This window comes from Syngnathus scovelli, unplaced genomic scaffold (genome assembly GCF_024217435.2).
Source record: "Syngnathus scovelli strain Florida unplaced genomic scaffold, RoL_Ssco_1.2 HiC_scaffold_23, whole genome shotgun sequence".
NCBI classification, from domain to species: Eukaryota; Metazoa; Chordata; class Actinopteri; order Syngnathiformes; family Syngnathidae; genus Syngnathus; species Syngnathus scovelli.
In genome coordinates, this window is record NW_026061323.1 from 3,405,047 (window position 1) to 3,477,135 (window position 72,089).

The 72,089-nt window shown below is 45.6% G+C and overlaps 5 non-coding genes and 2 pseudogenes across 5 annotated transcripts; 4 read left to right on the forward strand and 3 right to left on the reverse strand.

Annotated features, from left to right (window-relative positions):
* Positions 1 to 24,238: 24,238 nt before the first annotated feature.
* On the forward strand, positions 24,239 to 24,311 carry trnal-gag (transfer RNA leucine (anticodon GAG)). The gene has a single exon. It is a non-coding gene; the product is annotated as a tRNA-Leu (tRNA).
* Positions 24,312 to 26,265: 1,954 nt separating this feature from the next.
* LOC125992693 (U5 spliceosomal RNA) lies at positions 26,266 to 26,377 on the reverse strand. The gene has a single exon (XR_007489743.1). It is a non-coding gene; the product is annotated as a U5 spliceosomal RNA (small nuclear RNA).
* Positions 26,378 to 27,775: 1,398 nt separating this feature from the next.
* Positions 27,776 to 27,857, forward strand: trnas-gcu (transfer RNA serine (anticodon GCU)). The gene has a single exon. It is a non-coding gene; the product is annotated as a tRNA-Ser (tRNA).
* Positions 27,858 to 33,924: 6,067 nt separating this feature from the next.
* Positions 33,925 to 34,034, reverse strand: LOC125992689 (U5 spliceosomal RNA). The gene has a single exon (XR_007489740.1). It is a non-coding gene; the product is annotated as a U5 spliceosomal RNA (small nuclear RNA).
* A 12,315-nt stretch (positions 34,035 to 46,349) lies between these two features.
* Positions 46,350 to 46,515, forward strand: LOC125992672 (U1 spliceosomal RNA). The gene has a single exon (XR_007489733.1). It is a non-coding gene; the product is annotated as a U1 spliceosomal RNA (small nuclear RNA).
* A 1,301-nt stretch (positions 46,516 to 47,816) lies between these two features.
* LOC125992683 (U5 spliceosomal RNA) lies at positions 47,817 to 47,901 on the forward strand (annotated as a pseudogene).
* Positions 47,902 to 52,512: 4,611 nt separating this feature from the next.
* Positions 52,513 to 52,720, reverse strand: LOC125992678 (U2 spliceosomal RNA; annotated as a pseudogene).
* Positions 52,721 to 72,089: the final 19,369 nt, after the last annotated feature.

Sequence of the window (72,089 nt, forward strand, 5' to 3'; positions counted from 1 at the left end):
AAGATCTTATATTTTGGCTCATCAAGCTTAAGACGTAGAGGTCGAGTTATATAAATTTTAGAACAGGACATTTGGCAGTCAGGAGGAAGCTAGGTTGCTCAATGTACCTACTCAATACAATAGTAAGGTTTTTTGTACCACAGTGGAGGTTGGATGGTCAGAAAGTTAGGTACGTTCAATTTTTGACATTCACACAATCATGCATAGGAGTCACAAGGCGACAGTTAACAAGACAATGACTGCAATAGGGGCCAGCTACGACTGCACCGACATGAAAAAGTAGAAGCGAGGGAGCAGTATGGGATTATATGCTAAAACGTCTGCTATACAGTTACCGATAGGAGATTCTATCAAAAGAAGCTACATGAGAGATGGATTAGAATCCCTTTGTCTGAGTGTTCTGTGTTTGTGCGTAATCTCTGTAAAATTGTGAGTCTGTTGTCGTTCGTCTGAACTTTGTATGCTGTTTCGTGTATGTGTGCGTGCAGATGTGTGTGTGTGTGTGTGTGCGCACACCCTGTGTGGGTGCGAGCGTGTGAGGAGAAAGAAGGCATGGGTAAGACAATATCTTTTAAACCAGGAGGCAATAAATGGGAAAGCCCCTATCATAAGTAGTCTTTGGTTAGAGGGAATCATTAGGAAGTGTTCTAACTCTTCCCGCAAACACTCCTATTTGCACTACAATGGGCACTACAATTGACTACGAGAGTTGCAAACAACAGATGAAGAGCAGTCCTTGGCAGATTATATGATCAGGACGCTCAAACTGTGTCAAAGACAAATTTACTGCCGCCTGATTTTTCCTCCTCACAGGTTGACAACCCCATCAATCTAGGAGACTGGGTCTACATAAAGGTCATCAAACGAAGGACCTGGGCGAGCCACGACGGGAGGGACCATTCCAAGTTTGCTGAGTGGCCAGCTGGATTCACCTCAGCCACTGCAAGTTGCAGAGAGTGCTGGACCCCTAATTCGGAGTGGTGGGGCGTCTCAATGATGCGGACAACGATCCCCACTCCGCTAGGCGAGGGGATGTCCCGGTGTCTCTGCTATCCTAGTAGCAATGGGGATCCATATGCCAGATGGATCCTCTGCTGCGTTGTGGTTGGAGCGTGCTATGGTCTATGGACTCATCTGAACAGACCAAATGACAATGTTGACCATGGAAAACGATGGTCACACGATGAGAACTTTGAAGCCATACGAAACCAACACTTGGTACCGGTATGTAAAGGTCACTGTGAGAGCTCACACACGGGAGGGGTGTTATGTGTGTTCGAAACTCCCCTCTTCCTCCACACAAGGTCACTTGGAGGCCAGAGCAATGAATGTCACGGAAGCGAAACGTATGGCATCCATGGGAGGAGTTGGATATCAACACCGAGCTGTCACAATCACTGATGCCGACCCATCCCACTCTGGACTTGCAGACGGTGCCTATGATGAACACTTCTGGGCAAATCTCAATGTGACTGTTAGAGGATGAACAATACCACAAGTGGCCTACACAGAGAGACCAGCTGGATGAATTACACATGTTACATCCAAGGCAACAGGACCCACAAATGCATTAACGACGACTGCTCTCCAGGAGGAAACTGGATGGGAGCTTTGGACCTCATCGCTGTGTGCCAGGATGAGAGAGCCGTTTTCAAGGTGTAAGGGCTCTACTACCAACATGGCTGCACCATCGGACGGGACCTACTTCATCCAGAAGTTCAGAGGCACTGCCTCACCTGCATCCTATGAGTGCACGTGCCTTTTCAGAACGGATCGTGGTTTTGTGGTCACAGGAGTTGTCCGATGCTGCCTGCCAACTGGACACGAGCCTGTGCGCCAGTGTGTGTGACAGAACACACCTACAGACTAGAACATCATCAGCTGACGGAAACACTAGCACATATAAAACTTCTTAGACGTGACAGATGTGATAATGATAATGAGACGTGGATTGCGTAGATGCTGTTCTGTTGAGCATGTGTTACGGAAACTTGATGATTTGACCATCAAATATGCTTCGCAAGTGATGGATACAATGATGTACTGTTTCTGTGTTTTTCTTTTTATCTTTTTTTTTATTGATAGCATTCTGGTCGCCTAAGGCAGAGGGACCGTGTGAGAATTTTCCTGCTAATAACATCTGGCCAGCAGGTTTTTCGCTTACACAATAAATTTGATCTGGGGTATTAAGGTAATACCTAATCTTCACTGGAAAGTGTTGCTATCGTTGTTTGTTGTTTTTCTTATTTCTGCTATTCTTCTTTCTTCATTATGCATATATGTATGTTTTTTTTTACTTGTCTTTGTTGTTTAGGGTGTCATAATCATATGATAAAACAGGAGAGAGATGTTAGGGTTTTACAGAGTATCCTTATCATGGGATTATGTTGGAATGCAACAGGTAATAAATACCTTACCTTGTCCTCCTTATCACAAGATCGTAAAACATCCCCTGAGATGTTTAGACTAGAGGACAAGAGCTTTCTATTCAGCCCACTCATACCCCCACTCTGTTTCTCTTAATAAATATCCTCTTGCAGTAAGGAGAGTTCAGAGCTCTATTCGAACATCGCTGTACGCACAGCGACGAATGGACTCTCCACCTGCAGGTGTCTAAAAGGACTTACTTGTCTCCCGTGTGGTTCTTGCAAAATAAGTTGGAGTGAGCAAATCTCTAACAGTCCCTGAAACCCAATCAGAGACTTCGCCTGCAGCCGTGAACAACTACAAAATGGTGCCTGACTCTGAAGCACCTTTGACCTTTGGTGAAGGACAAGAAAAGACTGCTGTTGTGCTTGGAGGAGGACAAGTACACTCCGGAGGAAATACAACATCCTCGGGGACGGAAAAGACAGTGAAAAGTGGAGGAACTCACAATGATGAAAATTGACTCATTTGAACAATGGACTCATTCAAGAGTGATGGATGGGGTCGCTCTGAAGCAACAACAAAAGAACACCAACTTGAGAGGGTGAAGTGCGGCAAAAAGATATGGACTTGGAGTGTCCGACGACCAAATCGCACTCCTTGCTACGGCGTTACCAAATTTGGTGAAGCTTGGTTCAAAGTGGAAGGGAGGTTCATTGTGCACTGAGTTTGACAGAACTGAGGAGATTTGATAAATAAATAAAAAAAATGAAAAATACGTAGGGCTACAGAGAAAAACATTATTATCAGAGATTGAACGGATTTGGATAAAACACATAGGCTAAAACGGTGGGAAACAAGAGCAAGATCTGATATTTTGGCTCATCAAGCTTATGACGTAGAGGTCGAGTTATATCAATTTTAGAACAGGACATTTGGCAGTCAGGAGGAAGCTAGGTTGCTCAATGTACCTACCCAATACAATAGTGAGGTTTTTTGTACCACAGTGGAGGTTGAATGGTCAGAAAGTTAGGTATGTTCAATTTTGACATTCACACAATCATGCATAGGAGTCACAAGGTGACAGTTAACAAGACAATGACTGCAATAGGGGCCACCTACGACTGCACCGACATGAAAAAGTAGAAGCGAGAGAGCAGAGTATGGGATTACATGCTAAAATGTCTGCTATACAGTTACCGATAGGAGATTCTATCAAAAGAAGCTACATGAGAGATGGATTAGAATCCCTTTGTCTGTGTGCTCTGTGTTTGTGCGTAATCTCTGTAAAATTGTGAGTCTTTTGTCGTTCGTCTGAACTTTGTATGCCGTTTTTTGTATGTGTGCGTGCAGATGTGTGTGTGTGTGTGTGTGTGTGTGTGTGTGTGTGTGTGTGTGTGTGTGTGTGTGTGTGTGTGTGTGTGTGTGTGTGTGTGTGTGTGTGTGCGCGCACACCCTGTGTGGGTGCGGGCGTGTGAGGAGAAAGAAGACATGGGTAAGACAATCTCTTTTAAACCAGGAGGCAATAAATGGGAACGCCCCTGTCATAAGTAGTCTTTGGTTAAAGGGAATCATTAGGAGGTGTTCAAACTCTTCCCGCAAACACTCCTATTTGCCAGTTAAATGGGCACTGCAATTGACTACGAGAGTTGCAAACAACAGATGAAGAGCAGTTCTTGGCAGATTATATGATCAGGATGCTCAAACTGTGTCAAAGACAAATTTACTGCCGCTTGATCTTTACTCCTCACAGGTCGACAACCCCATCAATCCAGGAGACTGGGTCTACATCAAGGTCATCAAAAGAAAGAACTGGGCCAGCCACGGCGGGGGGGGGGGGGGACCATTCCAAGTCTTGCTGACTACAGCAGTGACGATCGCAGTTGGATTCACCTCAGCCACTGCAAGTTGCAGAGAGTGCTGGACCCCTAATTCGGAGTAGTGGGGCGTCTCAATGATGGTGAAGCGAACAACGATCCCCACTCCGCTAGGCGAGGGGATGTCCCGGTGTCTCTGCTAACCAGTAGCAATGGGGAGCCATATGCCAGATCGATCCTCTGCTGCGTTGTGGTTGGAGCGTGCTATGGTCTATGGACTCATCTGAACAGACCAAGTGACAATATTGACCATGGAAAACGATGGTCACACGATGAGAATTTTGAAGCCATACAAAACCAACACTTGGTACCAGTATGTAAAGGTCACTGTGAGAGCTCACACATGGGACGGGTGTTATGTGTATTCGAAACTCCCCTCTTCCTCCACACAAGGTCACTTGGAGGCCAGACCAATGAATGTCACTGAAGCGAAACGTATGGCATCCATGGGAGGAGATGGATATCAACACCGAGCTGTCACAATCACTGATGCCGACCCATCCCACAATGGACTTGCAGACTATGATGAACACTTCTGGGCAAATCTCAATGTGACTGTTAGAGGATGAACAATACCACAAGTGGCCTACATAGAGAGACCAGCTGGAGTGAATTACACATGTTACATCCAAGGTAACAGGACCCACAAATGCATTAACGACGACTGCTCTCCAGGAGGAAACTGGATGGGAGTTTTGGACACCACCGCTGTGTGCCAGGATGAGAGAGCCGTTTTCAAGGTGTAAGGGCTCTACTACCAACATGGCTGCACCATCGGACGGGACCTACTTCATCCAGAAGTTCAGAAGCACTGCCTCACCTGCATCCTGTGAGTGCACGTGCCTGTTCAGAACGGATCGTGGTTTTGTGGTCACCAGAGTTGTCCGATGCTGCCTGCCAACTGGACGTGAGTGTGTGCGCCAGTGTGAGTGACAGACCACACCTACAGACTAGAACATCATCAGCTGACGACAACGCGAGCACATATACAACTTCTTTGACGTGACAGATGTGATAATAATAACGAGACGTGGATTGCGTAGATGCTGTTCTGTTGAGCATGTTTTACGGAAACTTGTTGATTTGACCATCAAAATTGCTTTGCAAGTAATGGATACAATGATATACTGTTTCTGTGTTTTTCTTTTTATTTAATTTTTTTATTGATAGCATTCTGGTCGCCTAAGGCAGAGGGACCGTGTGAGAATTTTTCCTGCTAATAACATCTGGCCAGCAGGTTTTTCGCTTACACAATAAGTTTGATCTGGGGTATTAAGGTAATACCTAATCTTCACTGGAAAGTGTTGCTATCATTGTTTGTTTTTTTTTTAATTTTTACTATTCTTCTTTCTTCATTATACATGTATATATGTTTTTTTACTTGTCTTTGTTGTTTGGGGTGGCATAATCATATGATAAAACAGGAGGGAGATGTTAGGGTTTTTCAGATTATCCTTATCGTATGATTATGTTGGAATGCAACCGGTAATAAATAGCCTATCTCGTCCCATCCTCCACAAGGTCGTAAAACATCCCCTGATACGTTTTGACTAGAGGACAAGGGCTTTCTATTCAGCCTACTCATACCCCCACTCTGTTTCTCTTAATAAATATGCCCTTGCAGGGTGGAGAGTTAAGACCTCCATTCGAACATCGCTGCACGCACAGCGACGAATGGACTCTCCACCTGCAGGTGTCTAAAAGGACTTACTTGTCTCCCGTGTGGTTCTTGCAAAATAAGAAGTTGGAGTGAGCGAATCTCTAACAGTATTCACGGGCTCGGCTCGGCAAACTGAGGTTCAATTCCCTGACGCGGAGTCTATTTCTTTGTGTTTGAAAATTTCTTTTGTTGCACAGTTTTGAAGAGCAAATCAAAAGGATCATCAGACTTGTTTCCATCCAGTTTCAATCCAGGGACCTTCAGGGTGTGAGGCGAATGTGACAACCACTGTCAGGCTGGGAACAAGGCGGAGGACTCGGATGCAGAGTCGTTTCTTTCTCTGATTTATTCCAGCACACACACTGATCAAAATTACAACTCAAAACGCCTCTTGCGAGGGAAAACACGTGGCAAAAAGTACAAACAAAAGCGTCGCACTGGGGCGAGACAAAAAGGCTATGGGGATCACGGCACTAACAAAAAGCGTCGCTCGGTGGCGAGACAAAAAGGCTATGGGCATCAAGGCACTAACAAAAAGTGTCGCTCTGTGGCGAGACAACAAGGAGGAGTCTTACTGAGAGCTCGGACGTCAAAGAATCGCTGGTGGTCGGGACGAGGCAAGATACACTGGCACAAGACAAGGGGAAGACACGGACTAAATACACACAAAAGGGCGGGGACACAGGTGCTGACAATTAGTGTCAACTACACAGGTGCACACAATCGGGATCAGGGAAGACAAGACAACCAAACACCGAGGAAGGAAACACGAACTGAAACGGAAGGGATGACAAAATAAAACAGGAAGTAAAGTTACGACACCGACGAGAAAGAAAACCGGGAAAATAAACGTGACCGCATGACATAACCCCCGCCCCCCCTAGGGCCGGATCCCAGACGGCCCAGGAGCCTCAGGGTGAGCTGCATAAAAGTCCTCAAACAGTCCCGGGTCCAAAATATAACTAGGCGGCACCCATTGCCGCTCCTCCGGCCCATAACCCTCCCAGTCTACCAGGTACTGCCAGCCCCGGCCTCTTCTGCGCACGTCCAATAGTTCTTTCACGGTGTAGGCCGTCCCACCTCCCACAGTCCGCGGAGGCGGAGGCGGCGCAGGATCTGGCACCAATGGACTGTCCACAACCGGCTTGACCTTCCCAACGTGAAAGGTGGGGTGGACTGCAAGGGACCTGGGCAAGCGGAGACGCACTGCGGCCGGGTGCACGACCTTGGCGATGGGGAACGGACCCACGAAGCGAGGCGCCAGTTTCCTGGAGTCCCCCCGGTGGGGAAGATCCTTGGCGGACAGCCAGACACGTTGACCTCGCTGGTACACGGGCGCCGGACGTCTCCTCCGGTCAGCCATCCGCTTGACCCGGTCCCCCTGTCGGACCAGCGTGGCCCGTGCCGCCGACCAGACGCGACGACAGCGGCGCACCAAGGCGTGGGCCGAGGTCACCGTCATCTCCGGCTCACTGTCAGGGAAGACTGGGGGCTGGTAGCCATACACACACTTGAATGGGGACATACCTGTAGCCGTGGTGGGCAGGGAGTTGTGGGCATACTCCACCCAGGTGAGGTTCTTGCTCCACGAGGAGGGGTTCTGGGAGACCAGGCAGCGGAGACTTGTCTCCAACTGCTGGTTGATGCGTTCCGTCTGCCCGTTTGCCTCCGGATGATAGCCTGACGTGAGACTCACGGTTGCCCCTATGAGCCTGCAAAACTCCCTCCAAAACCTGGATATGAATTGGGGCCCCCTATCGGAAACAATGTCTTTCGGGAACCCATGAACCCGGAATATGTGGTCCATCATCACTGTGGCCGTTCGTTTAGCGGACGGGAGCTTGGGCAAGGCGATAAAGTGAGCCATCTTTGAGAATCTGTCTACCACCGTGAGTATGGTGGTTCGCCCATGCGAGGCCGGAAGCCCGGTGACGAAGTCCATGGATATCTCTGCCCACGGACGCGAAGGAATGGGTAGGGGATGCAGCAACCCCATACGGGCGCCGTGGGAGTTCTTATTCCGGGCGCAGACGGGACAGGCTACAACGTATTCTTTGACGTCTGCCCTCATGGAGGGCCACCAGAATCGCTGCTGGATGACAAACAGGGTTCTGCGCATGCCCGGATGACAGGAGAGTCTGGAGGTGTGAGCCCAATGGACGACTTGGGATCGTAATTGATCGGGGACAAAAAGTCTGTTCTCCGGGCAACCACTAGTGGGTGGCTTGTTACCATTGGCCCGCTGTACCCGGCCTTCGATTGGCCAGGTCACTGCTCTCACCAGGCAATGAGGAGGCAGAATGGATTCGGGCTTCTTAATTTCTGGATCTGAGTTGTAGACACGGGAGAGGGCGTCAGGCTTGGTGTTTTTGGTTCCCGGTCTGTAAGACAGAGAAAAGTTAAAACGATTGAAAAATAGTGACCAACGGGCTTGGCGGGAATTCAATCTCTTAGCTGACTTTATGTATTCTAAATTCTTATGGTCTGTCCAGACCAAAAAAGGCTGCTGTGCTCCCTCCAACCAATGTCTCCATTCTTCCAATGCCAGTTTTACTGCCAACAGTTCGCGATCTCCCACATCGTAATTCTGTTCGGCGGGCGTCAGCCGTCGAGACAGGAACGCGCACGGATGGAGCTTGTTGTCGCTCTTACTCCTACTCCTCGATTGGAGGCGTCCACCTCCACCACAAACTGTCGTGACGGGTCGGGAAGCGTGAGGATGGGAGCGGTGCTGAAGCGGTTCTTCAGCTCCTGGAAGGCCGCCTCCGCCGACCAGCGGAAGGGAACCTTAGGAGACGTGAGCGCGTGCAAGGGAGCCGCCGTGGCACTGAAGCCCTTGATGAACCGCCATAAAAATTGGCAAAGCCCAGGAATTGCTGCACCTTTCTGCGTGAGTCAGGGGTAGGCCATTCCGTTACCGCGCTAACTTTCGCCGGGTCCATCTCAACTTTGCCCGGGGCTACGATGAAACCGAGAAAAGATACGGTGTTCTTGTGGAATTCACTTTTCTCGGCCTTTACGTACAGTTGGTGTGCAAGGAGTCGTCGCAGCACCGTCTCGACGTGAAACCTATGGGTCTTCAGATCCGGGGAATAAATCAAAATATCATCCAAATATACGTACACAAAACGGTCCAAACAGTCTCTCAAAACATCATTTATCATGGCCTGAAACACAGCGGGAGCATTGGTGAGGCCAAATGGCATGACTAGGTATTCAAAGTGTCCTCGATGGGTGTTGAACCCTGTCTTCCATTCGTCCCCTTCCCGGATGCGCACTAGATGGTATGCGTTGCGCAGATCTAACTTTGTGAACACCCGGGCTTGCTGTAATTGGTCGAACACGGTCGACATCAGTGGGAGCGGATACCGGTTCTTGATTGTGATCTGATTGAGGGGACTATAGTCAATACAGGGACGTAGGGTGCCGTCCTTCTTGCCCACGAAAAAGAACCCCGCCCCCGCAGGCGACGATGATGGTCGAATCAGTCCTGCTTGCAGGGAGGAGTCTATATATTCGTTCAAGGCTTGCTTTTCAGGTCCCGAAAGAGAATAAAGCCTCCCCTTGGGTATAGTTGAACCCGGCAGGAGTTCAATGGCGCAATCATACGGACGGTGGGGAGGTAGGGAGGTAGCCTTGGCCTTGCTGAATACCTCGGCCCATTGGTGGTAACACGCAGGGACCCCGGTTAAGTCTGGGGTTTGCGCGTCTAGAGCAGGAGGCACAGCGCGCGGGTTAGACTTGATACAGGAATCATGACAGTCGGGCCCCCATCCCGTTATTTCCTCTGATCCCCAGTCTATAGCGGGGTTGTGGCGTTGAAGCCATGGATACCCGAGAATGAGAGGGTTCATTGGAGAGGTCACGACATGTAGCCGTATATTCTCCTGGTGGGGCCCAATTGACAGCGAAACAGGTTCTGTTATGTGAGTTACCTCAAAAAGTGCCTGTCCATTGAGTGCCTTAGCTTTCACGGGAGTGTTCAGCAGGTCAGTCTTTACCCCCCCATCGGCGAGCAAATGCCCAGTCTATCAAGCTTTCATCCGCTCCTGAGTCTATTAGCACTTCAAGTTCTATTTCTTTTCCCAGCTGTGTAATCCTGCCCTTGGGGAGCACTCGCCCCGGGGACAGAGCCGCAGAGAAGGCGCTTACCTTCAGGGTCCTCCTCACCGGACAAGAGAGAAGGAGGTGTCCGAGCTCACCGCAGTAGTAGCATCTTCCTTCCCGGCGTCGCCGTAACTTCTCCTCCTCTGTTAACTTAGCTCTGCCCAACTGCATCGGTTCTGGCTCCTGGCGCTGCCGATCCCCGTCCGGCCTGGAGTGGTTAGCGTCTAGGACAGAAGGACCGGCTACTGGGACGAAGGCGGGGGCGTTCCTGCTTCGGTGCTTCCTCCACTCTTGCAGCCGGTTGTCGGTGCAGATAGCCAGAGTGATGAGGGCGTCGAGGTCGGTGGGAAGATCTAGGGGGATTAGCTGATCCTGTATGGATCCAGAGAGGCCCCGGAGGAAGATGTCATACAGTGCCGTCGCGTTCCAACCGCACTCCGCGGCCAGCGTGCGGAAACGGATGGCGTAGTCTCCGACGGTCTCTTGTCCCTGGACTATCTGACAGAGTTGGCGAGCCTTTTCTCGGTCAGCGGAGATTGGGTCGAACACCGTTCGCAGAGCCTCGATAAAAGCGGGACGAGAGCGACAGGAGATGGAATCCCTGGCCCATTCCGCGGTGGCCCACGTGCGGGCCCTTCCCGTCAGGTATGATACCATGTAGGCCACCTTGGAGCGCTCGGTGGGGAAATCTGCTGGGGACCTCTCAAAGTGCATCTCGCATTCAGTAATAAAGGCCCGGCTAAGGCCGGGTTCACCGGAGTAGCGCTCTGGAGGAGCCAGTCTGGCACCGCCGGTCATGGGAGCTATTGCAAGGGGAGTAACTGGGGAAGCAGCGGGTGTACTGGAGGTCGCTGCTGGTCCCGCGTTTAAGAGCGAGAGCACGTCCTGCATTTGCTGACCCAGCTTTGCTACTTGGGTGGCGACCGCTCCTCTGAAGTCTTCTTGACTCTTAGCGAGTCCTCGGATTTCTTCACCCAAGTCGCCCACTTGCCTCTGGTGCTGGGCGAGCTGTGAGGCATGGGAGCGCACTGCGGCGCACAGGTGCTCCGACTCTGCCGAGTCCATGTCTGGCCAGTGTGTACTGTCAGGCTGGGAACAAGGCGGAGGACTCGGATGCAGAGTCGTTTCTTTCTCTGATTTATTCCAGCACACACACTGATCAAAAGTACAACTCAAAACGCCTCTTGCGAGGGAAAACACGTGGCAAAAAGTACAAACAAAAGCGTCGCACTGGGGCGAGACAAAAAGGCTATGGGGATCACGGCACTAACAAAAAGCGTCGCTCGGTGGCGAGACAAAAAGGCTATGGGGATCAAGGCACTAACAAAAAGCGTCGCTCTGTGGCGAGCCAAAAAGGAGGAGTCTTACTGAGAGCTCGGACGTCAAAGAATCGCTGGTGGTCGGGACGAGGCAAGACACACTGGCACAAGACAAGGGGAAGACACGGACTAAATACACACAAAAGGGCGGGGACACAGGTGCTGACAATTAGTGTCAACTACTCAGGTGCACACAATCGGGATCAGGGAAGACAAGACAACCAAACACCGAGGAAGGAAACACGAACTGAAACGGAAGGGATAACAAAATAAAACAGGAAGTAAAGTTACGACACCGACGAGACAGAAAACCGGAAAAATAAACGCGACCGCATGACAACCACTACACCATGGAAACTACACTACATGTATAGCCTTTTGAAGAGCTTGGCAAAATTTCAACAAAAGTGCGAATGGTTTTCACCCAGTCTCAAATCAGGTACCCTTTAGCGAAACTACCGTAATTTCCGGTGTATAAGCTGCGACTTTTTTCCAAAATGTTGAACCCTGCGGCTTATAGTCAGGTGCGGCCTATATAAAAAAAAATTCTTGATTTTTGTGACGACTTGATCACTTTTACTCTTAACACTATTATATATAGTAAAAGCTACAAAACAAACTGACAGATGACTCGTTTTCAAATCAGATTAGTAAAAACTGGTCAAATTTTTAAAAAAAAAGATATTATTAAAAGTGAAGACAATTTGCAATTCTAGTAATGACACACGAATTTGATGCACAATTTGTCTTCGTGGGCCACATAGAATGATGTGGCGGGCCGTACCTGCCCCCCGGGCCTTGAGTTTGACACCTGTGCTCTAAACCCTTTCTCTTACTCTGCCATGTGACTCAGAGATTACACAAAGCAGTGGCGCTGTTTGGACCATCTGCATTGTATTAAAACCCAATCAATCAGCATTTAAATTCAATTATGCTCACCAAAAACAAGTTGTAATGAATGTGAACTTTTAATGCATTTTATTCAGAAGGTTACTTTGAACCCTGAGGCTTAAATGGCGGCGCGGCGTACTTATGGATTTTTACGACCTCCGGCCTCCAGGGGGCGCTCTCGCAGGAAGCAAGAGCGAGACGGGCAAAGAAGAGATAATGCGCCGAAGAAGATGTGCTGGTTTGTGTTCACAACATTTCGCGCATCACGCAGAACGCGATCAAGACGGACATTACTGAAAGGAAGCTTTTATACACAAACCGTCATTATGGGGGAAAAAAGAAATGCATATGATGCCGCTTTTAAGCTAAAGGCAGTCGATGTTGATGACATTGTGTTGCGGCACCCTTTTCTTTATTTCGTGGTCCCGTCTACTCGTGTCACTCGCAATTTTAATGTAATTTAGCGCTTCGTGCATGAATAAGATGAGCATGAACAGACCCTCATCATGGAAAATGCCAGAAGAAATGGATAAAAACGACGATGAAAGAGATATTGAGAAAGTGTGTGGCGAAGGATATCTAACCCTATTCCAATCGGAAATTGAGGAGGAAGACTTCGACGGTTTCAGTGCACAGGAGGAAGATGAAGACGATGAAGCTCTTTTTTTTACTTTTACTTTAACCAGCCCTGTTAGTGCTCTGCTACCGTGTTGCTGCTGTGTTACCGCCGCGTCTCAGTGACTTTTACCGGTATGTTTTATTTAATCAAACCCTATTAGTGCTGTGTTACTTCCGTGTTGCTGCGGTATTACTGCTGCGTCACAGGCAGTGTTTGGAAAGAAATGTTAAGGTATGTTATTAAAACTTTAAAAAAGCTTTCTGTGTCCTGTATTTCTTTGTTGATAACTCAGGTGCACACTTCCGTGTTGCTGCGATACTACTGCTGCGTCACAGGCAATGTTTAGAAAGACATGTTAAAGCATGTTATTGAAACTTCAAAAAGGATTTCTGTGTACTGTCTTTCTTTGTAAAAAACTCGTGTGCAGGTGCGGCTTATGTAAGAAAAAAAATAAATTATCCCCGAATTTTAGCTGGTGCGGCTTATTCACCGGTGCAGCTTATACACCGGAAATTACGGTATTCAATATCGGCTTGGCAAATCGGGCTAAATCTCCCCGACGCGGAGTTTATTTCTTTGTATGAAAAAATAGTTTTTGCTGGCACACTTTTGAAAAGCAAATCAAAAAGTTCACAAGTGCCTGCTTTTTTCTTCACTCACTTTTGTTGAACTTTTGCCGGGCTTCTCAAAATGCTTTGGACATCACAGCAGTTTCCATAGCGTAGTAGTCATCGTGTTCTTCTCAGCTGGAAACACCCCCTCTTTGAGACTGAGTGGAAACAACATTTTCTAAATATATTTGTCAGTGCTGTCTGCTTTGCAAAGTGTGCCAGGGACACTTCGGCAAACAGGAGCCAGAAGGTCTCTGAGTCAGCAACAGCCAGGTGTGCGACACTCCGCTACAATGGTCACCTGACCACATGTCGGACGAACCAGCCTCTAATCTGTGTTTGCATTTTTTTTTTCCTTCAACTGTCAAGCCAACTCTTTACTTCTTGGCTTGGCTAGCTGATTGCAGACCCACTCCAGAGCTGCCTCCAGTTAATCCAACCAAGAAGACATTCAGTGAGTGCATCTTATCAGAGCCTCATGCAGCGCTTTAGCACAATCCTAGCTGCTACCTGGAGCTTTTGCAAAAATGCATGAAAATGGAAAAATATGGGTTTTTTTTGTTTTTTGTGTTTTTTAAATATGGTTTTTAGATGGTAATCATGGCACAAACATTCTTATTCTGTAGAAAATGTATGTAGTTGTGAATATATTAAAAATACTGAATATCAGAATGGCGCAAAATTGCGTCATACCAAGCGACACAGCACAGGCGAGTTGTAAACAAACAGGTGTTTGAGTGACGGGCCATGGATTCTAAAGGCAAAAAGAGAAAGATTGCTGATAAGAACAGAGGGTTTAAGAAAGAATGGACTCAACCATTTGCTTTCATTGCCAATGCTGAAGGATTGCCTGAATATTTGATTTGCAATGAGAAGTTGTCAAATATGACAAAAAGAGCAATTTGGAGTGACATTTTCAGCTAAAGCATGCTAAATTTGCTTCTGATCACCCAGTTGGAACTGAGAGGAAAGGTGCAATTTGAGGAACGAAAAAACTGTTTCAAGAAGAGGATTGCATCTCCAAACTCTACTACTGCTGCAAGTTTTGTTGCAGCCCGGTAGATAATAAAGCGCGGAATGTCATGCGGTCACGTTTATTTTCCGGATTTCTGTCTTGTCGGTGTCGTAACTTCACTTCCTGTTTTATTTTGTCATCCCTTCAGTTTCAGTTCGTGGTCCCTTCCTCTGTTTCTGTTGTCTTGTATTCCCTGATCCCAATTGTGTGCACCTGTGTGGTTGACGCTAATTGTCAGCACCTGTGTCCCAGCCCTTTTGTGTGTATTTAGTCCGTGTCTTCCCCTTGTCTTGTGCCAGTGTGTCTTGCCTCGTCCCGACCACCAGCGATTCCTTGCCGTCCTAAGTCCTAGTAAGATTCCTCTTTTCTGTCTCGCCACAGAGCGACGCTTTTTGTTAGTGCCTTGTTCTCCCTAGCTCTTTTTGTCTCGCCCGAGTGCGACGCCTACACTGCCATCATCCAGTCTGTCCTCTGCACCTCCATCACTGTCTGGTTTGGATCGGCCTACAAACAAGACAAGCACAGACTGCAACGGACAATAAGGACTGCAGAAAAGATAATTGGAATCAACCTCCCATCTATCCGAGACTTGTACCTGTCCAGGGCCAGGAAATGTGCAAGTAACATCTCAACAGACCCTTCGCACCCAGGTTGCAGCCTGTTTGAACTACTCCCCTCCGGATGCCGTTATAGAGCTCTGTACACTAAAACCAGCAGACACAGAGACAGCTTCTTCCCCCAGGCTGTCGCTCTGATGAACTCACACCACTCTTAGAGTCTCAGAGTCATTACTGTGCAATAACATCCCGCTTTCCACACCTTTTTGTCTACACTGTTTGTACTATGTGTCCTCTCTGCATCCATTGCAGCCTGGTCATCCTAGAAGAGGGACCCTCCCATCTGTGGTCTCTTCTCAAGGTTTCTCATTTCCCCTAGCTGGAGTTTTGAGTTTTTCCTTGCCCTCTTGGGAGTTTAAGATCAGTTTAGGATCAGGGGATGTTTGAGAATATCTTTAATTTTTCACATGTCCTGAGTGTTGTTGTTAGTCACCTAAATGTTGAACAGAGGCTGTGATTTACCGAAGTCAAATTCCTTGTTTGGCACGCTCAAACATGGCGAATAAAAAACTCTTGAATCTTGAATCTTGAAGAAGAAATTGATACCACTAAAAGGCCAAACACGGGGGGAGGACATCTGCGAGGCTGTGCTGCAGTGTTTAAATGACAGCGATACACACTGGCCATCTGATTTCAGACCCTACAGACGGCACACCAAGTTTGAGAGGGTCGCAAAAGTTTGTGACCTTACGACAGAAAGCATTGGATCGAAATTTGTTTGCATTCCATTGCATAGTGCACCAAGAGGCGCTGTGTGCGTAAACATTCCCACCAGATTGTATGGAGGTAATGAACCTTGTCATCCAAATTGTGAAGAAAACAATCGCAAAAGCATTAAACCACCACCAGTTCCGTGAATTGCTAGATGAAGTTGAGAGCGAATATGCCGATCTCCTGCTGCTCAACAAAGTCTGCTGGGTATCCAGAGGCAACGTCTTGCGTCGCTTTGTTGCTTTGTATTTGTAGCCTACTTAATTATTTTAATAGTAGGCATACAGGTCATGTATTGACAGTCTATATTGCCTTATAAAAAGTTTTTAGATTTTTGCCGCTCTAGACAGGTATGTTTTTTTTTGGGGGGGTGGGTCAACATGGCTTTTTGAACATTTTGGGTTGCCGACCACTGGCCTAACACGTGAACGATCCCCAGTTTGAGACTGGGTGGAAAAAGCTTCTTCTACTATTTCTTGTCATTGTTGGTTCCTATGCAAAGTCCATGACACATTAAAACGATTTTGCGCTGCAATTATGTTGTGGTACCTGATTTGAGACTGGGTGAAAATTGGCTTCTTTCACTAATTCAGATGGAACCATGCTGAGTCTGATACATTCCATTTGGTAGTTCTTAGCCGTGTCTAAATTCAAAGTCAAAAGTCAAAGTCTGCTTTATTGTCAATTTCTTCACATGTCAAGACACACAAAGAGATCGAAATTACGTTCCCACTATCCCACGGTGACAAGACATAGTACACAATATACATACAAGTAAACAATGAATAAATAAGAGTGATGATGTCATGCTGTCATGTGTCGTCCTGGTCACTTCCTGTTTTATTGTGTAATTTTCCTCTCGTTCCAGTCGGTGTGTCCTTCCCCTGTGCGTCCGGTCACGTGACTCCCTGATTCCAAGTGTGTGCACCTGCGCCAATGACCAACTGTCTTCACTTGTGTTCCCCTCCTGTGTCCATATAACCCGCGCCTTTCCCTGTGTCCAGTGCCAGTGCGTCTTGCCTTGCTCAGAACACTAGCGATCACGAAACCCTCGAGTTCCACGTAGAAGCCTTCTTTGAACGACTTTGATCACCTATGTTAACTTGGTTACATAGTTATCTTCGTTATAGTCTTTCCCTCGGTTCGAGGCGCTTTGATTTCCCCTTTTTCTCTCTCGGTTCGAGGCGCCTTAGTTTCCCCCTTTTTTCCCTCATATTGAGGCGCTTTTTGTTACTACTGCCATTGGAGAAAATAAACACATCTTTGGACTTTGGAAACTCTGCATTCGAGTCCTCTCCCTGCTCCGCGCCTGACAGATGAATAAATAATAAATAAGCAAATAATATAATAAATACGAGGAGCAAAATTGGAGCAAGTGTGCATACAGCAGACAGTCAGAATATAGCGCAAAAATACAGGACGCTACGCAGAAGGGGGGAGAGAGTTCAGGATCCTAACGGCCTGAAGTATGAAGCTGTTGGCGAGTCTGGTGGTGCGGGAGCGCAGGCTCCTGTACCTCTTCCCAGAGGGCAGAAGGTCAAACAAAGAGTGAGCCGGGTGACTCACATCTCTGGCAATCGAGGTTGCCTTGCGGGTGAGATGGGAGGTGTAAATGTCCTTCAGGGAGGGGAATGAAGCACCATTAATCTTACCAGCCGTGTTCACTATGCGCTGCAGGGCCTTCATGTTGTATTCAGTGTAGCTACCACCCGAAACATCACGTGTCACACAAATGCAGCCTGTAAATGATGCGCATGTGACATTGGCCTGTCGAAAATGGCAGAGAACGGGAGACAGCTGTGTTTCAAAGTAGGTCTCATTCGATAGTTGAATCCGAGACCTCTCCTACCCTAAGCGAGAATCATGCCCCTCGACCAACGAGCCCTGTATCAAATTAGCTGACGCCGTTACATTCCGATTGGTAGCGAATATGACATTGACCTGAGGACTGCATTTCGGTGATTAACGAATTTTGATAAATATCATGGCGTGGGTTTTCTCCGGGCACTCCGGTTTCCTCCCACATTCCAAAAACATGCTTGGTAGGCCGATTGAAGACTCCAAATTGTCCCTAGGTGTGAGTGTGAGTGCGATTGGTTGTCTGTCTCTGTGTGCCCTGCGATTGGCTGGCAACCAGTTCAGGGTGTCCCCCGCCTACTGCCTGATGACGGCTGGGATAGGCTCCAGCACGCCCGCGACCCCCGTGGGGACTAAGCGGTTCAGAAAATGGATGGATGGATCATGGCCAGTTTGCGCGTATTCTTTCAGGGTCATAATTGTATGTCTACCGCTGCCTCGTGGCAGCCAGGCCTAAAAAAAGATGAAATAAAGTGGATATTAAAACATAGGTGGACGTAATGTCTGGAAGCTTGTGTTTAACAGAAGACTGTTTGGCAACAATGAACAATGGACAAATTCAGCAAGGTAATTTAATTAGGCCGTGACCCAGATTTGTTCCGGGGATGCTGCGGCCACAACGCTACACGATCATGCAATAGCATACAATGAGTTTAGGGTCTTTTTTTAGGATCTGCAGCCAGGACACCCAGGCATACAATGAAAGAATGTTGATGTTAAAATGTTGGTGGAACTATCAGACTTCCAAAGACTTGAGATGAGACAACATTGGAAAAACTTGACAGTGTCCTTAAGTCACTTCACTGCATAAGTTTCAAGTGCACATAGCTAATGTTGACCAAAATGTGCCATATAAGGTAGCGAGGAATTGAAACTAGAATCTTCCGTTCCGTAGTCAGATGCATTATCCATTGTGTCCATTGCCCAGGAATAGGTTGTACCTTCCAAGCTTGTGTGTAATACTTTTGCAAACATGATTCAACCGGAGTTGCTGGGGCCGCAACGCAGAGTACTTATCACTATACGATCATGGCTTATATGTGGAAGCATAAAATGAGTTCAAAACCTTTAGGATCTTCAACCAGGACACCTAGGCAGACCATGAAAGAATGTTGATGTCAAAATGTTGGTGGAATTATCCAACTGCGCAGATCCGATAATCCCAAAGATTTGGGGTGAGACAACATTGAAAAAACGTTTTTCTTTGTTGACAGTGTCACTTCTTTTGTGGCTTACCTCTTCATCATTTCACATCTAAAGTATCGTATCATATTACCTTGCGGGTTATACCACACCGTACATACCATATCATGTCGCCCATACAACTCATGCATGAGATGCAGTGGCTGAGATATTCAGGCGATGTGTTGCTACCCGATTGTGGTCTCCACTCATCATTTCATATCACATCCTCGCCGGATTTTCAATATCTTCACATCGAAAGTATCTTGGCACAACGTACATAATGTGATGTGTCAACACAAATTGTCCAAGAAGAGGCGGCCGAGAGTTTAAGGTGATGGATTGATAATCCGCTGTGCTCTGCACGCATGGATTCCCATCCTCGTCGAAGGGTGGTTTTGAATCTGGAATCTGGCTTGTATTTGACTCTACATAGTAATATTTATATGCTCTTTGGCGGCTTGGTGGTACACTGGTTAGCACGTCCACTTCACAGTTAGGAAAGTGCGGGTTCGATTCCACCAACAGCTGTTGCATGTTGTTGATGATGTCTGTTGCTGGGTCAGGAAAACTAAGATGTGGAGTAACGGTTTGTTCTTTATTGGCAAGATCTTGGAATTGTTTAATGGCGGTCAATGCACACGGCACTTCAGCAGATGTAACAACATCCCCCATCTCCAGGTCAAGCTATTATACTGTCCGGAAAAGGCGGGAAAGCGTCACCTGACTATTTTGTATCTATGTTTATGAGAGTCACTGTCCTGTGTGTGTGTGTGTGTGTGTGTGTGTGTGTGTGTGTGTGTGTGTGTGTGTGTGTGTGTGTGTGTGTGTGTGTGTGTGTGTGTGTGTGTGTGTGTGTGTGCGCGCGTGTGTGTAAGTGTGAGTACGTGTGTGTGTGTCTATTCCATGGTGTAATGGTTAGCACTCTGGACTCTGAATCCAGTGATCCGAGTTTTAAGTTTCAGTGGTACCTCAAATAATTGGTCAAATAGTATTTGATAAAGTAATCACATGTTCTCCGAGTTACAATGTCAACTGGTGGAACTTACTTTAGATCTTGGATGGTTCGAAAGCTAATGCTCTTCTAGATTACCGTATAATGTTGGCATGGTGTGATTGTGAGCACTCTGAATCTAGCAATACAAGCTCAGGTCTTGGTGGAACTTACAATTTGTAGTCATTTGTCTGGAACAAAAATTTGGAAATTCCAATCCAGTACATTGTGTACAGCACTATGAGTGTGTAATCACTGCTTCCACTAATTTTGTCAGTTTAGTAAAATGAGCGCCTTAGAGAGTGCATTGTGCTTAGAAAAATGATGCCCCTCCTTCTGTCACTGCCAGGGTTCCATAGTGTAATGGTAAGTACTCTGGACACTGAATCCAGCATTCTGAGTTCAAGTCTTGGTGGGACCTCAAATATATTGTCATATAGCTGGGTAGAAATTGTGAAATGGTTGCTTGTGTGCTGCCCCATGAAAGCCTATGCTTCTATACACCTGAGGGTTCCTTGAACACTCAACTCTGAAACCAGTGATCCCAGCTCAAGTCTCGGTTGGACCTCAACCCTTTGGTCATATACGGTCATATGCAAAAGTTTAATTCGTATGCAAAATCAATTTCAAGATTTTCCTTTATAAATCATTGGCTGTTCAGATCAGCAATATCAGTTAAATATATCATATAACGGACAGAGACAAAGATATTTGAAAAGTGAAATGGAGTTCATGGGAGTTACAGATTTGTCAAGAAGAATGGTCCAATATACCTTCAACCAGAATCCACACTCACATTAGAAGCAGCTATAGAAGCTTTAGGAAGTATCTAGAGCAGTGTTTCTTAACCTTGTTGGCGGTACCAAACCCCAGCAGTTTCATATGCGCATTCACCAAACCCCTCTTTAGTGATTTTTTTTTTTTTTTTCAAGACAGAGATGTTTTTACTGGTGCACAAAATGAGCCGTGCATAAACATCACCTTGTTCAAAGAATAAAACAAACACAATGCATGAATTCACAACAAATGACATACCAGCAAATCAGTGTGACTTCTGCTTTTGCCTTTGCGAGACCAGTTCAGATATGTGGATATATAAATCAAGTGTGTTCGGACCTCTGCAGTGGAGGCTCTGTCGAACCCCTGAAAACCACTCACCGAACCCCCAGGGTTTGACCGAACCCAGGTTAAGAACCACTGGTCTAGAGGCTGTTATTTCTGCAAAAGGAGGATCTACTAAATTTATGTACCTGCCTACCTTTGTTGAAATAATGATTGCACACTGTCTGCAAATCCAATAAACTTCTTTTCACTTCTCAAATATCACTGTCGCCATCCACCGTGTATGGATTCGGGCTAGCCCCCAAGATTAAATTGGGCTAGTTGATCAACAGCAATGTTTTAAAGAAGGGTTCGTCTGGGAGTTGAACCCAGGACCTCCCACACCCAAAGCGAGAATCATACCCTTAGACCAACGAACAAGAATGAGGGCTTGCGGACCATGTTACATTCCGTGTAACGTTGGCCTGTCAAACGCTCCACATAATGATAGACAACAGTGTTTGCAAGAGGAGCTTGTCCGGGAGCTAAACCCAGGCAATCATGCACCCAAAGCAAGAATCATGCAAGAATCATTCCCCTGTACCAATGAGCCCCATAGTCGACCAGCTGACCCCGTTACATTCCGATTGGTAGCCCATGTGACATGGACCTGAAGACTGAATGTCAGTGATTAATGGAATAAATGGAATCTGGTTGGCCTAATGCTCCTAATTCCCTAACTTCAAGCCCTAACGCTAACTCTAAAACCCTAATAATAACCAAACCCTAATAATTAACCCCTAACCTGCTAACTCGCTAACGGTAACCCCCTCACATTTAACCCTAACCTTCAATGCTCCCCCTAAAGGTAGTGCCCTCTAAACTTGAAGGCAGGCATATATGAACCAGACCAGCAGATTGTCCCATTTCAGTACTGTTTTAGAAACCTTTACAGATGGTTAAAATCCACATAATAGGTATATGCGCATGTGTTCCGTGAGCGTTCTCCTTTCTGTCCCCTCCCTTTCCTTTCTTCCGCCAAGCAGTGCATCTTGCCCCAACACAGGGCATGTTCCTCGTTAGTATCGTGAATAGTATCTCTGCTTGTTGCGTGAAAGACCGGGGTTCGCTTTTCAACCCAAGTGCGTTAACCTATGTTTGCAGCAGAGTTATTATATAGCTGCATTGGTTGTGCGTGCGTCTGAACTTGAGTGACCTGTAAATTTTTCAAATTGAACTGAAACTTTCATCTGTAGCCACCTTCTACTAAATCAGTGGTCCCCAACCTCTTTTGTGCCACGGACCGGTTACGTGTCAGAAATATTTTCGTGGACCGGCCTTTATATAAATAAATAACACATTTATACACCGTATGTTTCGGACTATAAGTCGAGGTTTTTTTTCATACTTTGGGTGGGGGGGCGACTTTTACTCAGGAGCGACTTATATGTGAATTTTTTCACAAATTTTTACTTTATCATTAACACTTTACTTATTTACTAGTATAGTTGATCACTTCACATGTTATTTTCACTTTTTAACCGCATGAGGGGGCACTATGGCTGTGGAATAATTGGAGCCTCACTGACAATGAGTTCCATTTACTGACTTCCGAAGTCGGGAGATTTAGTGATTTGGAGTTATACAGATTATTCGATAAACTTGTTATTTATTTTATAGTTATTTGATATGTAGTTTATTTAGAGTAGCAACGTGTATGTTGTTAGACTTCAGTAGTTTCCGATTTTTTAGGGAGGCCGTGAAGGCAGCAGGGCGTGGGGGGGGGCGGAAAGAGCGATCCTGGGCGCTTGCGTGTGTTGGCTCACATGTTGAGCTCTTGATTTGTGAAATAAAGAGCCGGCCTGTTACCAAACCCACGTCTTGCCTGGTACTTCTGTAACGCTACGATATAGTTATATATGTAGATCTGTGGAATAATTGGAGCCGCCAACTGAAAATGAGGCTGACATCAGCGTCGCACGTAGGTCCGGAATCGACAGCTGTTTATTTTGGGGGTTTTTTTACACATAGGATGAATATTCCGGTGGATTTAATGGAGTGACACGGATGGTTTGTTAAAATTGATGTTTATATTACATTTATTTGATATATCTAGTCTGACGTCCGTGGCACACGTATTCTTTCCGGCGTCAATTTTTTTTTCTTTTGTTTTTTTCTCAAGTGACACGGAAGACGAAGATTCTGATGGATTTATTGATTTGGAGTGACATGCATGGTTCGATAAAATAGTTGTTTATATTTTTGTTATTTCATACATAGTTTCTATATTGTTATATGGGCCTGTAGCAAAATTTGAACTGCAACGCGCCGCTGACATCGGACTTGTTGACTTGACTTAAATCACTGACATTCAGTCTTCAGGTCCATGTCACATGGGTTACCAATCGGAATATAATGGGGTCAGCTGGTCTAGTATGGGGCTCATTGGTGCAGGGGAATGATTCTTGCCTAGGGTTCTTTGATTACCCGGGTAAAACTCCCGGACGGGCTCTTCTTTGAAACACTGTTGTCTATCGTTGTGTGGAGTGTTTGACAGGCCAATGTTACACAGAATGTAACATGGTCTGCAAGCTTTCTTTGAGGCTCGTTGGTCTAGGGCATGGGTGTCAAACTCATTTTTGTCGCGGGCCACATTGTAGTCAAAGTTTCCCTCGACGGGCCATTATGACTGTCAACCCAAATAAATAAACGCCTCATATTATATACAGTATAAGCTACAAAACAAACTGACAAATAATTGCTTTTTCAAATCAGACTCGTGGAAACTTTTCACATATTTCAAAAATAATTTTAAGAAGATTCTTAAAAGTTCCGACAATTTGCAATGTTAGTATGACATAGATTTAATGCACAATTTGTCGTTGCGGGCCACAGAAAATGATACGGTGGGCCATAACTGGCCCCCGGGCCTCGAGTTTGACACCAGTGGTCTAGGGGTATGAATCTTGCTTAGGGTGTGAGAGGTCTGGGGTTTAACTCCCAGATGATCCCTTCGTTAAAACATTGCTGTTGATCAACTAGCCCCATTTCATCTGAGGTGCATGTCACATGGGCTGTCAATTGAAACGAAACGGGTTGTGTTCATTTACCTTGGGTCTCTTGAATCTGTTGTTTCGATTCTCATCACTTGAATCTGCCGTCATGTGTCATCCATTGCGCCACTCACCCTACAAGACTGTATCGACTGTAAACTTGTGTGGAAAACTGTCATTGTCCAAAGGAAGGCTGTTTAGCAACAGTGACCAGCAGACAAATTCAACAAGGTCATTTGATTATACCATAACCCGGATTCGAATCGAACATTAACCACTACACGATCATGGCCTGTATGCAGTAGCGTTAATAAGATGCACATGATGGTATAGTGGTTAGTACTCTGCGTTGAGGCCGCAGCAACCCTGGTTCGAATCCGGGTCATGGCACACTCCAATTACTGTGTGGAATTTGTCCCTTTCTTAATATTGCTAAACAGCCATCTTTTGGACAATGACGATTTTCCACACGTTTGCGGTCGATAGCCTTAACTTGTAGGGCGAGTGGCGCAATGGATAAAGCATCATGGCGTATTCAAATAATGTCACCCATTTTTTATTTTATTTTTTCATTTTTGCAAAAGCTTACAAGCCACATATTCCCGTGGGGCTCGTGGAGCAATGGATAACGAACGCATCTGTCTACAGATCAGAAGATTCCAGGACTCCTGGCCAGCTCACATGCCATTTTGTGGTCAACATTAGCTATGTGTAATTTCTGTGAACTATTGGGTTGAAGTAACTCACAGACACTGTCAACCAATAGTCTTTCCAATTTTGTCTCATCTCGAGACTTAGGGATCATCGGATCTGCGTAGTTATTGGATAGTTCCACCAACATTTTAACATCAACAATCTTTCATGGTCTGCTTGAGTGTCATGGCTGAAGATCCTAGAGAAAAGACCCTAAACATGCAACTGCATGTTGGCCATAATATAGCATTGAGGCGGCTGCAACCCCAGTTTGAATCTGGTTAATAGCCGAATGAACTTGTTGCAGTTATTTTTTATTCACCCTCAACAGTCTTACGTTGGACCATGACAAATTTACATACACGCAAGCTTACAGAAAATGACAACTTCCCGTGGGGCTAGTGGCTCGTTCCTTGCTCTGAACGGACAGCCAAAACGATTCCTAACACTTACTAATCAAGTCCTAACCAATTCCTGTGTGTGTATGGGGGAGGGGGGGGGGGCAAAGGAACCAATCAGATGGCCCGAATCCATGCATGGCCGATGACGGCAGTGATCGACACAGTGATATTTGAGAATTGAAATGAAGTTTATAGGATTTGCAGACAGTGTACAATCATTATTTAAACAAAAGTAGGCAGGCGCATACATTTGGAAACCCCAACAGAAAAATGACATCAATATTTAGTAGTTCCTCCTTTTGCAGAAATAACAGCCTCTGAACCAGTGGTTCTTAACCTGGATTCGGTCAAACTCTAGGGGTTCGGTGAGTCGGTCTCAGGGGTTTAGCAGAGCCTCCCTCCACTGCGGAGGTCCGAACACACCTGATTTATAAATTTGTGATAACGCATATCTGAACTGGTCTCGCAAAGGCAACAGCAGAAGTACTACTGATTTGCTGGTATATCATTTGTCGTGAATTCATGCATTGTGTTGGTTTTATTCTTTCAACAAGGTGGTGTCCATGCACTTCTGCATAAGTTCCGCTCTAGTCTTCTGGCCCAACTCTTTCGTACATATGATGACCATGGAAAGTTCTTTGCGAATGATCAATCTTTGCCTTTCATGTTCATCGGGACTACCCTTTTAATAGGTACCTACACTGTGTATTTGGATAGAGACTGCTGAAAGGGGACACATATATGCCTCGTGAACTACATGCATTACTGCGGGTGAAGAAGAGTGAACAAATAAGTCAGCAGACAAGCTTGCCGATTTATTAGTGCCCAGAAGAGCAGCACTCTGTTCCGTACTGTAACCTGCTAGGTTTGTTCCCGGTTCTTTATCTTTAATGCTCGATATGCTAACAGCAATTACCAAGAGGCAGCCTTCACAGTTTAACTCTTTAATGTATGCCAGAATGATCGATGCACAGCTGTGGAGCCCTTTCTGCCAGATGCGAAAGAAGGTCCCTCTCTCAGCGCCAAGGTTCCTGCTCTTATACTACTCTGGGCCGCCTTCCTGCAAGGAGGCGACTCTGCCTAATCTGTATGATAACGTGTGACCTTGTCGTCTTAACTGAGAGCGAATTCTACATATGTGCAAAGGGTGTCATAGAGAAGAGAAAGCTAATAAAGCAAGAGAAGGGTTGCAGCAATATAACGGCATAGCTCAAGCTACCCAGCTAAACACATGTGCCAAAGAGGCCTATTCTAACAAACCGTTGGTGAGAATGGCTAGAGATAGACTCTTATTGTTCCTCCCCACGGAAATCTTTAGTAAAAGGCGAACGATTTATTCGATCTGAAGAGAAAAAAGAATGAGCTGATAATCTGGGTGAAAACGGGCCACCCCACTGCTGGTCTCACCAAATTCACAGAGGGTCTCACACTCAAATTGCAGCAACCATTCCTTCTAATACAAACAATAGACGTTCATAGATTTACTATACTTAGAAGGCCTCAACCTAAATAGAAGGTTTAAACGAACGAGTATTTTGTGTTCATTAATGTCTTTTTTACTTAAAACATTGTTGGCGCACAGGATTGTAGGTACCTGATCGAACACATTCTTTCAAACAGCGATTGGGCGTCTATTTTGAGTATTGAAGGTAAAAACAGTTGTATGTCTTGGTACGTGTACTTTTGATATCAGAGAATGGGAAATGATCCCATCTCTGTGTTTTATTTGAAAACATGTGATTTCATAACGACACAAATCGGGAAAGAAAATACGATCGTAATTTCTCAAATGATTTCTCAAATTTCAGAAGTGCTCTATATCTCTCGTGTCGCAAATAATTGAGGCTTTTGTCGTTGCAGTGGAGGTGAATTTGGAGTGTAATTCACCTCCACTGCGACGGTGGCGTTCGAGATTTGACATTTGAATATAAATCTGTCCGTTACATTCCGATTGGTAGCGAATATGACATGGACCTGAGGACTGCATTTTAGTGATGAACGAATTCTGATTAATATCATAGCCGGTTTGGGCGTGCCCTTTCAGGGTCATATTTTGTTTCTACCGCTGCCTCGTGGCAGCCAGGCCTAAAAAAAGATGGGAACACCTGAGGGAGGGAGTTTCACCAAGATGAATTTGGAAGAACTTTATGAAATAAAGTTGATGTTAAAACATAGGTGGACGTAATGTCTGGAAGCCTGCGTTCAACAGAAGGCTGTTTGGCAACAGTGAACAACGGACAAATTCAGCAAGGTAATTTACTGACGCCATGACCCAGATTCGTTCCGGTGATGCTACGGCCACAACACTATACGATCATGACCAATATGCAATCGCATACAATAAGTTTAGGGTCTTTTCTTTAGGATCTTCAGCCAAGACACCCATGAAAGAATGTTGATGTTAAAATGTCGGTGGAACTATCCAACTGTGCAGATCCGATGATCCCAAAGATTTGGGGTGAGACAACATTGAAAAAACGTTTTGCTTTGTTTACAGTGTCACTTATTTTGTGGCTTACCTTTTCTTCGTTACACATCTAAAGTATCGTATCATTTTACCTTGCGGCTTATACTACACCGTACATACCATATCACGTCGCCTATTCAACTCATGCATGAGATGCGATGGCTGAAATATTTAGGCGATGGGTTGCTACTCCATTGTGCTCTCCACTCATCATTTCATATCACATCCTCGTCGGTTTCATTCACATCCAAAGTATCTTGGCACAACATACGTAACATGACTTATCAACACAAGACGAGGTGGCCGAGAGGTTAAGGCGATGGATTGCTAATCCGTTGTGCTCTGCACGCATGGGTTCAAATCCCATCCTCGTCGAAGGCTTGCTTTGAGAGAATATTTGCCACAAACTAAACAGGAAAGAGGGTTCTTACCTGTGTATGTGTTTTGAACTGTCGCTTCTCTGAGAATCTTTGACCACAAACTGAGCAGGCAAAAGGTTTTTCTCACCAGTGTGGGTTCTTGTGTGTCTTTTGAAGTTTCCCATCTCTGAGAATCTTTGGCCACAAACTGAGTAAGAAAAAGGCTTTTCACCTGTGTGTGTTCTTGCATGTGTTTCTAAATTTACCTTCTGAGAGAATCTTTGGCCACAAACTGAGCAGGAAAAAGGGTTCTTACCAGTGTGGGTTGTTGTGTGTCTTTTCAAGCTTCCTTTCTCTGAGAATCTTTGGCCACAAGCTGAGCAGGAAACATTTTTTTCACCTGTGTGTGTTCTTCCATGTGTTTTTAAGTTTACCTTCTGGGAGAATCTTTGAAATTCTGCTGGAATGTAATGGGGTCAGCTGGTCTACTATGGGGCTCATTGGTGCAGGGGAATGATTCTCGCCTAGGGTTCTTTGATTGCCCGGGTTAAACTCCCGGACGAGCTCTTCTTTGAAACACTGTTGTCTATCGTTGTGTGGAGTCAAAGTCAAAGTCAAAGTCAGCTTTATTGTCAATTTCTCCACATGCCAAAGACACACAAAGAAACCGAAATTTCGTTCCCCCCTATCCCACGGTGACAAGACATGGCTCACAACAGACAAACAAGTAAACAAGTATAACAAAAGCGTGCTGAATAAATAATGAATAAATAACACAACAATAAATAAATAAATAAATAAATAAATAAATAAATAAATACCGTATTTGCCGGTGTACAGGTCGACTCGGTGTATAAGTCGACCCCCTAAAATTCAACGGAAATTTACGATTTTATGATATATCCTTTGTATAAGTCGAGCTCAATAGTTGCATTATATTAAACTTCAAAATTCAATATGCGAAATTTATTGACGAAATGTGTTCAAATTCCGGGAGGCCGTGCGCATGCGGCTGTTTATAAGCACCGCGGAGGAGATCGCGGCCGGCGAGCTCGCGCACGCCGCCCGGCACCAACGGGAGGCCGGAAATAGCTCCAAGCCGAGCGGATCGGCTCTTTATAAGCACCGCGCAGGAGATCGCGGCCGGCGAGCTCGCGCACGCCGCCCGGCACCAACGGGAGGTCGGAAATAGCTCCAAGCCGAGCGGATCGGCACTTTATAAGCACCGCGCAGGAGATCGCGGCCGGCGAGCTCGCGCACGCCGCCCGGCACCAACGGGAGGTCGGAAATAGCTCCAAGCCGAGCGGATCGGCACTTTATAAGCACCGCGCAGGAGATCGCGGCCGGCGAGCTCGCGCACGCCGCCCGGCACCAACGGGAGGTCGGAAATAGCTCCAAGCCGAGCGGATCGGCACTTTATAAGCACCGCGCAGGAGATCGCGGCCGGCGAGCTCGCGCACGCCGCCCGGCACCAACGGGAGGTCGGAAATAGCTCCAAGCCGAGCGGATCGGCACTTTATAAGCACCGCACAGGAGATCGCGGCCGGCGAGCTCGCGCACACCGCCCGGCACCAACGGGAGGTCGGAAATAGCTCCAAGCCGAGCGGATCGGCACTTTATAAGCACCGCGCAGGAGATCGCGGCCGGCGAGCTCGCGCACGCCGCCCGGCACCAACAGGAGGTCGGAAATAGCTCCAAGCCGAGCGGATCGGCATTTTATAAGCACCGCGCAGGAGATCGCGGCGCCTCATTGGACTTCCAGCGGGCCGCGCACTCGCGCACGCCGCCCGGTTCAAATTTTCTAAGTGCAACGCACATTGAGATGCATGAGAAACGGCCTTGGTTACCATCACATTTGAAGCGATGAATACGAAGTTAAATTTTATGACTCGGTGTATAAGTCGAGGTCGATTTTTTTCGGTCGATTTTGGATCGAAAAAGGTCGACCAATACACCGGCAAATACGGTAAATAAATAAATAAATAAATAAATAAATAAATAAATAAATAAATAAATAAATAAGAGGAGCAGAAAAAAAAGGAGCAAGTGCGCGTACAGCAGACATTCCCGAAAATAGCGCAACAGTGCCGCACGCTACGCAGAAGGGGGTCGCGAGTTCAGGGCCCTAACAGCCTGGAGAAAGAAGCTGTTGGCGAGTCTGGTGGTGCGGGAGCGCAGGCTCCTGTACCTCTTCCCAGAGGGCAGAAGGTCAAACAAAGAGTGAGCCGGGTGACTCACATCTCTGGCAATCGAGGTTGCCTTGCGGGCGAGATGGGAGGTGTAAATGTCCTTCAGGGAGGGGAGCGAAGCACCAAGAGTCTTACCAGCCGTATTCACTATGCGCTGCAGGGCCTTCAAGTTCTGTTCAGTGCAGTTACCACCCCAGACAGCGATGCAACTGGTGAGGACGCTCTCAATGGTGCCATGGTAGAATGTAGACAGGACTGCCTGAGGAGCACATGCACGCCTGAGCTTCCGCAGGAAGTACAGGCGGTGCTGAGCTTTCTTTGCCAGTGACGAGGTGTTTGCGGACCAGGAGAGGTCCTCACTGATGTGCACCCCCAGGAACTTGGTGCAGCTCACCCTCTCCACCACAGCACCGTCGATGATCAGCGGCAGGTGTGTTGTGTGACCCTTCCGGAAGTCAACAATGATTTCCTTGGTCTTATTGACGTTCAGCAGGAGGTTGTTGTCCCTGCACCACGTGGTCAGAAGGTCAACTTCCGACCTGTACCGAGTCTCGTCGCCTTTCGTGATGAGACCCACCAGAGTCGTGTCGTCAGCAAACTTCACTATGTGGTTGTCGCTGTAGGTCGCAGTGCAGTCATGCGTCAGCAGGGTGAAGAGCAATGGACTGAGCACGCAGCCCTGGGGGGCCCCCGTGCTCAGCGTGATGCTGGCGGAGATTTTGTCGCCAACACGCACCACCTGAGGCCTCTGACAGAGGAAGTCCAGTATCCTGCGGCACAATGGTGTTGAAGGCAGAGCTGAAGTCCACAAACAGCAACCTCACATATGAGTCCTTTCTCATATGACAGGCCAATGTTACACAGAATGTACCATGGTCTGCAAGCTTTCTTTGAGGCTCGTTGGTCTAGGGCAGGGGTGTCAAACTCATTTTTGTCGCGGGCCACATTGTAGTCAAAGTTTCCCTCGATGGGCCATTATGACTGTCAACCCAAATAAATAAACGCCTCATATTATATACAGTATAAGCTACAAAACAAACTGACAAATAATTGCTTTTTCAAATCAGACTCGTGGAAACTTTTCACATATTTCAAAAATAATTTTAAGAAGATTCTTAAAAGTTCCGACAATTTGCAATGTTAGTATGACATAGATTTAATGCACAATTTGTCGTTGCGGGCCACAAAAAATGATACGGTGAGCCATAACTGGCCCCCGGGCCTCGAGTTTGACACCAGTGGTCTAGGGGTATGAATCTTGCTTTGGGTGTGAGAGGTCTGGGGTTTAACTCCCAGATGATCCCTTCGTTAAAACATTGCTGTTGATCAACTAGCCCCATTTCATCTGAGGTGCATGTCACATGGGCTGTCAATTGAAACGAAACGGGTTGTGTTCATTTACCTTGGGTCTCTTGAATCTGTTGTTTCGATTCTCATCACTTGAATCTGCCGTCATGTGTCATCCATTGCGCCACTCACCCTACAAGACTGTATCGACTGTAAACTTGTGTGGAAAACTGTCATTGTCCAAAGGAAGGCTGCTTAGCAACAGTGACCAGTAGACAAATTCATCAAAGTAATTTGATTATACCATAACCCGGATTCGAATGGAACACAACCATTAACCACTACACGATCATGGCCTGTATGCAGTAGCGTTAAATAAGTTGCGCATATTAGCCATGATCATATAGTGGTTAGTACTCGGTGTTGTGGCTGCAGCAACCCTGGTTCGAATCAGGGTCATGGCATACTCAAATAACTATGTGGAATTTGTCCCTTGCTCACTATTGCTGAACAGCCATCTTTTGGACAATGACGATTTTCCTCACGTTTGCGGTCGATAGCCTTAACTTGTAGGGCGAATGGCGCAATGGATAAAGCATCATGGCATATTCAAATAATGTCACCCATTTTTTTTTTTGTTTTTCATTTTTGCAAAAGTGTTACACACAAGTTTATAAGCCACATATTCCCGTGGGGCTCGTGGAGCAATGGATAACGCATCTGTCTACAAATCAAAAGATTCCAGGACTCCTGGCCAGCTCACATACCATTTTGTGGTCAACATTAGCTATGTGTAATTTATGTGAACTTTTGGGTTGAAGTAACTCACAGACACCATCAAAAAATAGTCTTTCCAATTTTGTCTGATCTCAAGTCTTAGGAATCATCGGATCTGCGTAGTTATTGGATAGTTCAACCAACATTTTAACATCGACATTCTTTCATGGTCTGCCTGGGTGTCGTGGCTGAAGTTCCTAGAGAAAAGACCCTAAACATGCAACTGCATATTGGCCATAATATAGCAATGAGGCGGCTGCAACCCCAGTTTGAATCTGGTTAATAGCAGAATAAACTTGTTGCAGTTATTTTTTATTCACCCTAAACAGTCTTACGTTGGACCATGACAAATTTACATACACACAAGCTTACAGAAAATGACAACTTCCCGTGGGGCTAGTGGCTTGTTTCTTGCTCTGAACAGACAGGCAAAACGATTCCTAGCATTTACTAATCAAGTCCTAACCAATTCCTGTGTGTATGGGGGGGCAAAGGAACCAATCAGATGGCCCGAATCCATGCATGGCGGATGATGGCAGTGATCAACACAGATATTTGAGAAGTGAAATGAAGTTTATAGGATTTGCAGACAGGGTGCAATCATTATTTAAACAAAAGTAGGCAGGTGCATACATTTGGAAACTCCAACAGAAAAATGACAGCAATATTTAGTAGATCCTCCTTTTGCAGAAATAACTGCCTCTAAACCAGTGGTTCTTAACCTGGATTTGGTCAAACTCTAGGGGTTCGGTGAGTCGGTCTCAGGGGTTCAGCAGAGCCTCCACTGCGGAGGTCCGAACACACCAGATTTATAAATTCGTGATAAAGCATATCTGAACTGGTCTCGCAAAGGCAATAGCAAAAGTCACACCGATTTGGTGGTATGTCATTTGTCGTGAATTCATGCATTGTGTTGGTTTTATTCTTTCAGCAAGGTGGTGTTCATGCACTTCTGCATGAGTTCCGCTGTATTCTGGCCCAACTATTTCGGTGCAGCCGTTGTACATATGATGACCCTGGAAAGTTCTTGGCGAATTATCCATCTTTGCCTTTCATGTTCATCGGGTCTACCATTTTAATAGGTATCTACACTGTGTATTTGGATAGAGACTGCTGAAAGGGGAAGCATATATGCCTCGTGAACTATATTTATTACTGCGGGTGAAGAAGAGTGAACAAATAAGTCATCAGACAAGTTTGCCGATTTATTAGTGCCCAGAAGAGCAGCACTCTGTTCCGTACTGTAACCTGTTAGGTTTGATCCCAGTTCTTTATCTTTAATGCTCGATATGCTAACAGTAATTACCAAGAGGCAGCCTTCACAGTTTAACTATTTGATGTATGCCAGAATGATCGATGCACAGCTGTGGAGCCCTTTCTGCGAGATGCGAAAGAAGGTCCCTCTCCCAGCGCCAAGGTTCCTGCTCTTATACTACTCTGGGCCGCCTTTCTGCAAGGAGGCGACTCTGCCTAGCCTGTGTGATGACGTGTGACCTTGTAGTCTTAACTGAGAGTGACTTCGACATATGTGCAAAGGGTGTCATAGAGAAGAGAAAGCTAATAAAGCAAGAGAAGGGTTGCAGCGATATAACGGCATAGCTCAAGCTACCCAGCTAATCACATGTGCCAAAGAGGCCTATTCTAACAAACCGTTGCTGAGAATGGGTAGACGGGGAAGCCTGTAAGTGAGTCCGTCACTCGCATACTCCATCGCTTCTCGGCCTTTTGGCTAAAATCAAGTGTAGTCTCGGTTCTTGGGTTTGAGGGATTAAGAGAGCTGATCATAGAAGAGAGAATTTTAACCATAAAAGTGGTGCCAAAGAGGCCTATTCTAACAAACCGTTGGTGAGAATGGGTAGAGATAGACTCTTATTGTTCCTCCCCACGGAAATCTTTAGTAAAAGGCGAAAGATTTATTCCATCTGAAAAGAAAGAGAGATCTGATAATCTGGGTCAAAACGGGCCACGTCACTGCTGGTCTCACCAAATTCACAGGCGGTCTCACACTCAAATTGTAGCAACCAGTCCTTCTAATACAAACAATAGATGTTGATAGATTTACTATACTTACAAGGACTCAACCTAAATAGAAGGTTTAAACAAGTATTTTGTTTTCATTAATGTCTTTTTTACTTTAAACATCTTTGGCGCACAGGATTGTAGGTACCTGATCAAACCTTCTTTCAAACAGCGTCACCTATCGATTGGGCGTCTATTATGAGTATTGAAGGTAAAAACAGTTGTATGTCTTGGTACGTGTACTTTTGGTATGAGAGAATGGGAAATGATCCCATCTCTGTGTTTTATTTGAAAACGTGTGATTTCATAACTTTATTCAAATCGGGAAACAAAATACGATCGTAATTTCTCAAATGATTTCTCAAATTTCAGAAGTGCTCTATATCTCTCGTGTCGCAAATAATTGAGGCTTTTCTCGTTGCTGGCATGGTTTGGAGTGTAATTTACCTCCACTGTGATGGTGGCGTTCGATATTTGACATTTGAATATAAATCTGTCAATTTACTTTAGAAAGTAAATGTTGTTTTCTAGAAATCTATACTGAGATGTATGAGGAACAACAATCGGGCGTATTCTTAAAAAGACAGACCTACAGCCGACAAAAAGGTTTTGATACGTTCATATCATATGACGAGTCAGGAACGTGGTAATTCCATATTATTTTGCATTGACTAATTTGGTTAATACAGTTTAGCAAGCAAATGCACAGTTCCATAGTACAGTTAATAACATGCTCAAAAGCATTCAGTGTGTCACAGCACCGCAGACCTAAACTCCATGTACGTACGACTGCGTGTGATTTTTGTTTTAATCAGAAAGACCAGGGGAGAGCGCGAACGCAGTCCACGACTGTTGTGTTTATACGGAGTAGAGATGAACGCGAATGCAACTTCTTTATTCAGCAACTTTTTATTTTCTCCCCACTCATGTCTTACATAGCAGTACAATGCCCCTGGCGCACCACAGAGCCCCCAACTGTCAACATTATTTGAGACCTCCAATAACAAACTATATAATATTATAGTTTCAACATACGATAATACCACATCTCCCTTTTTCCAGGGATCATAGGGTAGACTGCCTTTGTCTCGTCAGACCTTAGAGCAGTGGTTCTTAACCTGGGTTCGATCGAACCCTAGGGGTTAGGTGAGTCGGCTTCAGGGGTTCGGCAGAGCTGGTATGTCATTGCCCCGCCCCCGCCCCGGGACCCCCCCCCCGCCCACGGATGGCTGAACACACCTGAATATCGTGTAAATTCGTGATAACGCATATCTGAACTGTTCTTGCAAAGGCAACAGCAGAAGTCACACTGATTTGCTGGTATGTCATCCCCCCCTATATAGAGGGGTTCGGTGAATGTGCACATGAAACTGATGGGGTTCGTTTAACCCGCCCCCCAAAGAGGGGTTTGTTGAATGCACATATGGACCTGATGGGGTTCGGTACCTCCAAAAAGGTTAAGAACCACTGCCTTAGAGGATTATTCTGCCTCTTGTGTAGAAAGGTCTGTTCCTAACTTTTGCCAAGGTCTTTCAGGGCACCCTGATGGCACGAGTGCCTCTTTTGGGTTGTGTCGCTCTTGTATGCATGTCCTGCAGTTCAGTACCATTTTGTTCACTTGCTGGCTGAGTCCCGGCCACCACACAGATTGACGTGCACGTGATTTACATTCCAGGACACCTAAGTGTCCTTCGTGTAATTTGAACAGCACGTCGTTCCTCATTGCGGAAGGTATTACCAGTCGTGTGTCCTTTAGCATCTTTCACTGTTAATGTGGCTCGCTCCGGCCAGTCATTTTTTAGCGCTGGTTCCTGTTTTGCATGTGCTGGCCATCCTTCCATGCACATGGTCATGACACGCGAGCAGACACTGTCGGCTTTCAACTGCTCTTTCAGGTTTTCTGTATATGATGAGCTGACAGGTAGACTCTCAGTGACACAGTCCACAAATATGTTTGTGCTCTCCATCAGCTCCTGGTCATCAGTGGACATGCGTCATTTTACAGGTTGCACGTGAAAGTGTGTCTGCTGTCCAAAGCGACTTTCCTGGTACGTGCACGATGGAGTATGAGTAGCGCATCACCCTCATCCTGAAACCCTGGATTCTCTGTGGCAAAAGATCCAGTGCTTGGGCTCCAAGCAGGATGAGAAGGGGTTTATGGTCGGTCTCCAGGCAAAACTCCTTTCCAATGAGGAAATCCCGAAACCGTTCACAGGCCCATGTGAGGCCCATGTGAGGCCCAGAGCTTCCTTCTCCACCTGTGTGTATCGTTGCTCAGTTGGAGTGAGTGACCGTGATGCGTAAGACACAGGCTTCCATCCTTCCCCTCATTTCTGAAAAATTACGCCCCCCAACCCATACGATGATGCATCAGCAGATACTTTGGTGTCTCTGCCCGGGTCATACATAGCCAGCACCGGAGGAGAGGACAGAGCTTTCTTTAGGTCTTCAAATGCTGCTTTTGTCCTTTTGGGGCACGACCACCATGCCGGCACACCAATCAGTTGGCTCCTTCACCCGACTAATGACGCCCAGAGCTTCCATGCGCTGGAGCTCTCTCTTGACTTCACCCACCAGTGGTAGTGGAATCCTCCTGGGTTTTTTTACTGAATATGGCACGGCACCTGGCTTGACCTTTATGGTGTATGGTTGTTGTAGCTAACCCAGACCGCTGCGCAACTTGGGGTAACTTGCCTTGAAAGTCTCCATGTCTATGCTGTCGACTCGGATAAGCAAGCCAAGAAATGTGCTCTGGTTTTGATCAATATATCAGTGTTTTTTTTCATTTGCCGTTCTCATCCCTGATGTTTAGCTCTGCTTCAAAATGAGGCTTGTCATCTTTCTGTGGCAACTGTGATTTTTTTCTGTGGCTCATCACCTGACACCTACCCACAGTTTGCGGTGTATTTGTCTCCCTAGACTCAATATATATATTTGTGTGTGTATATATAAACAGTGATCTCCAAGAACCACCATCATGTGTTTTTTTTTTTTAACAACGATTACTTCTAGAACATTCCTTGAAAATAATACGTCCTCATCAGTGAGTTGTTTTAGAACAGGCCTGTCGGCTACTCATGTGGTAGTTGGGGGCTGCCTTTTGCCGATGGGCACAACTGTAGTGAATGCAAACTTCCTGTGTTGCAGAGAAGAACCAGCGGACACACATAGTCATTGCTTTTCTTTTTGTACCTTTAATCAGAAATCTGCTATTGGCTGTAATGAAGATTTGGCACACAAAACGTACCTATATTCCTGGACTTGGACTCTGACTCGGGGACTCGGACTCGGTCGGACTCTGTCATTTTTGCCGGACTCGGACTCAGACTCGGTGCTGATTTTGACCGAGTCCACCGAGTCCGACAATAAAAAAATCACGTTCAATTTTATTTTCATCATGCTGCTCAGAATGCGAGTAGGAATACTGTCCACAGCCCTGCTTACGATCAATGCGGCCACGTTGAGTTGCACTTAGGCTAATGTTTACATTATGTACCAATGTCAAGGACGATTATGTCACCCAGCTTATATCATTGATGTGTTTCGATAGTTGTGGGGTCGTCACTAATTATTTGTGTTTAGATAAATGTCTGAGCTATAATGGTGTAATTAATGATTAAAAAATATTATCTTACATGTCCCGTGTTTCAGAATGGTTATTTAATTGGGCAAGAGTGTTTTCAAGCGTTTTGCCTCATGCCAATGGCACTCAGGGCTAAGGGTGGGCTTCAATGACCATTTTTGTAAAGCCACGCATTTAATACCATGTCAAATAATATATTAGAGTGTAGGTTATGTTCCAATGTATCCACTTCTATCGGTTAAATTGTCAACCGTACATTTATGACTATGCCTCGAGTGATCTACGTTATGAACTAGCACAACTCCGGTGGGGCAGGGAAAATGTTATCGATCCGACGTCCGATTGGAACGTCGCCTCACTTTTACGTCCGCCCTCTCAGCAAGGGATCCTATATAAGCCGAACCAGCCAGTGTGAAAGCAGTTGCGTTCGTTCTGATAGATTTTGATCTAAATTAGCCTTGACTAAAGACGAAGCAGTCACATGAATTAACGGAAAAAATTGACAGCCGGACTGGGACCCGGACTCGGACTCGGTGGTCAAGAGGCCGGACTCGGTGCAAAAATCCGACCGAGTCCACAGCCCTGGCTCAAACCTCATTGAATAAAGTACATAAGCAGACAAGTATATTCACATATTAAATAAATAAAAGAAACACTTTAAACATAATTATACCTACACACCAAATCAATAAAGAAGACATAACTAGACATTTTTGATAAGTGGTAATGAGAAAGGTTTTTATAACTTTATGATCTGATATATATATTTCTGAGCACTTTGAAATAACAAATGTTTTTTGATATATTGCCTGAATAGCTTAATGACCCTTAAGGAACTGTTCAATGCATGCCTGATGATTTTCTAAATCACGGACACTGCCAAAGTCGTCTAAAAATGTTCAGTACTTGATTGTATCTTATGTTTTGACTAATTCTAGACACCAGTTTTCGATTACTACTGAACGTTCTGGACAGAGGGAAATATTTTGCCTAACAAAGAAAAGATATGGTTGAAAGCATGATTAAACTAAGAATATGATGACGTAAGCAAGTACATGGAGATCAAAAGAACAAACAAACAAAAACATGGTAAGTGGTGAGTACAAACTTTGCATGGTCAGGGAACATTAATAAATAGGTAGATGATGTCACAGCCAAAAGCTCACATAATTCCGTACAAAATGACAAAATTGAAAGAATGATGAATGGATGAGGTGGAACAGTATATGTGCAAGAATGTTTACAGGAAGGTCACTTGGAGATAAAACCAGCAGGTGCCAGAGGGAGACAGCCAAGCCAAAGACGATCGTCAAGGCTGAAAGACGGAAAGGACAACAACAGCCCCCACAAATCGAATCTCCCATAATCAGCACCCAACCCCACGGAACCAGCTCTCACCGAACCAGCACCCACTCCCATGGAATCAAACTCTCCTGTGAACTTGCCCCACCCCAAAGACTCATCACCCATCAAACTCGGCCCACACTGGCCGACTGAATATAAGCTGACCAAAGAACCTTGAAGGTGGCCTTTTCTGAATGGAGACTTTGCGCTCTTGAAAGGCCCAGCGCTGTATTGTACTTTCCTGAAGACAGAGCTTTCTGAACAAGAATTGTGATTGAACTCAACCAACCTGTGTAAGTCTAATTTCTGCTTCAGTGTCTTAGCATTTTCCTAAATCTGAAGAAATCAAACGAGCACACAGTGAGTAAATTGGATAACTGGTGATTGGCAATGACTTTTGCCGTGAGGCGCAGATAGTGCGCTCCCTAAATTGTGGACAAAATCCAACAGGTGCATGAACTCAATCTGTTCTTCAACAGATTTGATTCCGCCTCCCCCCCACCCCTTCACCTCGCTCCGCATCTTTTTCTACCACCTTCGACACTCCAGCCCCCCCGCCAGCTCACCAACCCCCTCCCCCGGAGTCACTCTTCTGTCTCCTGTCTCCACTCCATCACCCCGGTCTTCCGACATCCCCCTCTTCTTTACAGATCTTCAGGTTCACTTCAGAAAGATCAAAGCAGGGAAGACCCCGGGCCCAGACGGCATCTGGCCGAGACTGCTCAGGGATTGTGCGGACCAGCTGAGTGGTGTGGTCAGGTACCTGTTCAACCTAAGCCTGAGCCTGAACAAGGTCCCAGTACTGTGGAAGACCTCCTGCGTGGTCCCTGTACCAAAGGTGCCATGCCCCAAGGAGCCTAACCACTTCAGGCCTATTGCCTTGACTTCCCACCTGATGAAGACTATGAAGAGGATCATCCTGGGTCACCTGCGTTCACTAGTGGGAGCGCAGCTGGACCCCCTGCAGTTTGCTTACCTGCCTGGTGTTGGGGTGGACAATGCATTGATTTATTTACTGCACAGAACACTGCTTCACCTGGAGGACAACAGGAGCACTGGGAAGATCATGTTCTTTGTTTTCTTCAGCGCTTTTAACACCATCCAGCCGTCACTGCTTAGGGTGAAGATGGAGAAGGCGGATGTGGACCAGTGCCTGACTGCATGGACAACGGACTTCCTCACCGACCGGCCGCAGTTTGTGAGGTTACATCGCAGTGAGTCCGACGTGGTGCACTGCAGCACTGGTGTCCCCCAGGGTAGGGTGCTCCTTTCCTTTTCACCCTGTTCACGTCAGACTTTACCCACGACACCGCACACTGCCAAATCCAGAAGTTCTCCGACGACATGGCCATTGTTTGAAATGTTGCAGAGGGGAACGATCTGGAATATAGGTTGGTCATCAAGGACTTTGTCAGCTGGTGTGAGCTCAACCAGCATCAGGTGAACAACACCAGCAAGACGAAGGGGTTGATTGTGAGCTTCGGGAGGACAGCACCCATCTTCACTCCAATGAACATCCAGGGATCGGACAGTGAGGTAGTGGAGAACTACAAATTCCTGGGTGTTCGCCTTAACAACAAACTGGACTGGACTGGACTGATCACACCCATATCCTGTACAAAAAGGGCCAGAGTCGCCTCCATCTGCTGAGGAGACTGAGGTCCTTCGGTGTGTGCAGGGCTCTCCTCCGGACCTTCTATGACTCTATGGTGGCCTCGGCCATCATCTACGCTGTGGTCTGCTGGGGTGGGGGCAGTAGTGACCGGGACAGGGGGGGACTGAATAAGATGCTCAGAAGAGCGAGCTCTGTTCTGGGCTGTCCCCTGGACTCCATTGAGGTTGTGGGTGAGAGGAGGACGTTGATTAAGCTTAAATCCATCATGGACAACACCTCTCACCACCTCCATGAGAGTGTGCGGTTCCTGAGCAGCTCCTTTAGCGGCAGACTTTTGCACCCTCGGTGTAGGAAGGAACGGTTCCTCAGGTCCTTCATTCCCTCTGCTGTCAGACTTTACAACATGCATGCCGCCTGATAAAATGAATGTGTTTCGTCTCTACTAGCAGCACTTGTGTTTATCCTTGTCTGTTATTTACCCTTTTTTGTAATTCTGGCACTTGTTTTATTCTTGCACTCGTATTATTATTGCACTGATATGCGCTGCTGTGACAAGTGAATTTCCCTGCTGTGGGATGAATAAAGTTCAATCAATCAGTCAAGAGTTGGTTCAGACTGAAGTCAAGTTTTTGATTTCAAAGCATGACACGTTAAATTGACTATGAAAGGGATCGTCTGATCCGAAGTCAGGTGCCTTATCCATTAGGCCACATCGCCATGTGAAATACTCCATGTTTTCAGTGTGGCCTTGATAAGACTGTTTAACGGTTCCCAACAAGCAAGGATGCCCAATGTGGGAACCGAACCCACGGCCCTGAGTTCAAGAGTCGCATGTTCTCCCCACTGAGCTAACCAGGCTTTTCGACCTTGGAATTGTTTCATTTTTTCATTTTTTTTGAATGGGTTAGGGGAAATAGAGAAATGTTTTAAGTGTGGCCTCTGAAACACATCTATTGATAAGACTAAAGAATCAAAGGTTCCCGACAAGTGTGGGCTGCCCAATATGGGGATAGAACCCACAACCCTGAGATTAAGACTTGCATGCTCTACCACCTGAGCTAACCAGGCTTCTCCTATTAAGAACTGTTTCATTCTTTCACTTTTTTAATGGGTTTGGTTCACGAAAACCAGAAGCCACGTTTTAAATCTGGCCTCTGAAACACATTCGTTGATAAGACTAAACATTTAAAGGTTCCCAACAAGTGGCAGCTGTCCAATGTTGTCTCTAGTTGGAAACCCCAGCCCGAGTTGGAAACCCTAATTGGAAACCCTTGCCCCAGTTGGAATTCCTAGTTTGAAACCCTACCCGGAGTTGGAACCCTAGTTGGAAACCCTAGCCCTAGTTGGAAATGCTGGCTCTAGTGTGCAATAGAGAAAGCATTTTTTCTTTTGGTTTTTGTCACTTTGTTGCACTGAAAATGGAGATTGGGGGGGAGTCAGCACAACAAAAAAGAAATCAGAAACCAAAACCTTTCTGACAGTATAGAAAAGAATAATAAATAATACATAGAATAAGGTTTACTGTCTGTGAAGTTGAGTTTAATTGAAATGGCCAGTGGTTGAATCAATTTTACAGTAAAATAGCTTTGTAAAACCAACTATTCATGGCCTCGGTAGCGCAGGCGGTATCTCGTCAGTCTAGTAAACTGAAAGTCGTGAGTTCAACCCTCACACGGGGCTATGTTTTATTTAGTCCTAACCCTAACTCGAGCCCTTGTTGGAAACCCTAGCCCCAGTTGGAAACCCAACTTTGAGAATGGTCAGACAGAAGTACCTTTTTCTTTTGATGAAGTTCAGTTTGATGGAAATGGCCGGTGGTTGAATCAATTTTACAGTAAAATAGAATTTTAAGACAGGTGCCACAAATTCTCGTTGGCGCAGGCGGTAGCGCGTCAGTGTCGTAATCTGAAAGTCGAGAGTTTGATCCTCACACGGTGCATGATTTATATATATTCCAACCCTAAATCTAGCCCTACCTGTAAACCCTAGTCCTAGTTGGAAATCCTAGCCCTAGCCTAGTTAAGTTTGATCAAAATGGGCGGTGGTTGAATCAATTTTACAGTAAAAAACAATTGCACAAATTGCAAATGCATAGCCTCGTTCGCGGAAGTGGTAGTGTGTCAGTCTCATAATCTGGAGGTCGTAAATTCGACCCTCACACAGGGCACACTTTTATATAGTCCTAACTCTAGCCCGAATTGGAAACCCTCATCCTCGTTGGAAGCCCCAGTTGGAAACCCTGGCCACAATTTGAAACCTTAGTTGGCTTCCCTAACCCGAGTTGGAAACCCTAGTTTCAGAATGCTCAGACTAAAAGTCACTTTATCTTTCTGTGAAGTTCAGTTTGATTGAAATGGCCGGTGGTTGGATCAATTTTACAGTAAAAAAGAATTGTAAAACTGTAAATGCACAGCCTCATTAATGCAGGTGCTAGCATGCCAGTCTCACAATCTAAAGGTCAAGAGTTCGGTCCTCAGGTGGGGCAGACTTTTTATATACCTAGTCCAAACTAGCCCTAACCCTAACTCTAGCCCTAGTTGGAAACCCTAGTCCTAGTTGGAAGCCTTAGTTGAAAACCCTATTTTCAGTAGGGAGCAGGTTGCTCAGACTAAAATAACTTTTTCTTCTTTTAAGGGGTAGGGCAGCAAAGTAAGCAGGGATTGTGAATATCAGCAAGCACAGGTTGCTCAACTGGAGTCAAGAGAAACAAATTAAAAATTGTACATCAGATGAAAAATGTGCCTCTTTCTTTTGGCTTTTGTCACTGACATTTGGGGTCACCACAACAAAGATCAAAACAGCACAAAAACAGTTTACCTATATTTTGTCACGTCTCGCCCCCAACTGCTCCACTATGTGTCTGTCTTGGTTTCTGTCTGTGTGCTCGCCCCTCCCCTCCTGTGTGCCCATGATCAGTGTGATTGTTCCCACCTGCCTCTCGTTACCTGTCGTGTATAAAAGTCCTGTCTGCCCCTCTCTCCCTGTCGGATCATTGGTTTTGGTTTTGGTTGCTGTCGTTCGGTGTTGGCGTGCTGTCTTGGTGCCGTCGTGTCCTGCTGTCTTCTTGTTTCACGTCCTGGTCAGTCAAGTTATTGTTTAGGTCATGTCAGTTTACCGAGTCTGTATTTTGAGTTGCTTCGGTGGACCCTGGTCCGGGCTGCACTTGGTCGTCCTGCTCCATGCTCCACACCCGACCGTGACATATTTTCCTCTTTCAATTTGATGATACACTAGACATGAATACCTGTTTAGATTTGAAATCTTATCCATTAGGCCAGATAGCCATACAGGAAATTCTGACAAGTGATAGCAGTGCAATGATTTTTGAGCATATACAGTAAATCTACAGCCTAGATTCAAGTGGAGTTAACTGACTGGATCAGAAGATTAAGGGGTTCAAGTCCCTTCGTTGTCAATTTAATGAATGTCAAGAGGAAAGTAGCCTAGTGGATAATGTGTCAAACATTAAATAATAGTTTTTATTTTGTTTCTGCATTACCCAATACATCTCCTTCACATTGTGACACATTCTCCCATTATCTGTCTGTGTTAGGTAGAGAAAAAGATTTTAAAGGAAAGGTAAGTATTGTTGTGTTGTGTTTTGTTGTATTGTGTGTTGTCATTACCGTATTTTCTGGACTATAAGTCACGTTTCTTTTCATAGTTTGGGTGGGGGGGCGACTTATACTGAGGAGCAACTTATACGTGATTTTTTGTCACAAATTTTCAAAATAAAAAAAAAAACGAAAAATGGATAAACGAACCGTGATGTAGCAAGGGATTACTGTAGTTTGAACTGCAAGTGACATCAGCGGCGCGGCGGTTGTTTACTTAAAGGACAAAGGATTCGATCACGGGATGACGAAGATGACGAAGGGCCCCATGTACTACCGGCATCTTTAGTGGCTTTGCTTGTAAGTGACACAGAGGACGAAGAGTTTTTTTTTCCCAATGATCATCACACACACATCTGGGTGTGGTGAGATTTGTCCTCTGCATTCAACCCATCCCCGTGTGATTTTGATCCATCCCCTGGGGGAGAGGGGAGCAGTGAGCAGCAGCGGTGCCGCGCTCGGGAATCATTTGGTGATCTAACACCCAATTCCACCCCTTAATGTTGAGTGCCAAGCAGGGAGGCAATGGGTCCCATTTTTATAGGTATGACCCGGCCGGGGTTTGAACCCACAACCTTCCAGTCTCAGGGCGGACACTCTACCACTAGTTTGAAGGATTTAATGATTTGGAGTGACACAGAAGGTTTGAAAAACTATTATATGTTTCACGCACACCCGGTCCTATTCTATGGAGCTCTCTTCCACCTCTGTGGCTGGAAGTGCCACCTCCAGGGATGGAAGTCCACGCTGCCACACGCCTGGAAGTCGATGCCGGTACTTGGGGCTGTGTGGCGGTGAACTGTTTATGCTATTGTTATTTGATATATTTGTCATTTTCAAAACTTGTTCAGGAAAAAAAATATTATTCAGTGGTAATGTTGGACGTTTTCAATAAATACAAATTCATACAGTTTTAGGGTTCTCAGGTTAAAAAAGACAATGCATGCACGGGGGCCCCCAGGGCTGCGTGCTTAGTCCATTGCTCTTCACCCTGCTGACGCATGACTGCACTGCGACCTACAGCGACAACCGCATAGTGAAGTTTGCTGACGACACGACTCTGGTGGGTCTCATCACGAAGGGCGACGAGACTCGGTACAGGTCGGAAGTTGACCTTCTGACCATGTGGTGCAGGGACAACAACCTCCTGCTGAACGTCAATAAGACCAAGGAAATCGTTGTTGACTTCCGGAAGGGTCACACAACACACCTGCCGCTGATCATCGACGGTGCTGTGGTGGAGTGGGTGAGCTGCACCAAGTTCCTGGGGGTGCACATCAGTGAGGACCTCTCCTGGTCCGCAAACACCTCGTCACTGGCAAAGAAAGCTCAGCGCCGCCTGTACTTCCTGCGGAAGCTCAGGCGTGCATGTGCTCCTCAGGCAGTCCTGTCTACATTCTACCGTGGCACCATTGAGAGCGTCCTCACCAGTTGCATCGCTGTCTGGGGTGGTAACTGCACTGAACAGAACTTGAAGGCCCTGCAGCGCATAGTGAATACGGCTGGTAAGATTATTGGTGCTTCGCTCCCCTCCCTGAAGGACATTTACACCTCCCATCTCGCCCGCAAGGCACCCTCGATTGCCAGAGATGTGAGTCACCCGGCTCACTCTTTGTTTGACCTTCTGCCCTCTGGGAAGAGGTATAGGAGCCTGCGCTCCCGCACCACCAGACTCGCCAACAGCTTCTTTCTCCAGGCTGTTAGGGCCCTGAACTCGCTACCCCCTTCTGCGTAGCGTGCGGCACTGTTGCGCTATTTTCTGGAATGTCTGCTGTACGCACACTTGCTCCTTTTTTTTGCTCCTCTTATTTATTTATTTATTTGTTGTGTTATTTATTCATTATTTATTCAGCACGCTTTTGTTATACTTGTTTACTTGTTTGTCTGTTGTGGGCCATGTCTTGTCACCATGGGATAGGGGGGAACGAAATTTCGGTTTCTTTGTATGTCTTCGGCATGTGGACAAATTGACAATAAAGCTGACTTTGACTTTGACTTAAACAGTTCTACGAATCCTGTTTCATCCACTGAGTGTGTATGTGTGCCACACGTTTTTAGCAATTAAGCCCGTGACTGAAAATGGCGTGTGCGGTAAAGACGTCGGCCCATGATCAAGAAGGTGGTTCACCCCATGTGAGGCTCAGCCATTGCACTACGGTTGTGCTGACCTCTGCAAATTCCCCTACTGTGTGAATCTTGACTGCATTATTTCTGGTAGTGGGGGACTGTGTTCGCGCTCTCCTCTGGTCTTTCTGATGAAAACAAAAATTAAGCGCAGTAGTATGCACATGGAGTTTAAGTCTGCGATGCTGTGACACACTGAACGCTTTTGACTATGTAATTAACTGTACTCTGGAACTGTGTGTCAGGGTTCTCCAGATTATTCTTATCGTATGATTATGTTGGAATGCAGCCTGTAATAAATAACCTAGCTAGATTAGTTTTATGCTTATGTTGGAATGCAACCTGTGATAAATCACCTAGCGTGTCCCATCCTACACAAAGTCGTAAAACACCCCTTGCTATGTTTTGACTAGAGGTCAAGGGCTTTCTCTATTCAGTCCACTCTTACCCCCACCCTGTTTCTCTTAATAAAAATGCTCTTGCAGGAGGCGAGAGTCAGACCTCCATTCGAACATCGCTGTACGCACAGCGACGAATGGACTCTCCACCTGCAGGTGTCTAAAGGGACTTACTCGTCTCCCGTGTGGTTCTTGCAAAATAAGTTGGACTGAGCGAATCTCTAACACTGTGCATTTGCTCGCTAAACTGTATTCACCAAATTAGCAAATGCAAAATAATATGTAATTACCACGTTCCTGACTCGTCATATGATATGAACGTATCAAAACCTTTTTGTCGGCTGTAGGTCTGTCTTTTTAAGAATGCGCCCGATTGTTGTTCCTCATACATCACAAGTATGGATTTCTAGAAAACAACTTTTACTTTCTAAAGTAAAATGACAGAAATATTTTCTAATGTCAAATATCAAACGCCACCAACGCAGTGGAGGTGAATTACACTCCAAACCATGCCAGCAACGTCAAAAGCCTCAATTATTTGCGACACAAGGGAGACATAGAGCATTTCCGAAGTTTGAAAAATCATTTGAGAAATTACGATCGTATTTTGTTTCCCGATTTGTGTTGAATAAAGTTATGAAATTACAAATTTTCAAATAAAACACAGGGATGGGATCATTTCCCGTTCTCTCAGACCAAAAGTACACGTACCAAGACATACAACTGTTTTTACCATCAATAATCAAAATAGACGCCCAATATAATTGAAAGAACGAGCGCCATCAGTGTTCGATCAGATACCTACAATCCTGTGCGCCAACAATGTTTAAAGTAAGTGAGACATTAATGAACACAAAATACTCGTTTAAACATTCTATTTTGCTTGAGTCCTTGTAAGTATAGTAAATCCATCAACTTCTATTGTTTGTATTAGAAGGAATGGTTGCTGCAATTTGAGTGTGAGACCGCCTGTGAATTTAGTGAGACCAGCAGTGGGGTGGCCCGTTTTGACTCAGATTTTCAGATCACTCGTTTCTCTTCAGATCGAATAAATCTTTCGCCTTTTACTAAAGATTTCTGTGGAGAGGAACAATAAAGAGTATACCATTTCCGTGGAGAGGAACAATAAGAGTATATCTCAATTTGTTGATGCTCTGCGAAAGAATATCAATATTGCAACGGATAGCCGCCTATATCATACTCCGTGCAACAATCATACGTTCACATAATTCATACCGGCACGTGTGAACATGTTCACATAAACAGAGAAATTATGCCGAGTGCAGACAGTTTAAAACCTCGTTTATCATCCATCCATTTATCCATCCTATTCCGCTTATCCGGGTTGGGTCGAGGGGGAGACCGCTTTAGGAGGGACTCCCAGGCTTCCCTCTCCCCAGCCACTTCATCCAACTCAACCCGGGGAATCCCAAGGCGTTCCCAGGCCAGCCGAGAGACATAGTCTTTCCAGCACGTCCTGGATCGCCCGCGAGGTCTCCTACCGGTGGGACATGTCCGGAACACTTCCAAAGGGAGGCGTCCAGGAGGCATCCTGATGAGATGCCTGAGCCACCTCATCTGGCTCCTCTCACCGTAGAAGAGCAGCGGCTCTACTCCGAGTCCCTCCCGGATGACCAAGCTTCTCAAGGGAGAGCCCGGACACCCTGCAGAGGAAACTCATTTCGGCCGCTTGTATTCTGGATCTCGTTCTTTCGGTCACGACCCAAAGCTCGTGACCATAGTTGAGGGTAGGAGCGTAGATCGACCGGTAAATTGAGAGCTTTGCCTTTTGTCTCAGCTCTCTCTTCACCACGACGGATTAGTACAGAGTTCGCATTACTGCCGACGCTGCACCAAACCGCCTGTCGATCTCGCGCTCCATCCTGCTCTCACTCGTGAACAAGACCCAAAGATACTTGAACTCCTCCACTTGGGGCAGGATCTCATCCCCGATCCGGAGAGGGCATCCCACCCTTTTCCGACCGAGGACCATGGCCTCGGATTTGGAGGTGCTGACCCTCATCCCGACCACTTCACACTCGGCTGCGAACCACCCCAGTGAGAGCTGGAGATCACGGCTTGAAGAAGCCAACAGCACCACGTCATCTGCAAAAAGCAGAGACGCAATGCTGAGGTCCCAGAACTGGACCCCCTCAACGCCTTGGCTGCGTCTAGAAATTCTGTCCATAACCATTATGAACAGAATCGGTGACAAAGGGCAGCCTTGGCAGAGTCCAGCCCTCACTGGGAAAGAATCTGACTTACTGCCAGAAATGCGGACCAAACTCTGGTATTGGTGATACAGGGACCAAACCGCCCTTATCAGTTGGCTCAGCACCCCGTACTCCCGAAGCACCCTCCACAAAACTTCCCGAAGGACACGATTGAACCCCTTCTCCAAGTCCACAAAACACATGTGGACAGGTTGGGCGAACTCCCATGCCCCCTCGAGGATCCTGCCCAGGGTGTAGAGCTGGTCCACTGTTCCATGGCCAGGACAAAAGCCACACTGCTCCTCCTTAATCCGAGGTTCGACCTCCCGACAGACCATCATCTCCAGCACCCCTGAATAGACCTTACCAGGGAGGCTGAGGAGTGTGATTCCCCTATAGTTGGAACACAACCTCCGGTCTCCCGTCTTAAAGAGGGGAACCACCACCCCAGTCTGCCAATCCAGAGGCACCGTCCCCGATGTCCACGCAATGCTGTAGAGGCGTGTCAGCCATGATAGTCCCACAACATCCAGAGCCTTTAAAAACTCTGGGCGGATCTCATCCACCCCCGGGGCCATGCCCCAGAGGACTTTTTTGATTACCTCAGTGAGTTCGACCCCAGAGATTGGAGAGTCCACCTCAGAGTCTCCAGGCCCTGTTTCCACAATGGAAGGCGTGTCGGTGGAATTGAGGAGGTCTTCAAAGTACTCTCCCCACCGACTCACGACGTCCCGTGTCGAGGTCAGCAGCACGTCATCTCCAGTGTAAACAGTGTTGACGGTGCACTGGTTCCCCCTCCTGAGACGCCGGATGGTGGACCAGAATTTCCTCGAAGCCATCCGGAAGTCATTCTCCATGGCCTCGCCAAACTCCTCCCACGCCCAGCTCGGGCTCCTTTTCAGTCAGAGAGGCGATATTCCATGTCCCAAGAGTCAGCTTCTGCAGCCAGGGATCGGTCCGCCAAGGTCCCTGCCTTTTTCCGCCGCCCATTTTGCACTGCACCCGACCCCTTTGGCCCCTCCGGCAGGTGGTGAGCCCATGGGAAGGGGGGACCCATGTTTCCTTTTCGGGCTGTGCCCAGCCGGGCCCCGTGGGCGAAGGCCTGGCCACCAGACGCTCGCCTTCGAGCCCCACCTCCACGCCTGGCTCCAGATGTGGGGCCCGGTGACCCGCGTCCGGGCGAGGGAAAACAAAATCCATTTATGTTTTTCTTCATAAGGGGCTTGTGAGAGCCGTGCTTTGTCTGGCCCTTCACCTAGGATCCGTTTGCCATGGATGACCCTACCAGGGGCATGAAGCCCCAGACAAGATGGCTGCTAGGATCATTGGGGCGTGCAAACCCCTCCTCCACGGTAAAGTGATGACTAACGAAGGGGCTTCGTTTATCAATGCAGTTTAACTTCTGGTGGGACCCATTTGAATTGGCACATGCCAGTCTATTGTAATTTGGCAAAAAATATTGTTTTTAAATAAAAACCAATAACCAACCCTGTCAATTGCACAAGCACTCCTCTTTACTGTTCACAAGCACAATCACAAGTACAAGTCGTCTTCATCCATAAGCACATGAGTCTTTCCTTGTTAAAACACAGCAGCCCTACAAAAAATGTTCCATCAACTTTTAGTGTCTTAATAGACAATGATGGTATTTATTTAAATATTGAAACAAAATATCTACCTCCTTCAATGTTACACGTGAATGCACATACAGAGAGAAGTTTTATTCATTTTGATAAGGCTACATGAAGCAAAATATAAAGGTGAATACACACTGTTTTCGTGCACCATTTTAGCCCAATTCCATCATTTCCTTGTCTGTCTGTGCCTCCTTACCAGCAAATTTCTGGAAGTCCACATGGCGTCTTTGATGGCAGCAAAAGTGAGCCACTGCTTTGTAAAGTCTTCTTGCTTGATTTTCAACGGGCTCACCCCATAGAGTACAAGGTTCAAGATTCAAGATTCAAGAGTTTTTTATTCGCCATGTTTGAGCGTGCCAAACAAGGAATTTGACTTCGGTAAATCACAGCCTCTGTTCAACATTTAGGTGACTAACAACAACATGTGAAAAATGAAAGATATTCTCAAACATCCCCTGATCTTAAACTGATCTTAAACTCCCAAGAGGGCAAGGAAAAACTCATAACTCCAGCTAGGGGAAATGAGAAACCTTGAGAAGAGACCACAGATGGGAGGGTCCCTCTTCGAGGATGACCAGGCTGCAATGGATGCAGAGAGGACACATAGTACAAACAGCGTAAACAAAAAAGGTGTGGAAAGCGGGATGTTATTGCACAGTAATGACTCTGAGACTCTAAGAGTGGTGTGAGTTCATCAGAGCGACAGCCTGGGGGAAGAAGCTGTCTCTGTGTCTGCTGGTTTTAGTGTACAGAGCTCTATAACGGCGTCCGGAGGGGAGTAGTTCAAACAGGCTGCAACCTGGGTGCGAAGGGTCTGTTGAGATGTTGATGTCTGCATTCAACACTTCCCTTGCCGGGAACTGCAGGTCGCCCACAGGTATACGGCAGCCATGAACTACCTGAGCAGGTGCCACACTGACTCCTGGGCGCCACAGCCAGGTCGGGGGCACGTTGAGAGCGCTGATATGCCCCGGGAGTGCATAACGGACCTGACTGGGAGGCCATCATGGGCCACCATCCACGACAGGTCCCAACAAGTTTGTTTCGAGAGGGCGGGGTGGTTGACGTTGTGCCAAACTGTTGTGGGCTCGCCGAATGCGGGTCCGAGCACTGGACAAACCACTTCCCGCTGTACGACAGAGATCATAGATCTGTGACTTGTTAAAATGTCACTATTTTCTTGCTCTAATTTAAAGTTCTTCAAAAACTTTTTGGTGAAGAAATAAGAAGGTGGCGCGTTAAAAGACACAGGAATTCATTGGTCGATGGGTATTAGCTTTAGTTTCCGGAGGTATGTGTCACGTCTCGCCCTGCTCCACTATGTGTCTGTCTTGGTTTCTGTCTGTGTGCTCGCCCCTCCCCTCCTGTGTGCCCATGATCAGTGTGATTGTTCCCACCTGCCTCTCGTTACCTGTCGTGTATAAAAGTCCTGTCTGCCCCTCTCTCCCTGTCGGATCATTGGTTTTGGTCATTGGTTTTGGTCATTGGTTTTGGTTCCTGTCGTTTGGTGTGTCGTCCTGTCTTGGTGCCGTCATGTCCTGCTGTCTTCTTGTTCCACGTCCCGGTCAGTCAGTCAAGTTATTGTTTAAGTCATGTCAGTTTACCGAGTCTGTATTTTGAGTTGCTTCAATAAACCCTGGTCCAAGCTGCACTTGGTCGTCCTGCTCCATGCTCCACCACCCGACCGTGACAGTATGAGCCCATCCAGAATCGTGTCATTGCTTGGCTTTTCGATGCATTTGGTGTAACGAGCGCGCTTCGCAGGTGCAGGGCAACATATCTGCTTCCGAGGAAGAGTTTTAAGTTCGGGACTCCTTCTCCTCTGTTTTTTTTTCTTTTTCTTCATGGTGTCCCTCTTCAGTCCCTCTGACTTGGATTTCCAGGTGAAGTAAAAAATGGCTCGGTCCAATTCTAAAAGCAACTTACTTGCTGGGATGAAAACAGAACTGATTAGTAAAAGCAAGGGTAAAATCACCACTTTTATGGTTAAAATTCTCTCTTCTACGGTCAGCTCTCTTAATCCCCCAAACCCAAGAACAGATACTACACTTTATCTTAGCCAAAAGGCAGAGAAGCGATGGAGTATGCGAGTGAGGGACTCGCTTACAGGCTTCCCCGTCTACCCATTCTCACCAACGGTTTGTTAGAATAGGCCTCTTTGGCAGATGTGATTAGCTAGGGAGCTTGAGCTATGCCATTATATCGCTGTAACACTTCTCTTGCTTTATTAGCTTTCTCTACTCTATGAAACCCTTTGCACATATGTAGAAGTCACTCTCGGTTAAGATGACAAGGTCACACATTATCACACAGGCTAGGCAGTCGCCTCCTTGCAGGAAGGCGGCCAGAGTAGTATAAGAGCAGGAACCTTGGCGCTGGGAGAGGAACCTTCTTCTGCATCTCGCAGAAAGGGCTCCACAGCTGTGCATCAATCATTTTGGCATACATTAAATAGTTAAACTGTGAAGGCTTTCTCTTGGTAATTACTGTTAGCATATCGAGCATTAAAGATAAAGAACTGGGAACAAACCTAACAGGTTACAGTACGGAACAGAGTGCTGCTCTAATGGGCACTAAAAAATCGGTAAACTTGTCTGATGACTTATTTGTTCACTCTTCTTCATCCGCAGTAATGCATGTAGTAGTTCACGAGGCATATATGTGTCCCCTTTGACCAGTCTCTATCCAAATACACAGTGTAGATACCTATTAAAATGGTAGACCCGATGAACATGAAAGGCAAATGAGAATTTGCCAAGAACTTTCCAGGGTCATCATATGTACAACGGCTGCGCCAAAAGGAGTCAGGCCAGAAGAATAGAGCGGAACTAACACAAGATTTGAACGCACGCCTTAGTAGAGACTGAGAGCCTAAATCCAGCGCTTCAGCGACACTACCTACCAACTGCAGTTTCAACATTGAATTTTGTTGACATTTCTAATAAAATGTGAAAGTGGATAAAAAGTTGGTTTCTCCACCAGCATCCAGGTTAGTGCTGCCCGACTGAGCTTTGTTCATAATGTAATGAGTGACAGTCAGAATCCAGTTACGAGTTGGAACCGAATGCTTGTTAGCCGATTAGAGGACTTGATGAATTGCTAGCACTGAGCAGCAGAGTGGCGCAGCGGGAGCGTGCTGGGCCCATAACCCAGAGGTGGATAGATCAAAACCATCCTCTGCTGTTTGTCTGGTTTGGACCTTCTTTCAAGTCATGCTTTTGAGAAAAAATGTCGTGCGCATTATCTTTTCCACACGTTGGTTGTGCTGCACCTGGAGGCAGGGCTCGAAGGCGAGCGTCTGGTGGCCGGGCCTTCGCCCATGGGGCCCGGCCGGGCACAACCCGAAAAGGAAACGTTGGTCCCCCTTCCCATGGGCTCACCACCTGTGCGAGGGGCCAAAGGGGTCGAGTGCAGTGTGAGCTGGGCGGTGGCCAAAGGCAGGGACCTTGGCGGTCTGATCCCCGGCTGCAGAAGCTAGCTCTTGGGACATGGAACATCACCTCTCTGGCTGGAAAGGAGCCCGAGCTGGTGTGCGAGGCAGAAAAATTCTGACTAGATATAGTCGGACTAGCCTCCACGCACAGTTTGGGTTCCGGTAGAAGCCCTCTCGAGAGGGGCTAGACTCTCTTCCACTCTGGAGTTGCCCACGGTGAGATGTGTCGAGCAGATGTGGTGGGTATACTTATTGCCCCCCCGGCTGGGCGTCTGCACATTGGGGTTCACCCCGGTGAACGAGAGGGTAGCTTCCCTCCGCCTTCAGGTGGGGGGACGGGTCCTGACTGTTGTTTGTGTCTATGCCCACCCTTCTTGGAGTCCCTGGAGGAAGTGCTGGAGAGCGCTCCTTCTGGGGACTCCATCGTTCTATTGGGTGACTTCAATGCTCACGTGGGCAATGGCACCAGGACTTTGTAGTTGTGTCATCAGATTTGCGGCCGCATGTTTTGGACACTCGGGAGAAAAGAGGGGCGGAGCTGTCAACTGATCACCACCTGGTGGTGGGTTGGCTCCGATGGTGGGGGAAGATGCTGGTCCGACCTGGCAGACCCAAACACTCTGTGAGGGTCTGCTGGGAACGTCTGGCAGAATCTCCTGTCAGGAAGAGCTTCAACTCCCACCTCCGGCAGAGCTTTTCCCACGTCCCGGGGGAGGCGGGGGTCATTGAATTTATATAACTCGACCTCTACGTTTTAAGCTTGATGAGCCAAAATATCAGATCTTGCTCTTGTTTCCTACCGTTTTAGCCTATTTGTTTTATCCAAATCTGTTCAATCTCTGATTATAATCTGTAGCCCTACGTATTTTTCAAATTTTTATTTATTTATTTATCAAATCTCCTCAGTTCTGTCAAACTCAGTGCACAATGAACCTCCCTTCCACTTTGAACCAAGCTTCACCAAATTTGGGAACGCCGTAGCAAGGAGTGCGATTTGGTTGTCGGACACTCCAAGTCCATATCTTTTTGCCGCACTTCACCCTCTCAAGTTGGTGTTCTTTTGTTGTTGCTTCAGAGCGACCCCATCCATCACTCTTGAATGAGTCCATTGTTCAAATGAGTCAATTTTCATCATTGTGAGTTCCTCCGCTTTTCACTGTCTTTTCTCGTCCCCGAGGATGTTGTCTGTCCTCCGGAGTGTACTTGTCCTCCTCCAAGCACAACAGCAGTCTTTTCTTGTCCTTCGCCAAAGGTCAAAGGTGCTTCAGAGCCAGGCACCATTTTGTAGTTGTTCACGGCTGCAGGCGAAGTCTCGGATTGGGTTTCAGGGACTCTGACACTGAGAATGACAGGCTGGGACATCAAACTTGTAAGACTATTTCCAAATGTAGCTGCTTCCATCAATTTGCTGGTAACGTTTATTTACCAAACTTCAAATTCTCCTAATAACAGCGGTCTCGGTTTTATATCGTAAATCCTGCAACTCATCCTATTTTTGAGCTACATTTTATCTATAGTTCCAATTTAATCGGACAGTATGTTGTCTTCAGTATCATTATTGAAAATCAACTCATCGAGGTCTGCTTTCCACATCAAGCCCTGATCTGTATGTCTTGACCTCTCACATGTTATTGTCATGCTTGCTCAAAAATGTGACTTAGAGTATGGTGCTGTGAATTCTCAATCTCCCCAATGAAATTGGATCCCACCTCGTAGTTCTTATCGTTCTCATGTTCCTGTTAGCCTGCAATTGTCCAAATCAAAAATGTTTTCTTTTAACTGTCTTTCTTTTGAACCTCTAAATCTCTCGTGTTGCTAACCTATCTACACCAGAACAAAAAAATTACCACAATATAACACCAAATGAGGCGGCTCGGTGGCGCACTGGGTAGCACGTCCGCCTCACAGTTAGGAGGGTGCGGGTTCGATTCCACCTCCGGCCCTCCCTGTGCGGAGTTTGCATGTTCTCCCCGAGCCCGCGTGGGTTTTCTCCGGGCACTCCGGTTTCCTCCCACATCCCAAAAACATGCTTGGTAGGCCGATTGATCACTCCAAATTGTCCCTAGGTGTGAGTGCGAGTGCGAATGGTTGTTTGTCTCTGTGTGCCCTGCGATTGGCTGGCAACCGGTTCAGGGTGTCCCCCGCCGACTGCCCGATGACGGCTGGGATAGGCTCCAGCACGCCCGCGACCCCCGTGGGGACTAAGCGGTTCAGAAAATGGATGGATGGATAACACCAAATGTATTCGAAAATTCATTGTCATAACGTGTTGTATTATTACTATCTTCCACTATCTGTCCTACTCACTCCCCCCTTTTTGAGGCTTGGCAACGCCCATGCCTCACACCTTGACAAACTTTTTGGGAGAATGCGTTCTTTACTACATACGATTCCATCATCATTTAAGTTGACTTTCTTTCCAAAACGCTTCTCAATTTCTCAGTTCACACATCTTCTGCATGTGTTACTGGTTCTCCAGTTTTTTTTCTTCTAGTTAATTATCAATCCAAAAGCTATGTGTTTCTTTCTAACATTCAACCTGCTCAAAATCACTCTTTCATCGAAGTCACTCTACTAATTTTCTATAGTAGTCGCCAACGACTTCAACCATTCAACCTGTAATTTCTTTTCATTCAGGCTATCATTCATCAATGTTCATTTGCATCTCACACGCAGTCTCCAAAAAGGAGTCTTTCTATCACATTGGTCCCAATTCATCCAAGCTCACCACACAACATTCATATATCATTTTCAACTCAGGTTTCCTGGTAGAACAATCCACCAATTCAAAAAAACTTAACTAAAACAAACAATTGGCAAATTAATCTGAATTTCTTTTTGTCACGGTTGGGTGGAGCATGGAGCAGGACGACCAAGTGCAGCTTGGACCAGGGTTTATTGAAGCAACTCAAAAGGCAAACTGACATGACTTAACAAACAATAACTTGACTGACTGACCGGGACGTGAAACAAGAAGACAGCAGGACATGACGGCATCAAGACAGTACGCCAACACCGAACGACAGCAACCAAAACCAAAACCAAAACCAATACCAATACCAATACCAATGATCCAACAACAAAAGAACACCAACTTGATAGGGTGAAGTGCGGCAAAAAGATATGGACTTGGAGTGTCTGACAACCAAATCGCACTCCTTGCTACGGCGTTCCCAAATTTGGTGAAGCTTGGTTCAAAGTGGAAGGGAGGTTCATTGTGCACTGAGTTTGACAGAACTGAGGAGATTTGATAAATAAATAAATAAAAATTTGAAAAATACGTAGGGCTACAGATTATAATCAGAGATTGAACGGATTTGGATAAAACAAATAGACTAAAACGGTAGGAAACAAGAGCAAGATCTTATATTTTGGCTCATCAAGCTTAAGACGTAGAGGTCGAGTTATATAAATTTTAGAACAGGACATTTGGCAGTCAGGAGGAAGCTAGGTTGCTCAATGTACCTACTCAATACAATAGTAAGGTTTTTTATACCACAGTGGAGGTTGGATGGTCAGAAAGTTAGGTACGTTCAATTTTTGACATTCACACAGTCATGCATAGGAGTCACAAGGCGACAGTTAACAAGACAATGACTGCAATAGGGGCCACCTACGACTGCACCGACATGAAAAAGTAGAAGTGAGAGAGCAGAGTATGGTATTATATGCTAAAACGTCTGCTATACATTTACCAATAGGAGATTCTATCAAGAGAAGCTACATGAGAGATGGATTAGAATCTCTTTGTCTGCGTGGGTGCGTGTGTGTGTGTGTGTGTGTGTGTGTGTTCACACCCTGTGTGGGTGCGAGCGTGTGAGGACAAAGAAGGCATGGATAAGACAATCTCTTTTAAACCAGGAGGCAATAAATGGGAACGCCCCTGTCATAAATAGTTTTTGGTTAAAGGGAATCATTAGGAAGTGTTCAAACTCTTCCCGCAAACATTCCTATTTGCCAGTTAAATGGGCACTACAATTGACTACGAGAGTTGCAAACAACAGATGAAGAGCAGTCCTTGGCAGATTATATGATCAGGACGCTCAAACTGTGTCAAAGACAAATTTACTGCCGCTTGATCTTTCCTCCTCACAGGTCGACAACCCCATAAATCCAGTAGACTGGGTCTACATCGAGGTCATCAAAGGAAGGAACTGGGCCAGCCACGACGGGAGGGACCATTCCAAGTCTTGCTGACTACACATGTTGCACCCAAGGTTGCAGGACCCACAAATGCATTAACGACGACTGCTCTCCAGGAGGAAACTGGATGGGAGCTTTGGACATCACCGCTGTGTGCCAGGATGAGAGAGCCGTTTTCAAGGTGTAAGGGCTCTACTACCAACATGGCTGCACCATCGGACGGGACCTACTTCATTCAGAAGTTCAGAGGCACTGCCTCACCTGCATCCTATGAGTGCACGTGCCTGTTCAGTACGGATCATGGTTTTGTGGTCACAGGAGTTGTCCGATGCTGCCTGCCAACTGGACACGAGTGTGTGTGACAGACCTCACCTACAGACTAGAACATCAGCAGCTGACGAAAACGCGAGCACATATACAACTTCTTAGACATGACGGATGTGATAATGATACTGAGACGTGGATTGCGTAGATGCTGTTCTGTTGAGCATGTATTACGGAAACTTGTTGATTTGACCATCGAAAATGCTTCACAAGTGATGGATACAATGATGTACTGTTTCTGTGTTTTTCTTTTTATTTTTTATTATTCATAGCATTCTGGTCGCTTGTGGCAACGGGGCCGTGTAAGAATTTTCCTGCTAATAACATCTGGCCGGCAGGTTTTTCGCTTACACAATAAGTTTGAGGTAATGCCTCATCTTCACTGGAATGTGTTGCTATCATTGTTTGTTGTTTTTATTTTTACCATTCTACTTTCTTCATTATACGTATATATGTTTTTTTCCTTGCTTGTCTTTGTTGTTTGGGGTGGCATAATCATATGATAAATCAGGAGGGAGATGTTAGGGTTTTCCAGGTTATCTTTATCGTAGGATTATGTTGGAGTGCAACAGGTAATAAATACCTTACCTTGTCCTCCTTATCACAAGGTCATAAAACATCCCCTGACATGTTTAGACTAGAGGGCAAGGGCTTTAGCCAGCCTACCCATACCCCCACTCTGTTCCTCCTAATAAATATGCCCTTGCAGGAAGGAGACCTTTCAGATTTCATTCCTGGAGCGAGTGATCTCTCCACCTGCAGGTGTCTAAAAGAACTTGCTTGTCTACCGTGTGGTTCTTGCAAAATAAGTTGGAGTGAGCAAATCTCTAACAGTTAACTCTACTCTTAACTTTGCCGTTTCAGATATGCGGGTATTACACCGCGGAAATGACGTCAATAGGCTGAACTCTCGCCAAAATTCAAATCTGTGGGCGCAATGGCCTTGAGCGAGACAACAGATACAAACACGACGATTATCAACAGAAATATCTTTATTTTCTGCTTGCAAGTGGACCGTCTAGAGCGTACACGGTAAGTACAACTCATTGTGTTTAAAAATATTTACGTTTGTGAATGTTGGTTGAGGCTAAATGTTAATGTTTAATTTCATTCCTTTAGGTTCCATGGTGTTTGTTGGCTGTATGTTTTCCACTGCAAGAAGAGGCTCGTATCATTGACCAGCAGGAGCTACAATGGTGAGTACCCCTTTCGTCGTCCATTTATGTGAAACACTTCCTATTTCACGTCTAACAGTACTCGATTTAACAAATAACCATAAATAAATACAGTGTGGGCAGTCAAGTTAACATATGTGATTATCCTGCCTAATATGTTTATCACAAATATGTCACTAATCACTAAAATGTTTGTTTATCACAACACCTTTGGACCTTCAGCAATCGATTATTTCCCTTCATCTACATAGAGACAGAACGATGGTGTCATAAACATCTCATTCATTTCACCAAATAACTTCACGCAGGTGGATAACGGCCGTCTCGGTCACGCTATGTTGCGTGATGCAGTTTTGAAGAACTAAATGCATTTATTCAATGAATAAGTCAAGCTAGATCTATGTTTATGATGTTGTAAGTTACGGTACCGATTGAAGTTGAGTCCGAAGCCAGTGGAAAACAGCACTGCGTTTGTGCTCTCCAGGTACAAATGTTGTGATCTCTGACTGACGACCGGGCGAGACTTGAGTAAGAGATGTCCAAACGAGCTCCGGCAGGGCGGGCCGAGGCGGAGTGAACGGGCGCCCTTCAGGCCGCCAATGACGAGCTGAGAGCCAAACTGATGGACGTCCAGTTAGAACTTCAGCAGGAGAAGAACAAGGTGAAAACCTCAACAGACAGACACTGCCTGCCTCCAGTGGCAGAGTTTACTTGTTTGAGAAGGAGTGGCTTATTCAAAACTAAGATTTATTTAATCTGTGTGTTCCCAGGCAAAATTGGATGTGATGCAATTCCAAATTTCACCACATGATGGTGCCCAATTTTGACTTCATAGGACATATTAAACACTTAGCTTGTTATTATGTTCAAGGTAATCACATTTGTTTATTATTCTAATGGCCTTTTCAAAACTATTCTGGATTACTACTTTGGATCTATTCTACATTACTCGGCAACAACATACTCTGCAACAGATTAGGCAGTATAATCACATATGTTAACTTGAGAGTGCCCACACTCAATCTACTTATCGTGATGTGTTAAATCAATTACTGTTAGACATTATTTGTCTGATAATCTACCAAATCTTTGAATTGAAGAATTTGTGATTTAATTAATGGCTTGCTATTATGTTCAGGGTAATCAGACTTGTATATAATTCTAATGGCCTTCTTTTGAAAACTATTCTGAATTACAACTTTGGATATTATATTACTTTGCAACAATATACTCGGTGACAGATTAGGCAGTATAATCACATATGTTAACTTCAGTGCCCACACTGTATTTATTTATGGTTATTTGTTAAATCAAGTACTGTTAGACATGAAATAGGAAGTGTTTAAGATAAATGTTATGGTTACTCACAATTGTAGATTGCTCCTGGTCAATGATACGAGCCTCTTCTTGCAGTGGAAAACTTGCAGCCAACAAACACCGTGGAACCTAAAGGAATGAAATTAAACATTAACACTTCGCCTCGACCAATATTCACACGTACAACGCAACGCGGCTACACTTCTGCTAGGGTTAGCGCCTCAGCTACACGTTGCTATTACCGTGAACGCTAGCTACATCGACAACTTTAGTCAAACTACACAAACGTAAATCTCCTTAAACACAATGAGTGTTACTTACCGTGTACGCTCTAGACGGTCCAGTTGCAAGCAGAAAATAAAGATATTTCTGTTGATAATCGTCGGTGCTCAGTGGCTCACGGCCATCGCGCCAACAGATTTGAATTTTGGCGGAAGTTCCGCCAATTACGTCATATCCGCGGCACATGACTGCGACGTAATACCCGCTTATCTGAAACGGCAGTTAAAAGTAGAGTTACATCAAGTTTTCTTGGAACCTAAACGAATGAAAGAAAACTATCATTTGGCCACAACCAACATTCACAGATACAACACAATGTGACGTGCGGGGTTGAGGTTAAAGGTTGAGTGAAGGGCCCTCGTTTTAAACTACTTTTTTGAAAAGGAGTGGGAACAAGTAAGACATATTTAATTTATTTAATTGGAAGTAGTAAGACTTATTAAATTTATTTAATCTACTTTTCTTCCCAGGCAAAATTTGATGTGCTGCAATTCCAAATTTCCAAAGTGAATGAAGGAATGAAGTCCTTTAAATTATGATTTTGTATAAATACTAGGCATAAACACAAAATCTACGGCACAAAATGGGCAGACTTTACTTGTTTGAAAAGGACTGGTTACAAGACATACTTTTATAATTTATTTAATGGGAAGAAGACTTATTTAGTTTAATTGATCTATTTTTGTTCCCTGGCAAAATTCGATTTGCTGCAATTCCAAATTTCCAAAGTGAATGAAGGAAAGAAGTCGTTTAAATTATGATTTTTTATAAATACTAGGCATAGACACAAAATCTACGGCACAAAATGGGCAGACTTTACTTGTTTGAAGAGGACTGGTTACAAGACAAACTTTTCTGATGTATTTAATGGGAAGAATACTTATTTAGTTTATTTAATCTATTTTTGTTCCCTGGCAAAGTTGGATTTGCTGAAATTGTATTTTGCCAAATCTTGACTTGAGACCTGATAGGAAGTATTAAACGCTTAGTTAAATCAATACAAATTGGTAATAAGAGCGAGTAATGTTGGTTGAACCGATGAATGAAGGTTGAAAGCAATTTAAATTATGACTTTGTATAAATACTAGATATTAACAGAACATCTACTGCGCAAAATGGGCAGAGTTTACTTGTTTGAGAAGGAGTGGCTTATTCAAAACTAAGATTTATTTAATCTGTTTGTTCCCAGGCAAAATTGGATGTGATGCAATTCCAAATTTCACCACATGATGGTGCCCAATTTTGACTTCATAGGACATATTAAACACTTAGCTTGTTACTATGTTCAAGGTAATCAGATTTGTTTATTATTCTAATGGCCTTTTCAAAACTATTCTGGATTACTACTTTGGATCTATTCTACATTACTTGGCAACAACATACTCTGTAACAGATTAGGCAGTATAATCACATATGTTAACTTGAGAGTGCCCACACTCAATCTACTTATCGTGATGTGTTAAATCAATTACTGTTAGACATTATTTGTCTGATAATCTACCAAATCTTTGAATTGAAGAATTTGTGATTTAATTAATAGCTTGTTATTATGTTCAGGGTAATCAGACTTGTATATAATTCTAATGGCCTTCTTTTGAAAACTATTCTGAATTACAACTTTGGATCTTATATTACTTTGCAACAATATACTCGGTGACGGATTAGGCAGTATAATCACATATGTTAACTTCAGTGCCCACACTGTATTTATTTATGGTTATTTGTTAAATCAAGTACTGTTAGACATGAAATAGGAAGTGTTTAACATAAATGTTATGGCTACTCACCATTGTAGCTCGCTCCTGGTCAATGATACTTGTAGCTCGCTCCTGGTCAATGATACGAGCCTCTTCTTGCAGTGGAAAACTTACAGCCAACAAACACCGTGGAACCTAAAGGAAGGAAATTAAACATTAACATTTAGCCTCAACCAACATTCACAGATGTAACGCAACGCAAACTACACAAACGTAAATATTTTTAAACACAATGAGTTGTACTTACCGTGTACGCTGTAGACGGTCCACTTGCAAGCAGAAAATAAAGATATTTCTGTTGATAGTCGTCGTGTTTGTATCCGTTGTCTCGCTCAAGGCCATTGCGCCCACAGATTTGAATTTTGGCGACAGTTCAGCCTATTGACGTCATTTCCGCGGTGTAATACTCGCATATCTGAAACGGCAAAGTTAAGAGTAGAGTTAAATAAAGTTTTTAATCAACGCAATCATTTACAACCGTTGACCAGTCGAAATAATCGCCGAAATTCGACGTTCCCCCCAAACGCCACACTCACTCGCTTTTCAGGGCAACAAAAGTACTTCTTTTTAAAAACGATGAGTTGTACTTACTGTGTACGCTCTGGACGGTCCAGTTGCAAGCAGAAAATAAAAATATTTCTCTCGTTAGTCGTAAGTTACCATCCGCTGTGTCTTTGTCAACATCGCCATTTTCCTACTTCCTGTTGCAAGCCACGCCCACAGATTTAAATTCTGGCGGAAGAGCCCGCCCATTGGCGTCGTTTTCGCGTATAGCAAATCCGATTGGTTGGGAAGGGGGCGCGGTTATGCAGCCGAGGGGTCCTGTGATCGGTGGGATGTAAAGTAGGCGTCGACGTCACGTCCGCGTCACGTGACCACGACGTGGCAGACGTCATATAGCAACCGCTGTTTTGTTTAGTAGACTTACAGTTGTTATGCATTGACATAATGGCGCACACTCCAAATGGATTTGAATAAATTAAATAATTCTTCTGCCCACTCCCTTTTAAACAAGTTAACTCTCCCCGCGGATTTGAATTCCGGTGGAAGTTTCGCCCATCGACGTCACGTCTGTCACGTGACCACAACGTGGCAGATGTCATATAGCAACCGCTGTTTTGTTTAGTAGATTTACAGTTGTTATGCATTGGCATAATGGTGTGCACTCAAAATAGATTTAAATAAATTAAATATTTCTTCTGCCCACTCCCTTTTAAACAAGTTAACTCTGCCCACGGATTCTAATTTCGGAGGAAGGTCCGTCCATTGATGTCTTGTCTGCGTCACTTGACCACGACGTAGCGACGTCATATAGTAACCGCTGTTTTGATCAGTAGACTTAGTTATTATGCGTTGACATAATGGCGCACTGGTTAGCATGTCCACCTCTTAAGCATGATGTTGCGGGTTCGACGCCTGATCAATGTTAGCCATGGAGTGAGCTGAAGTGCATGGCGCTGAAGATTTGAATCTTTGAAATGCGCTGAGGTCTGACATAACAGGCAGAATGGTTTGCCATCACGTTCAACAAAAAATATAAACTTTACCACTCTGATAAAAACGTCCTGTGTTCATCTACATATTTCCGTTTTGCTGTGCATCTTTTCTCTGCCATTTCGAGAGCCCAATTGACACTAATAGTTTACTGGAATGTGTTTGCCCATCCTACTTTGTGGAATTTCACCACATGCGCTTTTGACCAAAATACCAAATTGAACTCAAGTGAAGCCAACACGCACAACCACCCCCCCCCCCACACACACACACACACAAATGTTGATATGAACATAAAAGGGCCGCATGAATCCAAGCAAAGAGCCGCATGCGGTTCAGGAATTGCGGCTTGGCCAAACCTGTACTATACAACTTTATTTGTATAAAATTTTCACAACAGCTGTCACACAAACAAAGCGGGAAAAAACGAAGACGTGCGTGTTCCGCCCACGCTGGATTTATTTGCACCTTTGAAAAGACACCGTATTGCCGCAGATGTGGCAAAGAGTACTTTTGGGCATCTGAGACGGAAGGATGTCCAAAGCATCATGTCACCTGCTCTGGTCGGCATGGTGGTGGGACGTTGAGGTCAACCGCTTTGGGGTTGCTTGAATCTTTGGTCGCAGGATGCCACACACTTGAAGACAGAAGCAGAAAAGCAGAGCTAAATGCAAAATGTACTCACCGGTGACTCCAATTTTTTTCCCCCCTGAAGAAATGGATGGACGGGTGGCCCCGGCTGGCCGGTGGGACTCTTGTTATTCTGACCCTTTTTAGTGCGCGTTTGGGGCAACAACCGTTTTTTGTGGCGCTCTCTTCTGGTTCAAGAGTGCCCTGCATGTGAATTTGCCTTTCCTGCCTTCTGATTGGATGAGCGCCGGTGTGACGCGGTGCCTCTGTCACCGTGGCGGGGGGTATACGTCGGCATTGGAGCGTCTGCCAACGTCTGAGACCGGCTGGCAGTTTATCGGAGGTGTCGAGTGCGGTGCCGCTGGAGCTCACTCACCAGCTGGTGTTAGGGCCACAGAATGAAGGCCAAGGAGAAGAATAGAAAGAGAAACAGAAACTTCTCCTCCAATTGTTTGATTTGTCTCTTCTGAGCTTCGATGAATTCTTTCAGCTCTTTGTTCCTCTAGGACGGACAAATGGAAAGTGGCCTTCAAAAGCCAGTAAGCGTGCAAGTAAGTGCCGGGCTGGCTTTGGGCCCTTACCTGTTGCGCGCTGTGCAGCAGATCCATTCTCTCTTGGAGGATGCAAGCGTCGCGCTCCCTCAACTCGCACATCAGGGCTCGCTTCCATTGGTCCACGGCGCTCCTAAGCTCTTCTCTCTGATCCGCCGTCAGCACGTCATTCACGCCAGCGTGGCTGGCTTTTTCGCCGTCCGTGGCGGGGCAGTCCCGCTGCGGTAGCGCCTCGTACAACATGGCCTCCAGCTCCAGGATCCTCTGGGCCGCAATCCTCGTCCATCAGTGGTCCGGCGGGAGATTTGAGGGCGACTTACCTTATGAGCCTGGTCCATGGAACGCTTCCTGAAGTCCAACTCTTCATCCAGGTAGCCCTTCTGCTTACAGAACATATCCTAGCACAGCTCAAGGTCAGAATTGTTGGGGCACATTGCCGGAGTTCCCCTTGGCTGATGTCGCGTGTCTGTCTACCTTCTCACTTTCAATGTCCAACATCTACTGTTGAAGTGCTGACTTGGTCACTTTGATGTATTCTAACCACTGAGGAAAGGCTGCTGTCACATAAGCAGAATGCGAGAGCGTGCGTGGACGTGCGCGTTACCTTCTCGGCTAGGGTGAGAAGGGTCCTGGCGTGAATCATGACCACCTGCTCCTCGTTGGTGAGATTCTGCAAGAGCCCAAAGGCACAGCGTCAACTGTTAGGGTTTTCCAGGTTATCTTTATCGTAGGATTATGTTGGAATGTAAACTATAATGATTAAATCAATCTTGTCTTGCCCTCACAATGCAGAGTAAGATGAAGTGGTTGCTTCCTCTGCTTGATTGACCAGCTGCAGGGGAAGCAATCAAAGTTGTTCTGTTTCCCACAACAGTGTAAAACACCCCCTGCTCTGATCTTATCAGAGGCCGGGGGTACACCAAACCTGTCCACTCTCACCCCCACTCTGTTCCTCCTAATAAATATGCCCTTGCAGGAAGGAGACTTTTAGATTTCATTCCTGTAGCGAGTGATCTCTCCACCTGCAGGTGTCTAAAAGAACTTGCTTGTCTCCCGTGTGGTTCTTGCAAAATAAGTTGGAGTGAGCAAATCTCTAACGTTTTGGTGCCGAAACCCGGGATCCCTCATACCCATCATCTGGCTGACGGAGGACGACGCGCTGTACACCGTTGACGGGCCAGCGTCCATTAGCCGGACCTGGTAAAGAAAGACCTGGGAAGGAAATTCTTCGCTGGGCCAGCATCTTAGGTCTGCCTTCGTCTGACAGAGGTGGATTGACGGGACCCGGCAGTGCAACGAACCAGGGGACAAGTAAGTTAAAGGCCTGAAGTTGTGTGATTGTGTTGTTGTGAAACGCGTATAAAAAAAAAAAAATAAAAAAAAAACACAGGTGCACGTGAGATTCGGCTTTGGTTTGTCCGAGCTATGAGATACGGCTTTGGTTTGTCCGAGCTATGAGATACGGCTTTGGTTTGTCCGAGCTATAAGATTCGGCTTTGGTTTGTCCGAGCTATGAGATTCGGCTTTGGATTGTCCGAGCTATGAGATTCGGCTTTGGTTTGTCCGAGCTATGAGATTCGGCTTTGGTTTGTCCGAGCTATGAGATACGGCTTTGGTTTGTCCGAGCCATGAGAAAAATACAAAGCGCTGGAGTTTGTGTAATTGAGAGTGTGACTGTTAGGATAAATTGACTAAATAGCAGTTCTAGCATTGATCCACGGCAATAATACAGGCTAGTAATTTGTTGAAAGGTCAATTTAAACCTGCATTGAGGATCCTCAAAGAAATAAATAAGTAATAATAGTAATAATAATAATAATATTTTTTGAGACAAAGAGATTGTAAAACCTAAAATTACTAGAATTAAGATGGGAAATAAAAACGGTAAATCTCTACCTCTTGACGGAGATGAGAAGTACATGGCGAGTAGATTTCTTAATTGTATGCAATATATGCCGAAGTGGAAGAAAAAGTATGGAGTAGAAAGGAAGTTGAGAAATCAAGTGGTAAAGAAATGCAACTTGCTTCTAGAAGATAAATAAATAAAATAAGAATGTGCTGTCCTCGTGTGCATGGGAGGGACCAGCTCATGATCGACCACAGGAAATGGCCAGCCTGTGACGAATCATTGGTGCTGGGAACTACCTTTTGCGTGCGAGAGCTCTGCATGTGTGTGTGTATATGTTAAAATGATGAACATTGGCTAAAGTTTTAGTATAAAAAAAAATTTGCTAGACTGTGGTCTATCCAATTTGCACCGCAGAACAGAAATTATTTTGAAAGATAAAAATGAGAGGAAAAAGAGAGAAATCTGTTTGCAAGCAGAAACTAATCCACACTAGTGCATGTTAAGTGTCGAGCCCACATGAGAAATTCGAAGAAAATAAAAATGACAGAACATGCTTTCAGGAATTGGAAGAAGCTAAAATGTGAATTTAAGATTTTGCAATGCTACATTTAATAGGAATAATTGATTGGTTGTGTTATAAGATTATACAAAATTCTAAATGCAAGCTAAATCTGAGAGATTGAGTTCTTCAAATTTAAAAACAAAGAAAAAATTCAGATTAATTTGCCAATTGTTTGTTTTAGTTAATTTTTTTGAGTTGGTGGATTGTTCTACCAGGAAACCTGAGTTGAAAATGATATATGAATGTTGTGTGGTGAGCTTGGATGAATTGGGACCAATGTGATAGAAAGACTCCTTTTTGGAGACTGTGTGTGAGATGCAAATGAACATTGATGAATGATAGCCTGAATGAAAAGAAATTACAGGTTGAATGGTTGAAGTCGTTGGCGACTACTATGGAAAATTAGTAGAGCGACTTTGATGAAAGAGTGATTTTGAGCAGGTTGAATGTTAGAAAGAAACACGTAGCTTTTGGATTGATAATTAACTACAGAAAAAAAACTGGAGAACCAGTAACACATGTAGAAGATGTGTGAACTGGGAAATTGAGAAGCGTTTTGGACAGAAAGTCAAATTAAATGATGATGGAATCGTATGTAGTAAAGAACGCATTCTCCCAAAAAGATTGTCAAGGTGTGAGGTATGGGCGTTGCCAAGCCTCAAAAGGAGGGAGTTAGTAGGACAGATAGTGGAAGATAGTAATAATACAACACTTTATGACAATGAATTTTCGAATACATTTGGTGTTATACTGTGGTAATTTTTTTATTCTGGTGTAGATAGGTTAGCAACACGAGAGATTTAGAGGTTCAAAAGAAAGACAGTCAAAAGAAAACATTTTTGATTTGGACAATTGCAGGCTAACAGGAACATAAGAACGATAAGAACTACGAGAGTTGCAAACAACAGATGAAGAGCAGTCCTTGGCAGATTATATGATCAGGACGCTCAAACTGTGTCAAAGACAAATTTACTGCCGCCTGATCTTTCCTCCTCACAGGTCGACAACCCCATCAATCCAGGAGACTGGGTCTACATCAAGGTCATCAAAAGAAAGAACTGGGCCAGCCCGCGGTGGGAGGGACCGTTCCAAGTTTTGCTTGCTACTCCCACGGCGGTGAAAATTTCTCAACGGCCCAGCTGGATTCACCACAGCCACTGCAAGTTGCAGAGAGTGCTGGACCCCTAATTCGGAGTGGTGGGGAAGGCTGACTACAAAGGGGCCCCATCGTTTAGGGTGAGGCGTCTCAATGTTGGTGAAGAATTCATCGATCCCCACTCCGCTAGGCGAGGGGATGTCCCGGTGTCTCTGCCATCCTAGTAGCAACGGGGCTCCATATGCCAGATGGATCCTCTGCTGCGTTGTGGTTGGAGCGTGCTATGGTCTATTGACTCATCTGAACAGACCAAATGACAATGTTGCCCGTGGTAAACGATGGTCACATGATGAGAACTTTGAAGACTGGTCATGGGACCCCAGAAACCCATACGAAACCAACACTTGGTACCGGTATGTCAGGTTCACTGTGAGAGCTCACACACGGGAGGCGTGCTATGTGTGTTCGAAACTCCCCCCTTCCTCCACGCAAGTTCGCTTGGAGGCCAGAGCAATGAATGTCACTGAAGCAAAATGTATGGCATCCATGGGAGGAGTTGGATATCAGCACCGTGCCGTCACAGTCAAAGATGCCGACCCTTACCGCCCTGGACTTGCTGACGGTGCCTGTGATCAGCTGTTCTGGACAAATCTCAATGTGACTGTTAAAGGACGGACAATACCACAAGTGGCCTACACAGAGAGACCAGCTGGAGTGAATTACACATGTTACATCCAAGGTAACAAGACCCACGTCTGCATTAACGACGACTGCTCTCCAGGAGGAAACTGGATGGGAGCTTTGGACATCACCGATGAGTGTCAAGATAAGAGAGCCATTTCAGGTGGTGAGGGCTCTCCAACCAACATGGCTACACCATCGAACGGAACATACTTCATACAGAATGGCTGGTGGCTTTGTGGTCACAAGGTTTATCCGATGCTGCCCGCCAACTGGACAGGAGTGTGTGCACCAGTGTGGGTGACAGACCACACCTACAGGATACGACATCATCTGCTGACAGGAGCACACAACTCATCTGGACGTCGACGCAGAGCAGTTGCAATCTTTGACCCTCATGACCCTGTCTGGGGTGCGAACGTTCCAGGGGACCATAAAGTGTGGTCTGCCGGAGACAAAGTTGTCCTTGCGCTCTTCCCTCAGATTGGGGTTGGGAAACTATCGCTCTTCATCGAGACACTGAACTATCGTTTTCAATCCTTTGTGAATCTCTCGCTGCAAGTCAACGATGGACAAAATAGAGAGATTCAGGCTATTAGACTGATGGTCTTGCAAAACAGGATGGTTCTGGACTTGTTGACGGCAGCACAAGGTGGTGTGTGCCACATCATTGGGACTTCCTGTTGCACATACATACCTGGAGAAAATGACACCCACATAAACGACGCCATGAATTCGCTGAAGAACTTACAGCAGGCCATGTCTAAAGACAAGGTCCCACATCAGTTTGATTTCTTTTCATGGCTATTCTCTGGCAACTGGTGGCAACTGCTGTTGAAATTGCTGTCTCCTGTGCTTGTTGTGCTGGTGGTGTTGTGCTCGTTTACGACCTGCGTTATCCCATGTTTGAAGTCTGCTGTGTCGAAGTTTGTGTCCTCTACTGTAGCCCAAGTTCATATACAACTTCTTAGAGATGACGGATGTGATGACGATAATGACACGTGGATTGCGTAGATGCTGCTCTGTTGGGCATGTTTTACAGAAACTTGATGATTTAACCATCGAAAATGCTTCCCAAGTGATGGATACAATGATGTACTGTTTCTGTGTTTTTATTTTTATTTTTTATTGATAGCATTCTGGTCGCCTGTGGCACAGGGGCCGTTTAAGAATTTTCCTGCTAATAACATCTGGCCAGCAGGTTTTTCGCTTACACAATAAGTTTGATCTGGGGTATTGAGGTAATGCCTCATCTTCACTGGAAAGTGTTGCTATCATTGTTTGTTGTTTTTATTTTTACTATTCTTCTTTCTTCATTATACATATATATATATATATATATATATATGTTTTTTCTTACTTGTCTTTGTTGTTTGGGGTGACATAATCATATGATAAAACAGGAGGGAGATGTTAGGGTTTTCCAGGTTATCTTTATCGTAGGATTATGTTGGAATGTAAACTAGAATGATTAAATCAATCTTGTCTTGCCCTCACAATGCAGAGTAAGATGAAGTGGTTGCTTCCTCTGCTTGATTGACCAGCTGCAGGGGAAGCAATCAAAGTTGTTCTGTTTCCCACAACAGTGTAAAACACCCCCTGCTCTGATCTTATCAGAGGCCGGGGGTACACCAAACCTGTCCACTCTCACCCCCACTCTGTTCCTCCTAATAAATATGCCCTTGCAGGAAGGAGACTTTTAGATTTCGTTCCTGTAGCGAGTGATCTCTCCACCTGCAGGTGTCTAAAAGAACTTGCTTGTCTCCCGTGTGGTTCTTGCAAAATAAGTTGGAGTGAGCAAATCTCTAACATCAACAAGCTTCTTTCAGCGCAAAACCTTCCAAAAGTCACATTTGAGCCGCCGAGTCTCGTGGAGTGCGAACATAAGGAGTTCGGCATACACTTACGGCGTTATCGCCCAGGATGTCCAGCTTCTTCATCAGATCACTGATGACGATGTCCGGGGGAAAGGCGCAAGGAGCAATGTAAAGTGTTCTGGGACCTCGGGTTAAGGTTAGGGTTGCGAGGGACGCCTTACGGTCCACTTGATGTCCGGGCCCCAACTGTCGATGGGCGACAGCTGCACTGCTATGTCATTCGGAGGAGTATGACAGACGACATAGTGCTCCGGATCCACAGGCTTGTAAGTGCCCG